Source organism: Salvia splendens, chromosome 15 (genome assembly GCF_004379255.2).
Source record: "Salvia splendens isolate huo1 chromosome 15, SspV2, whole genome shotgun sequence".
NCBI lineage: Eukaryota > Viridiplantae > Streptophyta > Magnoliopsida > Lamiales > Lamiaceae > Salvia > Salvia splendens.
The window spans coordinates 32,498,210-32,570,298 of NC_056046.1; the positions used below are offsets into that span (position 1 = coordinate 32,498,210).

General features: G+C 41.0%; 2 protein-coding genes across 2 annotated transcripts; both read left to right on the forward strand.

Moving 5' to 3' along the window:
• The first annotated feature begins 45,872 nt into the window (after nt 1–45,872).
• Nucleotides 45,873–50,422, forward strand: LOC121767049. Its single transcript, XM_042163253.1, has 4 exons — nt 45,873–45,935; nt 48,024–48,172; nt 48,930–49,143; nt 50,294–50,422. Exons 1-4 carry the CDS (start codon nt 45,873–45,875, stop codon nt 50,420–50,422), a joined length of 555 nt encoding a protein of 184 aa, XP_042019187.1.
• Nucleotides 50,423–50,821: 399 nt separating this feature from the next.
• LOC121767050 (muscle M-line assembly protein unc-89-like) lies at nt 50,822–52,102 on the forward strand. Its single transcript, XM_042163254.1, has one exon. The coding sequence runs from the start codon at nt 50,822–50,824 to the stop codon at nt 52,100–52,102; it is 1,281 nt and encodes a 426-aa protein (XP_042019188.1).
• Nucleotides 52,103–72,089: the final 19,987 nt, after the last annotated feature.

The window sequence follows — 72,089 nt, forward strand, 5'->3', positions numbered from 1 at the left end:
TAAGCTGCTGACAAATGGATTGACCTCGACCTCGAGTATGATTGTTGTAAGTTTATTCGGTCTAATGCATCTATGTAAATATGTGTTTTTAAGTCTTTCTTTTTTCCTTTCTTTTCCCTTTGTTTTTCTTTCTTGAGATGAGTAAACCGTGCCTGAAACTTGCCTTATCTTTTTCTTTTCTTGTCTTTTATACTTGAGGACAAGTATGTTTTAAGTGTGAGAAGTTTGATAAGGCTCATTTCATGCATCGGTTTAAAGGGTAAAAAGTACGCCACTTGATCTGTTTATTGCGCAAACCAAGTGTTAAAAGTGCAGGAATGCAGCTTGACCAAGGCATCGAGGCTAAACGGATCAAGTCGGCACAAAGGACGCAAAAGGCCAAGAAATCAGGGAGATTGATAAAGGGGAGTGATCAAGCTGTTAGGCGGGGACCATTGGCAAAGAGAAGAGGACACGTGCCGATACAAAGGACACCATCCTGCTATGAACGGACCATTGTCTTCTAGAAGGAGGAATACGTGTCCACCAAAGAGACTCGCGGTCCTGGCAGAAAGCGAATATTCACCGACAAGGTTGTTATCCCTGCTGGAGGATCGCTGCGGCGTGCCTATAAATAGAGGCTGCGACACCACAATAGAGAATCCTTTATCCGCTTTCTAGTTAGTTCTTAGTTAACTTTCGTTCCAGTTCTTAGCTAGCTTAGTTTAAAATTTCAGTTAGTGAAGCGTAAGTGATTCAGTGTGACAGAGGCTTCAGTTCTGTCCGGCGCTGTTTCCAGTTTCCGACCGAGAATTGCTCGGCCTTTACTCGCTTTATGTTCTTTTAATTTCGTAGCTAGTTTTCGCTTTGTATTTCGTTTTGGACGAGATCTATTCTGGAATCAAAGTTCTTTTGTTTTCGGATCTTCAAGTTCACTGTCGCAGTTTAATTTCTCGCTTTTAAATATTGTTCCAAGTGCCTAGTTATAATGAATGTTAAAATGATTTACTGTTCCGTGGTTTAATCAAGTAGTTAGTTTAAATTCTGCTTGGCATAAATCAAGTAGTTAAAACAAACTCCCAAGTTAAAGCTTGGCCGCAGCCAAACCCCATGTTCACTAAACACACACTCGCAGCACATTTTTCTCTGTGGGATCGACCCCGATTCTTGCTGCTTTACTGTTAAAGTAGTGCGAGTCTTTGGGAGTTATAAATATTTTCTTTGCGTGAGTCGGTTTGAGGATTGACTTGATCAAATGGCAACGACAATTTGCTAACTGATCCACCGGGTTCGGTTATCTTCCATATAACCTTGATTAATCCGATCCGTCATTCTGAGTCTCACCTAACTTCGAGTGTCGTCGTGTCTTCACACATGATTTCACTCTTCTCTTGGATGCTTCCGCTAAAACATGATTACTCTTATCGTTGGGTTGATTTTGAAACTATTGGATTCTTGTCTAGAATATTGAGACATATTACGTTTGGATTATATTAAGCCCTTGTCATTTTGAACATAAATTATGATAGTCATTCTCCATTTGATTTCATTGCTAAAGCGTTACTCTTCTCTTACTTAATTATTCATTAAATATGTTGGGCACACCCCTTAAATGAAACCCTAGCCTATTTTCTTCGTTGCATTTAAGTCCGTTTAAGTCACGATCGCCGCATTTATTATACCCTAGAAGTCGTGACAGTTTGGTATCAGAGCGAGGTTCTTTCCACTCTGGACCCAAGAGTCTTGTTCAGTCAAAGTCTATTCATGTGTAATTTGACTAATTGATAATCGTCGAAGGCTCAACACCACGACTCGTCTCCGCCCAACCACGAAGAATGAGGTAACAAGTATCTTGATGAATATTGATTTGAAGTGTGAAATGTTGGAAATTGCAATGGAATAGAAGTTAATGTGACGTTTTTGAAATTTTGCTTGGAGTATGAAATAATGAATATACATGGATATGAAATTGTTAAATGCGACTATGCCAAAAATGATGAATGTTGTTATGCAAGTGAACTTGTATTTTATTCGACAAGGAAAATCGACGAATATGTGATAGACCTCTATGAGTTGGATGAATGAAATTCTATATGATTGTGATTACTCGATTGCATTATGAGACAACATCTATGGGATTGAACTTGAGCATGCTGCTATACATAGTTGTAAATCGTGTTGTGAATGAAAATTTTGTAATGATATCGAACGTGGAGGCACGAAACGCCTAACACAAGACAAGCGGTTTATGGGAACATGTGTCGAATCAACGAAACACGAAAAACACATGAACCTTTTTCCTCGGAAATAGAATTCTGTTTATTCTCGATATGATACTACCTTCACACCTCCATCGATCGACATACATATATATATATATATCCATCATATTCTCAGCATCATTTGAAACCTCATACACTATTGATTCTTTCAACCCGTGTGTTGATGCTGAGATCTCTTTTTGTGTAGATGGTCCAACGGTATTATGCCCCGATGCGTAATCGTTACGCTAAGAACAAGGATTTTCCTGTCGAGAGCTACCGAGAATTTGAGTGGGATGGAAAGTCATTTCTCCTGACCTACGTCACCGACTTCTACGACCATTGGATGGATGCATACGCGTATGGAGGAGCTACCCATCATGCGGGAATCTCGAGACTTATCCACAACCTGCAGACCCCTTGGAGCGAGTGGGACCATTCAATGAAGGACGAGGCTTGGATATGGAAAGTGTCGAAGATTCCGAGGATCCGGAAGAAGATGAGAACGAAAATAACTAGGAATGATCGTCGTGGAATACATTGTTTTGCTTCCCCCATGTTTTGATTGTTTTGCTTGACTTTTTATCTCTCATATTTTGCCACTCTTTTACCTTATTGCGTTTTATACTAAGACCTCCTTGAGGCAACGTTTTGATTTGATATGCCATGGGAAATTTTTCATCTTTTTACCACATTATGGTGTAGTGATCTCTCATTTTGTTTTCCTTACCATCGTGCAAATTATATTTGGCTATCTTAATACACCATCATATTATGCCATCTTATGGTACCATTGTCTTTCGATACCTTATTGCACCTTATACTTCGCTACTTTGAGGTACAACTGTCTTGTGACATTAATGTACAATTGCCTTTTTGCTAATGAGCGATGGTCCTTTTGCTATCCTATGGCTCAACCGATTCTTGATATGATAATACTTCGACACTGCTCTCTTGCTATCCTTCTATGTGACGAACTTTTGATATCTTGTGTTGCGAGAGCATTCCACCATTGATTTCGATACGATTGTCCCATGAACCTTGTTTATCTACTATACCACATGACTATTGCTAGATTTTGAGAATAACCCGTGTGATAATAAATCAGAATGCCGCCAAGATGCAATAACCGAGAACCGACACCTCAGCCAACAAATGAAGAAAGTGTGACACAACCAATACTGCCGCTACCGCCTCCCCCACCCCCGGTTGATCGGAAAAATAGTAAAGCTTTTTCTAGAGCAGAAACCGCCCGTTTTCGATGGAATGGGAGAACCGGCCAAGGCCGAATCATGGATACGCACACTGGTGGGACACACCAGGATGAAGACAATGCCCCGAGATCAAGCAGAAGGAATGAATTGGGAAGGCTTCAAGGCGGAAATGTATAGCAAGTACGTGCCGAAGAGCTACCGGAAGGCGATGGCGTCTGAATTCTACAATCTGACCCAAGGACGTATGACCGTGACGGAGTATGACCATGCACTCAACAACATGACCCGGTACGCACCTGATCAAGTCGACACTGACGAGAAGCTGTCTAACAAGTTCTGTGAGGGACTAAGGCACGAGATAAGGATGTCATTGGCGAGCCGTGGGAGACTCCCCTACGCGGAAGCGCTAGCCTTAGCACTAGATATTGAGGCAGCAATGCCCAAGGAGAAGCAAGATTGAAGTGAAATTTGAATTTAATACATACATACATACACACGTCTTAATATTCTATCATAAATTTGAATTTAATCAAAACTTTAATAAATTACCAATCAACAATAAAACAACAATAAAAAAGCAATAACACAATTTATCAAAAATACAACCTTCAAACATACAAATGCACCATTCACAATTCATTCAATAATTATCTTAATTACATGAGTAAACTTAGAAAATCGAACAATTTAACTGAATATATAATAAATATTCAATACAAATATTGCTGATTACAATTTATTCTAAATTTAAGACGAAAAATATTGATTACAATTTAAACCTATAGATACAAACAATGTAAACCTATATTAAAAATCTAACTTTTAATTTATGTCAATCGGCAATAAATGCACAACAAATTACTGCAAATGATTTATGTTTTGTATAAATTGGAAATATCCAATTTCTGCAAAAAGAAAATTATTACAAAGTAAAATAATCATTATCAATTTTGCAATTTACACAAAAATAATACACCATTAGCAAGCAAAACACAAATTTAACCATTACATACATAAAAACATCTAAAAATTGTATTATAAATTCTAAATTAATCAAAATTTTTAAAATTGTGAATCATTTTCAGACAATAGTACGACATCAGCAACCAAAACACGAAATTAACCTATACATATAAATTAATACATACATACATACACACAACTCACCATTCTATCATAAATTTTAAATTAATCAAAACTTAAAAAAATTGTCAATCAACAATAAATGATACTATCTCAAAAACAGTGATTTAGATTTTCTATGCAACCTTCAATACATACAAATACGTATAACACATTCACAACCAAAACACAACATCCATAAGAAAATAATCAAATATCACATAAACTAATTTGAATTACTTGAAATTTTAATTTTGGAACATTACCATCTAACATCGCTGAAAATATCACATGTTCTTAACTCATCTATTTAATATATTAAATCTACATAGTTAATATTATATATTTTATACATAAAATTGAATAGCAAAAGGTACATTACACAATGTTGTTAATTTGTAAACTATGTTGCTAAGTCATACTACAACCTAACCCTATGGATTACTAAACCCTTTGGGGATGGATGTAACTTCGTTCAATTAGTGAACGGTATGCTACTGAGTCGATACTGCACCCTAGACTCGTGAACTACTAAACCTTTAGAGTTTTGTGCTAAAAGCACATTAAATTGTTAATCAAACCTTATTGATATTCTTTATAGTATCAAATAACTACGTAATTATATACTACATCCGTTCCACAAAAGATGTCACACTTGTGGGATGGCACGAGATTTTAGGAGGTTTTGTTTTGTGTGTTAAATGGAGAGAGAAAATATAATTTTTATATTAATGCGAGTGAGAACTTTTTCCAAAAATAGAAATGTGACATCTTTTGTGGGACAAAATAAAAAGGAAAGTGTGACATCTTTTGTGGGACGGAGGGAGTATTATTAATTCATGTGAACTTATAAGTAGTATCAAATAACTATAAGTATCGGATTGAACACAAATTTGTATACTATATGCTAAGTCAACACTACAACCTAACCCTATGGATTATTAAACCCTTTAGGGATGGATTTAACTTCGATCAGGTAGTGAACAATATGCTATTGAGACGCTACTACCCTAGCCCCGTAAACTACTAAACCCTTACAATTTTTTGCCCAAAGCACATTAAATTGTTAGTCGAACCTTATTGATATTATTTATAGTATCAAATAACTACGTAATCAAATATTATTAATTCATGTAAACTTATAAGTATCAAATAAGTATTAGTATCAAACGGAACACAAATTTAACATATTTATATAAATTAATACATACATACATACATACATACATCTCAATACTCTATCATAAATGATAAATTAATTGAAAATTTTAAAAATTGTCAATCAACAATAAATGATACAACCTCAAAACAGTGATTTGGACTTTCAATGCAACCTTCAATACATAAAAAAACGTATAACACATTCACATTCACATTCACATTATGAAAATATCAATACAGCAAAATAATACTAACTACCCTCAAAATAACATTTGACATTTTTACAATGTTTTATTAAAAGAAAACAACATTCCACAAAATATACAACTGTTAAGCACACATGAAGTATCTAGTGAGACAAGTTCATTAATTTTAAGACACTATATCTCTATATTTCATATGGTTGGATAAACGATGAACAAATTTACGAAAATAAAAACTTGTATACACTAAATCTCAATATTGTACTCTATCATTTTTTGAACTTTGACTCACCGCTCAACAGTCCACAAATTATACAATTGTTACACATAAATGAAAAATAAAATAAGAAAACTCGGTTGTAACATGTGTTTTCATTCATGATTGTAACAATTGTAACAATTGTATAAATTATACATTTATAAAAACTAAATATCTTTAATAAAAATCTAATAATGACCCATATATAAATGTTCCAGTGTATATTAATACGCAGATAATCCTTCATCATCACATTATGAAATACCGTTACAAAAAGGCCCATACTATATGTAAAAATAAAGCCCAAATATAAAATTAGGGTTTGTATCTTTTTGCCATATATATACAGGGTAATTGAAACTCCACTTTTCTGCACCCTCCCTTCTTTCCCTTTTGTTTTGGTGTCGTTGTCAACCTGCTCAAGTTGGGTCGCCGAGCTGATCAAGCCAGCCTGACTCCGAACCTGCGCTGAGAGGTTAGTCAAAAAGAGGGATACAGATAGAGCGTGGTTCAAAAACCTTAACCCACTAGTGCTATTAGATTACCATAGGGAAGTAAGGATCGATCCCACAGAGATGAGGCATTTTCGGTTTGCATGCTAGACAAGGCTTGGTTATGGCTGCTGCCACGCTTCTAGGGGTGGGTTAGGTTTTAACTATGATGCGGGAAACTAAACTACGAAACTGATCAAATCAAACATACTGAACTAAGCTACTTGATCAAGCTGAGTGGACTTTCCCGATATGGACAAACAGCATAAACGGGATTGTCAGTCCCCTGCAAAAGGTATGATAAAGCAAAATAACTTTAACAACTTCATCTTGTTCAGCAAGAAAGCATAGAAACAGGGTAAACAAACAAATCTGGGATGCACAAGAAGACTAAACTGAAACAAGCACACTAAATCCAAATTACTCCTACATCCTACACTACGTTAACATGGAAGGAAGATTTTTATCGGAGCATGCAAGAAAACATGTAGATCTAAGAAAACATTTTAAGCTCAAGCATGGAAACCAGATCTAAACCAAGACTCACATGAAACAAGAAATCGAATGTAGATGTGGACATTAAACACGAAGCAACGTAGGCAAGGAAAAACGGGAACGAAAACTAGATTAAACTAAAACAAAAGTAGGAAGCAGAGTCGATTACATGGAAACAGAACAGAACTAAGCAGTTAACAGAAATTGTTTCATCACCCCTTCTCGGAGTGGAATTACAGACGAAAATGTAAAGTGTGCGAGAACCAGCAAACAAAAGACTAAACTACCAGCTACTCCAGTGTGCCCAAGTGTGTGTAGAGGATTGTAAAGCTAGGGATTGAGAGGAACTTTTCTTTAGCTCCGGAGAAGAACTAGAAGACCACTCCTCTCGAGAGACCCCCCCTAAACTACTAAGGCCGATGATGAAAATGTGGGGGAACTCCCCTTCTTAGTGTGCAAGGTTCCTTTATATAGGGAGGCGTAGGGCTCTGATCCCTAGGGTACCGCCTCCCTGAAATATCGTTTCTGCCCTTCACACTTTGAGGGTGGAATTCACGCTCTCCTCTCCACTATGCAGTTGGCTGGCTCCGGTTGAAATATGACTTGATCAGTTCAAAACCGCCTCTTTCCTCTTCTTTTCCCAACTTTTGATTTCGCCTCCTGAGTTGATGTGATCTTCGGTATCCGGTGAATTTTACACACACCTGGCTCAAAAATGGTCGTTAGTCAGCTGAGTTAGCGCAGTTTTGCTATAAAATGCATGCATGAAACGGGCCTTATCAGTAATCCCTTTACTCAACAAACAAAGAACTGCCTTTCAATTCTCTCCACCATCTTCCAAATCAAATTATGGTATCGCCTGTTCAATTCTCTCCACCTTCCATCTTCAAATTGCGTTAGCTCATTCTCAGCTCTTCCTGCGAAAAACAAAATTATGTTACGTATTTTGTAATTCTATTCTACATTTTTTGTTTTCCTTTTAGATCCAGATCTATAAGTTAAAATCATTTACTATCGATGTATTTTGGCTAAAAAAGTAAAGTTCTAACTTCTGTTGGTTTTCCCTGTGCAGTATTTGCAGTGAACATTGGCGAACTTCTGCGTAGAAGATGAAGACGATTTCTGCAAAACGCTTGAAGATATTGTAAAAATAATGAATGAGTTTTTATTTTCTTATTGTTTTTACCTTGTATCTTTGTAATAGATAGGCTAATAAAATAAAAATGCAAAACAAAACGGAAAAGAAACAATACTAAAACCAACAAAATTAAAATACACAGATCTCACCTTTAATAATCCGCAAAATATAAAAAAGTTAGCTTTTAAATAAATAATGAATAAAAAACACTAAACATTAAATAAAACAATACGAAATCTATAAGAATTAAAATACAATATTTTACCTTTATTGTCTGCAAGATAAGAAATGGTTAGCATTTTAAAGCTAAAAGTAAAAGCTCAAAAAAAAGAATTAAATAAATTCCACCTTCAATACCTACAAAACAAAGAAGTAGTAAAAGAAAAATAAGAGAGACTAACAATTAAGAAAGAGAATAAGAAAAGAACCTGTAGTTAATTACAGAGAGAGAATGATTATCTTGTGTGTGATTGAAACTGTTATTTATAGACCAACTTTTTTTTAAAGGAGGGAAAAACTCTCCTTTTTGGAGGGAATAAAACCCACACTTTTTTGGGGGGAAAAACCATAACTTATTTTGGGAGGGGAAACTGACGATTGTTTTGGGGGGGAAAACATAATTTTTTTTTAGGAGGGAAAACCTCCTCTCTTTTTTTTGTGGAGTGGGGGGGAAGGGGGAAACCCAGCATAGACTAGTGTACACCATGTGGGGGCGTGTGCTATTTGTCATTCATTTGGCCGGTCCAGTGACCGTCGTGGAATGTGGCCACATTCCCGATTCACGAGGATAGTTTGGATAGTGTATGGACAATGGAAAAAGGTTGCGCAACCGACTTTTTATAGAAACGAAACACTTTTGTGTACTTGGGTTATTTTGAAAGCTAAAACCCAAGATCACTCGAGATTGGCTTGACAATTATTTTTATGTAAATATTTTCGGCAACTGTCCACTGAGTGCAGGTTGAGCTATGACGAGTCGTGCTGGGTGTTGAGTGGAGCCTCTGAAGTCTACTTGTTATCGTGTACCGAATGAGTCGTGTCTTCATGGCATCATTCTTTTACTCTTGATTGCTTCCGCTAACACAATTTACTATTTTGAATAATGCGCTGTGCGCCGAGATACTTTAAACTCGATCATTCAATTCCCCTTTCTTCCCCGCTTCTTATATCCCTCCCCAGTCGTGATAAACCGTTCTTTCTATCCTTAGAAAGGGCGGGCGTGACAGAGTGGTATCAGAGCTTACGTTCCTTCAAGCTCTCGACCCAAGAGTCTTTCTCAATCTTGGACTACTTTGTATCCGTAGACTAAACGAATTAATTTATCGATGGCTCAACACCCGACACGTCATGCTCAATCACGAAAAGAGGTACTATCGATTTTCAAATGAGGAAAATGAATTGTTTTGATGATGTTGAGAAAAGTGAGACTTTTGAACTTTTGTGAAAATGGGTGAAGTCCCAAATTTATATGATGATTGTGTGTCAAATTTTTTGAACATTTGGGAGGTACAAGGTGGGAAAATGTTCGTGGGAAGTGAAATTTTTGAAAAGTGCGAGTTTCAAGAACATGAGACTTTGTGATGTGTTCTTTTGAACTGCATTGCGATGTGATATGTGGATATGAAATGCGAGGATGATAATTTGTCAATGACTTGATGTGGAAGTGTGAAGTGGATTTTATGCATGTTCGATGTGATTTTGTTAAGTGTGGACTATGGACTTGAATATGTGCCTATGCATGCGAACATAGAAGGCTTGAGATATAGTCTAGTTTGAACACTTGAACTTTTGTTGTACGTTGACAATTTCTTAACCGCTTTCCCAAGCGATGATTCGAACATAGAAGGCATGCTTTTTGTCGTGTTGGCATCGTGCTCATCCTTATGGAATGGGAGGGTATGATGGTATTGTGAGATTAGTGGAGGCTCTGCCCGAGGCCTGGAATGAATGGGCTAAGGCTACGGCCAAGAGATTTTTCCGATGCAACCCACCTTCGGTCGCTGTGGATTGAGATATGAAGGGGATTGCAAATGCGATGTTTGATGTGTTAGTGGATCATACGGAGAGGCCGCCACCTGCTTCTACGGTGGAGCCACCCACCCAACAATTAGATCTACCCCTGTGAACTCTTCAGGCCGAGTCGTCCAATCCAGCGAAGGCCAAGAGGACCCGCATCGAGGAGGAGGAGTCCGATGAGGATGAGGAATGAGCTGAAGGACGCGGAGGAAAGGCGCTTGGCCGCTGAGCGTAAGCGTAAGGGTAAGCATGCTGCTACCATCCCATCTAAGAGGTCGAGGAAAACTCCCTCTGTCGAGCGAGTTGAGGAACCACTTCCCGCTGCCACTAAGGTCCCCTATGCTAAGGAGTTTGAAGGACTCAGCCCAGACAGTGAGCCAAAAGAGGAAGAAGAGGAGGAGCAAGAAGAGGAGCTCAACTACGAGAGGGCCGAGGTTTGGATAACCAAGAAGCTGCTAAAGGAGATGGGCGAGTTTGACGACCCACGGAGGGCACAAACGTATAAGGAACGAAGCGCCCCTGGGAAGCTAGCCAAGTCTGGGAAACAATATGACCCAGAGGCGCTGAGGGAGATTGAGTCGGACAAGGAATTCCTCAAGTACATCAGTGCTATAGGGTTCGAATGGCTAATGAACTATAGCACGGCTGAGGTGCCCACAACTTTAGCCCGGGAGTTCTTTTCCACTTTCCGACTCAAGTCCACAACTGACTTAGACGCCGACTTCATCATCTTCCGATTATTCAACGAGGAGTATGAGATGAGCATAAGGGAGTGGTCCCTGATGATGGGTTTGTTCACCCACGCGGAAGATGAGGAAGGTATCTGGAACGAGCGCATGGTCGGAGCCCCAAAGTACACCCCTGGTTTCAAGCCGCAGTCAGCCTGGGAATTTATTACCCATAAGAGGGTGGTGACCTTTAAGACCAGCCAATCAAAGGGCTTCCACATCTTCGACCACCTCCTCCGCTTCGCTCAAGTGTTTATCGAATATAATCTCATGGGAACAGCCAGCTCTGCCCTCACCACTGCGGACCTCTACTTCACCTGGTACATGGCAAAGGAGATTAAGGTTCACCTGGGCTATTGGCTAGCTCAAGCGTGTCATCAGATGACTGCCAACCCCTTCCGCCACATGTACACTTTCCATCTCCTCGGTGCTTACCTCCAGCGCAATATAATCATGAAGATAGCCAAATCTACACCCGAGGTGATCATGTGTGAGCCTCCAGAGTCATTCAGCGTGGAGTACTTTTTCAATAAGAGGCTCCTCTACATGGATGGCATGGATGTGTGCTTCTATGAAGTAGGGAAGGCAGAGCCTGTGGTGAAGCGAGAAGTGGATGGACTAGAGGCGGTGGCCAGTATGGACTATGAAGAGTTGAAGAAAGAGATGGGGGATATTCGGAAGGAACTCGGTGGAGTCCGAGATGAGATGCAAGCCCTCAAAAGGAGCATCACTGACCTGGTGGGGAAATCGTCCGCACAGAGTGATCGCATGGCGGACGCGGTAAAAATTATGATGAAAATGGCCGATTGGCTAGGCAAGAAATTTCCCCTGACCCAGCAAAGGCTGCCTCCTGGATCCAGCAGTGAGACCAGGCAGCCAGGTCAAGGAAGCTCATCTCTTCAGAGGCCCCTATTCGTGTCTAAGCTGTTGCAACCCCATCCGTGTCCAAGCCCATAGCGCCCCTGTCTGGAAGGAAACCCATGTCTAAGCAACCCGAGATCGAGGAAGAAGAGCCGGAGTCGCCGGCAAAGAAGAAGGTGAAAGTGAACCTCCCCAGGGTACCACCCAGGTCTGGCTCCCGCGAGGGCCAATGACCAAGTAAATTTACATTTCAGTAATTTTCCTGTTTTTATCTTTTTGTCTTTTGTTTATTCTCTGCATGTTTGTGTATGTGAATATGTGTTTTAGCATGTGTGTTATGTATATATGTGTTATCTCCCACTTAGCCCAATCTTTGGTCTAAGTGTGAGAAGTTTGTGTTTATAAGCGTGTTTTCTGTCTGTTTAGCAATAGTGTCTTCTCCCACTTAGCCCGGTGTCCGGTCTAAGTGTGAGAAGTCTGTTTTGTACATATACGTTTTGTGATGCTTTTTTTTTTGTGTGCGCACAAACTGCCCTGGTCCCCCCTTCACTAGGATTTCTTGGAGACAAGCTTGAGTGAAGTGGGATGATGTAGATCCATGTGATTTAAGATTCATCTCCCAAGGAATTACCCATTTGTGATACTTGATCTAGATATTTTTGTGAGATTGATTTTTAATTTGACAATAAACACCAAAGATAACAAAAGATCCAACCACAAAAATTGAATCAAACAAGAAAGGATGGTAGATTAGAGATGAAAAACGTGTGTATAATGATGAGATAAAAGAGCTACAACCATAGGACCTTAACCAAAGAAATGGAGATAACCCTAGGCAACTTTCATTAGCTCTATCACCCCTTGGCTCCACTACTCAATGGATAAACTCCATTGATGCATACCTCTACTTGAATCAATCTATGAAATTGAAACAAGCAACCTTCAATAAAGGAATTTGGATACAATCCTCAAAAAGGAAAAACTCACAAAGGAGATATCTTAATTCATCAATCAACTCTACGAAGAAAAGGAGATAAAGTCCTATTTATAGTTGAAGGCCAAATTCCAAGAAAAGGCCCATAAAATCTAAGTCTCGGATGATTCACCCGGTCGGGTGAATTGCAGGGTGCAAAACACCCGCCCGGGTGTTCTCTCTGGACCTCGAAATCATTTCACCCGGTCGGGTGAATTGCAGGGTGCAAAACACCCGCCCGGGTGTTCCTTTTGGAGCTTTGTGCAACTTCTGTAAAACGGCCATAACTCCCTCATCCGGACTCCAATTGGGATGTGCAAGATACCCACGCGAAGCTGATTTTAAGAAGAAGACAATGGTGGCAGTTTCATAGCTCTGTGCATTTTCCTATCATTTGGATAGGAAGATTGCCGGTGGAATCCAGCTGTAGGTGAAATCCTTGACACACGGCTTCCATGATCGTATCATCCTCCCCTTTTTGGAAAGGATTTGTCCTCAAATCTGAGCCTTCTCTATTCCTCGCACCCTCGGGAGGCCCTCTAGCTTTATTGAATCCTTGGCATGTCTTCACTCTCTTCCTTGGACCCCAATCAATCCATGGCTCACGTCGAGGTGAAGACTCTTGACGTCTAGCACCCGTGGTCATATCACCCTCCCCTCCTTGGGAAGGAATTGCCCTCAAATCCGGATTCCGTACACCTATAAAATAGAACGAGAGCAAATCAAATATCTATGTAGGATGATAAAGATTAAGACCACTATCGACCATAATAGAATTCATCACACCAAGATGGTGGACACGTCCTAACAAGCTCAAAATTAAGACATAAGGTATGTGAAAACAAAAATCTAGGCAATCTTTTAGATTGAAGTCCCAAACAAAACCATGGGATGCATAGATTTTGACAAAATGACAATAAAACATGCCAACTACATTGAACGGCTTAATTGTCATGCATGGAAAACAAGTATTACACCACATCACACAAGCATCACACCATTTGACTCTTTTTGTCTCAAGCATGCTCATACTACCTATTCCCATGTTCTTCAACATCTTCCCAAAAGATTTGGCATTCTTAACAAGACTATGCATACACAAGAAAGGGTCCTCATATGGTGCAAAAAGGAAAGTTATCAAGAGGTGCCTAAGCACAAAAATCTTATTCTCACGCTCTTGCAACAAACAATCATTTTCAATCATAAACACATCATTCTTGCTCAAATAAGAAATACCCTTCCACAAATTGACAAGCTCAAGTTCAACATATAGGGAAGGTTCATCATAATTCACATCAAGTTTGCAAGAAGGTGTCCCAGCCAACAAACCAAATCTATTACAAGGGGTCTCACTCAAATGTCTCAACAATTTCAAGAGATTATCAAAGATAAGGGAACAATGCATCCATATACCTTCATGCACAACATGTGGAATGAGAACAACATCACGTATAAGAAACTTGTGCAAAGCAACTAAAAGGATCATAAGATTCTCATCAAAATAGGCCTTACACAACTCCTCTAACAATTTAAAAACAAGATCACAAATAAGAGAACTATGCATTCTCATTCTATTAATCACAACACAACCTTTAAAGGACACGTGAGTAGGAAAATCCTTCACAAAACGCCCATAAAACATTCCAATCCCATTGAAGGGCCTAAAATCTTCAACAACGTCACACACATTGGCCCTACTATCCCCAACAACATGCTTAAGAAACTTGCAATCAACAGCAATTGAAAGCTTAGGAATCTTAGCATCCAAAAGAAACATTTCCATGTTTATGCAAGAGTCCACAAGTGAAATGTCATATCTACCATTGCTTGGATTTATCAAGAACGGGTCAACATATGATGCATTGATAGATTTATCCTTCAACAATTTAAGTTCTCGATGCCACAAATCACATAAGTCAACAATGGGAAATCTATTAAAATAAATGGGCTTTTCTAATACAATCATGTCTAAGGGAGCATCACAAGGAGACAAGGATAGTGCACTTGAACCTTGGGTAAGGAGTTCATCCACTTGTCATCGTCCCTCTTGATCCTTTTACGGGGGCATAGTTTCCAAGCCATTTGCAACTTGATGCTTCACTTCCATGTCTTCAACTTTACTCACTACAAAGTCATCAACACAAGAAGGCATACAAGTAGTGTTAGTGGGTAAACACTTATTTTCCTCACCAAGGGCAAGAGACAAAGGTTCATTTGTTGCCCACCCAAAGTTGGCCTTAGAATCTACCAAGCACCCTTGGTTCATTTGTGCTTGTGGTTTTTCACTCATATAGTATTTTTCTTTTCTCTCACCCCCACCACTCTCTCTTGACTTTTGCACCTCACACTCTTGTCTTTTATTACGCTCTCTTGGCTTTTTAGACTCACTTTCACTCTCAAGCCTTTTCTCTCTCTCTCGTTGTTTTTCTCTATCAATTTGGTTTAAGCTTATCAAAGAGGGGACATTCCCATACACAACAAGAGGCTCATGTGAGAAATGGAAAGAAGAGGATGTAGTCAAATGACTTGATGGGGTACCCATTTGGTTTGTGTCAACACCACCATGTCGATGGGTAGGCCTCAACCGAGCTCTATATGGGACTTCCTCCTCATAATGCCTATCCCTCCTAACCTATCCCCATAAGGCTCCACTTTCCTTCGTTCGTTGCCCATCCCAAATCTTTCATTCTCCCCATATCCTCCTCCAAAAGGCCCTCGACCAACATTCCCCATCCCGAATCTCCCATAGCCCCCATCTCCATCCATACTTCTCATATTCCCTCATTCAATCTCCCCTTGCCAATCTTGATACCCTCCTTCTTCAACACGCTCCTTATAGCCTCCGTTGCCCCTCGACACTACATGTTCGATGCCGAAGGCTTTGAGATGTAGATGGTCACTTTTAAAAGTGACAGATCATGATGCACGAACCTCCTTTAAGGCTCCAACCAATGTGTTTTTTATGGCTCTTATGCGACCATCGGAGCCTTTTACGTCTTCTTCTATATCTTGCTTGATTTCTTGTCGGAGATCACATGTGAGATCACGTGTGATATCACGCTTGAGATCCGCCATCATTTGAGCCATTAAGCTCACTAGGTCCCCTCCGGGTTGGGAGCTACTTGAGCTCGCGCCCTTCCCTACCTCCTCCTCATGGATGTCCCCCATCTTGTTGGATCGAGTGATGGGAGGCATCAAGTGTACCTACAAGAAATAATGAAAGCTAGGAACTAGTCCTAGAGGTTAGTAAAATAAGAAAGAGAGATTTAAGAAGCTAACTCACCCCAATGTGGTATCCCAACCCCCCCCCCAAGTCACTCACCAATGTCACTCGGTAGGTTTAGAATATAGTGGGGCTAGTATCACTCACTCTCGATCCAATTCCCACTTGTTTGCGCACGGACAACTCAATCAAGGTATACACCTCAAGAACATATAGACACAAGTAGTAAACACCAAGTAATAATGATTAAACATATGAAAGCAAGGAAACATAGGCCTAAGGTAAACACACACACCAAATAAAACATGACATGGGATGAAACTTTTGGCTGAAATTTGGCTGATCTTCAAGAATTTTTTTTGGTATTGATCCCGCGCCCAAATCGGATGGAATTTTGTGTATAAGCTTCACTTTTGAGTGTATTTCAAGGATCACATAGTCCCAACAAGTACGATTTTGATATGGGGTATGATATTTGGCTTTTTCCCCCAACTATGCAAAAACAGGGTAATGATGTAAATCCCCAATTATCTAGGCAAACGAAGGAATTGTTTGATGAAATTTTGCAGAATGCTAGGACATATAACATAGATCATACAAACCAAAAATCAGCTAATCCAAGAACATTTGATCGATCCGATCATCCCAACAAAAACAGAGCAAAAACAAGGGAAAGAAAGAAAACACAAAGAAGCAATAGATCAAAACACCTAGTGGGTACTAGGCTCTAGATACCAAATGATGTGGATCCATATGATTTAAGATCCATCTCCCCAAGGAATTACCCATTTGTGAAGCTTGATCTAATATTTTTGTGAGATTGGTTTTCAATTGACAATAAACACCAAAGATAACAAAAGATCTAACCACAAAAAATTGAATCAAACAAGAAAGGATGGTAGATTGGAGATGAAAAGCATGTGTATAAAGATGAGATAAAAGAGCTACAACCATATGGACCTTAACCAAAGAAGAAATGGAGACAACCCTAGGCCAACTTTCATTAGCTCTATCACCCCTTGGCTCCACTACTCAATGGATACACTCCATTGATGCATACCTCTACCTGAATCATCTATGAAATTGAAACCAGCCAACCTTCAATGAAGGAATTTGGATACAATCCTCAAAAAGGAAAAACTCACAAAGGAGATATCTTAATTCATCAATCAACTCTACGAAGAAAAGGATATAAAGTCCTATTTATAGTTGAAGGCCAAATTCCAAGAAAAGGCCCATAAAATCTAAGTCTCGGATGATTCACCCGGTCGGGTGAATTGCAGGGTGCAAAACACCCACCCGAGTGTTCTCTCTGGACCTCGAAATCATTTCACCCGGTCGGGTAAATTGCAGGGTGCAAAACACCCGCCCAGGGTGTTCTTTCTGGAGCTCTGCGCGACTTCTGTATAACGGCCATAACTTCCTCATCTGGACTCCGATTGGGATGTGCAAGATACTCACGCGAAGCTGATTTCAAGAAGAAGACAATGGTGGAAGTTTCAAAGCATTCGGGTATCATTTGGATAGGAATATTTCCGGTTGAATCCAGCTGTAGTTGAAATCCTTGACACACGGCTTCCATGATCGTATCATGGGAGGGGGAGGGGAGTTAGTGCAGTGTCCAGCACGTGTAGATTTAGATATGGTTTCTTTTAAGTTTAGGAGTCAGTTTTTTTTAGAATTATGTGTTTTCGCTTGAGCTTGTGAATATAATAAGGCAAGATTCCTTTAGTGAGAATAATTGAAGAGAGGATGCATGTCAACTTTGAGGCCTTTTCCTTTAATAAGCTGAAATCGGTTTGGATGAAGTAAGGACGATAGAGAATGCCTTAGCTGACCTAGTTGTGAAGCCCCACCATAAGAGTGAGTTATAAACCTAAACACTTTGAGCTAACATATAAAGAAGGGCTGCCATCTGATGCTTAGGGAGAGGATATAATAAGGAGAAAAAAATATTGGGCGAAAGGCATAACCTCACGGGCCTGGGAAATGGGTACTGGAGGTATAAGCTGGACGAAGTCCAGGGGAGGAATATAAATATATATATATATATATATATATATATATAATATATATATATATATATAAATTTGGAGGTATAAGCTGGACGAAGTCCAGGAAATTAAGGAGGTATAAGCTGGACGAAGTCCAGGAAGAATAAATAAATCAGGGCAGGGAGCAATAGTAACCTGACCCGGAAGTATGGGGAGTAGGGAGCTGTTAAAAGGAGAAATTCCCATAACCCGAGGCATCAGTGGTATGGCAAAAATTAAGAGTGATCGATCCTAACATCCCTGGTGAGGATGAGTGATCGAGCGAATCCAACAATTGGGAAGTTGTAGGCTATCTTGACGAACTGACAGACCGACTAGGTAGAAGAAGGGAAGGGGATGATTTGGAGACTATAGACAATCAGATTGACCTTAAGCTGTGGGGGACGACTGCTTAAAAGTTGAAGCTAGTTGATGCATATGTGTTTATTTTCTTAAGTGTTGTTTCTTTTGTCGTGTCAGTTTATGTGTCTAGGTCTAGGAGTCTGTGTTTCGTATGTGTCTTTAGGGTCGGTCATAAGATGTAACATCCCAAAAATTGGTGACTCTTTTTATATATTTATTGAAATTTCGATTATGAAACTTTTGTTTCTATGTGATTAAGTGAGTTGCGTGTGAAACTTGTGTGAGTGATGTGGAACGAATGCTGATGTTTTATATATTCCAATGTGGGGAAATATTAATGGGATCATCATGCATATTTTTTTGAGCCAATTTATTGGAATTTTCGGCCCTTTCTAATTATTGAAATAGATTTCATTACTTGGATTTAATTAATTGCTTTGGGGATATTTATCCACATTAATCCAAACCAAATAATCCCTAAATTGTACTACAATGAAATTCGAACTCTAGCCTATTATCCTTGGGAGTTTTGAAAATCCCCTATTTAAAATAGGAGGATGAATTATTTTCTTTGATTTAATTGGTGCCTTGTTGACTCCTTTCTTTTTTTTTTTGAATTAAATCCCATTAAATCATGTCGTATTTTATTTTCTTCACCCAATTTAATAAGGAATTGAAATATTTCCTTGCTGAGGATTGGAATATGAAGGACGGGAGGAAAGGCGCTTGGACGCTGAGCGTAAGAGTAGGGAAGCATTGCTGCTACCATCCAATCTAGAGGTCGAGGAAAAAACTCCCTCTGTCGAGCGATTGAGGAACCACTTCCCGCTGCCACTAAGTACCCTATTGCCTAAGGAGTTTGAAGGACTCAGCCCAGACAGTGAGCCAAAAGAGGAAGAAGAGGAGGAGCAAGAAGAGGAGCTCAACTACGAGAGGGCCGAGGTTTGGATAACCAAGAAGCTGCTAAAGGAGATGGGCGAGTTTGACGACCCACGGAGGGCACAAACGTATAAGGAACGAAGCGCCCCTGGGAAGCTAGCCAGTCTGGGAAACAATATGACCCAGAGGCGCTGAAGGGGAGATTGAGTCGGACAAGGAATTCCTCAAGTACATCAGTGCTATAGGGTTCGAATGGCTAATGAACTATAGCACGGCTGAGGTGCCCACAACTTTAGCCCGGAGTTCTTTCCACTTTCCGACTCAAGTCCACAACTGACTTAGACGCCGACTTCATCATCTTCCGATTATTCAACGAGGAGTATGAGATGAGCATAAGGGAGTGGTCCCTGATGATGGGTTTGTTCACCCACGCGGAAGATGAGGAAGGTATCTGGAACGAGCGCATGGTCGGAGCCCCAAAGTACACCCATGGTTTCAAGCCGCAGTCAGCCTGGGAATTATTACCCATAAGAGGGTGGGGACCTTTAAGACCAGCCAATCAAGGGCTTCCACATCTTCGACCCCCTCCTCCGCTTCGCTCAAGTGTTTATCGAATATAATCTGATGGGAACAGCCAGCTCTGCCCTCACCACTGCGGACCTCTACTTCACCTGGTACATGGCAAAGGAGATTAAGGTTCACCTGGGCTATTGGCTAGCTCAAGCGTGTCATCAGATGACTGCCAACCCCTTCCGCCACATGTACACTTTCCATCTCCTCGGTGCTTACCTCCAGCGCAATATAATCATGAAGATAGCCAAATCTACACCCGAGGTGATCATGTGTGAGCCTCCAGAGTCATTCAGCGTGGAGTACTTTTTCAATAAAAGGCTCCTCTACATGGATGGCATGGATGTGTGCTTCTATGAAGTAGGGAAGGCAGAGCCTGTGGTGAAGCGAGAAGTGGATGGACTAGAGGCGGTGGCCAGTATGGACTATGAAGAGTTGAAGAAAGAGATGGGGGATATTCGGAAGGAACTCGGTGGAGTCCGAGATGAGATGCAAGCCCTCAAAAGGAGCATCACTGACCTGGTGGGGAAATCGTCCGCACAGAGTGATCGCATGGCGGACGCGGGTAAAAATTATGATGAAAATGGCCGATTGGCTAGGCAAGAAATTTCCCCTGACCCAGCAAAGGCTGCCTCCTGGATCCAGCAGTGAGACAGGCAGCCAGGTCAAGGAAGCTCATCTCTTCAGAGGCCCATATCCGTGTCTAAGCTGTTGCAACCCCATCCGTGTCCAAGCCCATAGCGCCCCTGTGTGGAAGGAAACCCATGTCTAAGCAACCGAGATCGAGGAAGAAGAGCCGGAGTCGCCGGCAAAGAAGAAGGTGAAAGTGAACCTCCCCAGGGTACCACCCAGGTCTGGCTCCCGCGAGGGCCAATGACCAAGTAAATTTACATTTCAGTAATTTTCCTGTTTTTATCTTTTGTCTTTTGTTTATTCTCTGCATGTTTGTGTATGTGAATATGTGTTTTTTAGCATGTGTGTTATGTATATATGTGTTATCTCCCACTTTGCCCAATCTTTGGTCTAAGTGTGAGAAGTTTGTGTTTATAAGCGTGTTTTCTGTCTGTTTAGCAATAGTGTCTCTCCCCACTTAGCCCGGTGTCCGGTCTAAGTGTGAGAAGTCTGTTTTGTATATATACGTTTTGTAGATGCTTTTTTTTTTGTGTGCGCACAAACTGCCCTGGTCCCCCCTTCACTAGGATTTCTTGGAGACAAGCTTGAGTGAAGTGGGATGATGTAGATCCATGTGATTTAAGATTCATCTCCCAAGGAATTACCCATTTGTGATACTTGATCTAGATATTTTTGTGAGATTGATTTTTAAATTTGACAATAAACACCAAAGATAACAAAAGATCTAACCACAAAAATTGAATCAAACAAGAAAGGATGGTAGATTAGAGATGAAAAACGTGTGTATAATGATGAGATAAAAGAGCTACAACCATAGGACCTTAACCAAAGAAATGGAGATAACCCTAGGCAACTTCATTAGCTCTATCACCCCTTGGCTCCACTACTCAATGGATAAACTCCATTGATGCATACCTCTACTTGAATCAATCTATGAAATTGAAACAAGCAACCTTCAAGGAAGGAATTTGGATACAATCCTCAAAAAGGAAAATCTCACAAAGTAGATATCTTAATTCATCAATCAACTCTACGAAGAAAGGAGATAAAGTCCTATTTATAGTTGAAGGCCAAATTCCAAGAAAAGGCCCATAAAATCTAAGTCTCGGATGATTCACCCGGTCGGGTGAATTGCAGGGTGCAAAACACCCGCCCGGGTGTTCTCTCTGGACCTCGAAATCATTTCACCCGGTCGGGTGAATTGCAGGGTGCAAAACACCCGCCCGGGTGTTCCTTTTGGAGCTTTGTGCAACTTCTGTAAAACGGCCATAACTCCCTCATCCGGACTCCGATTGGGATGTGCAAGATACCCACGCGAAGCTGATTTAAGAAGAAGACAATGGTGGCAGTTTCATAGCTCTGTGCATTTTCCTATCATTTGGATAGGAAGATTTCCGGTGGAATCCAGCTGTAGGTGAAATCCTTGACACACGGCTTCCATGATCGTATCATCCTCCCCTTCTTGGAAAGGATTTGTCCTCAAATCTGAGCCTTCTCTATTCCTCGCACCCTCGGGAGGCCCTCTAGCTTTATTGAATCCTTGGCATGTCTTCACTCTCTTCCTTGGACCCCAATCAATCCATGGCTCACGTCGAGGTGAAGACTCTTGACGTCTAGCACCCGTGGTCATATCACCCTCCCCTCCTTGGGAAGGAATTGCCCTCAAATCCGGATTCCGTACACCTATAAAATAGAACGAGAGCAAATCAAATATCTATGTAGGATGATAAAGATTAAGACCACTATCGACCATAATAGAATTCATCACACCAAGATGGTGGACACGTCCTAACAAGCTCAAAATTAAGACATAAGGTATGTGAAAACAAAAATCTAGGCAATCTTTTAGATTGAAGTCCCAAACAAACCATGGGATGCATAGTTTTTGACAAAATGACAATAAAACATGCCAACTACATTGAACGGCTTAATTGTCATGCATGGAAAACAAGTATTACACCACATCACACAAGCATCACACCATTTGACTCTTTTGTCTCAAGCATGCTCATACTACCTATTCCCATGTTCTTCAACATCTTCCCAAAAGATTTGGCATTCTTAACAAGACTATGCATACACAAGAAAGGGTCCTCATATGGTGCAAAAAGGAAAGTTATCAAGAGGTGCCTAAGCACAAAAATCTTATTCTCACGCTCTTGCAACAAACAATCATTTTCAATCATAAACACATCATTCTTGCTCAAATAAGAAATACCCTTCCACAAATTGACAAGCTCAAGTTCAACATATAGGGAAGGTTCATCATAATTCACATCAAGTTTGCAAGAAGGTGTCCCAGCCAACAAACCAAATCTATTACAAGGGGTCTCACTCAAATGTCTCAACAATTTCAAGAGATTATCAAAGATAAGGGAACAATGCATCCATATACCTTCATGCACAACATGTGGAATGAGAACAACATCACGTATAAGAAACTTGTGCAAAGCAACTAAAAGGATCATAAGATTCTCATCAAAATAGGCCTTACACAACTCCTCTAACAATTTAAAAACAAGATCACAAATAAGAGAACTATGCATTCTCATTCTATTAATCACAACACAACCTTTAAAGGACACGTGAGTAGGAAAATCCTTCACAAAACGCCCATAAAACATTCCAATCCCATTGAAGGGCCTACTATCTTCAACAGAGCAAACACCAAGCTCTAAAATCTTCAACAACGTCACACACATTGGCCCTACTATCCCCAACAACATGTTTAAGAAACTTGCAATCAACAGCAATTGAAAGCTTAGGAATCTTAGCATCCAAAAGAAACATTTCCATGTTTATGCAAGAGTCCACAAGTGAAATGTCATATCTACCATTGCTTGGATTTATCAAGAACGGGTCAACATATGATGCATTGATAGATTTATCCTTCAACAATTTAAGTTCTCGATGCCACAAATCACATAAGTCAACAATGGGAAATCTATCAAAATAAATGGGCTTTTCTAATACAATCATGTCTAAGGGAGCATCACAAGGAGACAAGGATAGTGCACTTGAACCTTGGGTAAGGAGTTCATCCACTTGTCATCGTCCCTCTTGATCCTTTTACGGGGGCATAGTTTCCAAGCCATTTGCAACTTGATGCTTCACTTCCATGTCTTCAACTTTACTCACTACAAAGTCATCAACACAAGAAGGCATACAAGTAGTGTTAGTGGGTAAACACTTATTTTCCTCACCAAGGGCAAGAGACAAAGGTTCATTTGTTGCCCACCCAAAGTTGGCCTTAGAATCTACCAAGCACCCTTGGTTCATTTGTGCTTGTGGTTTTTCACTCATATAGTATTTTTCTTTTCTCTCACCCCCACCACTCTCTCTTGACTTTTGCACCTCACACTCTTGTCTTTTATCACGCTCTCTTGGCTTTTTAGACTCACTTTCACTCTCAAGCCTTTTCTCTCTCTCTCGTTGTTTTTCTCTATCAATTTGGTTTAAGCTTATCAAAGAGGGGACATTCCCATACACAACAAGAGGCTCATGTGAGAAATGGAAAGAAGAGGATGTAGTCAAATGACTTGATGGGGTACCCATTTGGTTTGTGTCAACACCACCATGTCGATGGGTAGGCCTCAACCGAGCTCTATATGGGACTTTCTCCTCATAATGCCTATCCCTCCTAACCTATCCCCATAAGGCTCCACTTTCCTTCGTTCGTTGCCCATCCCAAATCTTTCATTCTCCCCATAGCCTCCTCCAAAAGGCCCTCGACCAACATTCCCCATCCCGAATCTCCCATAGCCCCCATCTCCATCCATACTTCTCATATTCCCTCATTCAATCTCCCCTTGCCAATCTTGATACCCTCCTTCTTCAACACGCTCCTTATAGCCTCCGTTGCCCCTCGACACTACATGTTCGATGCCGAAGGCTTTGAGATGTAGATGGTCACTTTTAAAAGTGACGGATCATGATGCACGAACCTCCTTTAAGGCTCCAACCAATGTGTTTTTTATGGCTCTTATGCGACCTTCGGAGCCTTTTATGTCTTCTTCTATATCTTGCTTGATTTCTTGTCGGAGATCACATGTGAGATCACGTGTGATATCACGCTTGAGATCCGCCATCATTTGAGCCATTAAGCTCACTAGGTCCCCTCCGGGTTGGGAGCTACTTGAGCTCGCGCCCTTCCCTACCTCCTCCTCATGGATGTCCCCCATCTTGTTGGATCGAGTGATGGGAGGCATCAAGTGTACCTACAAGAAATAATGAAAGCTAGGAACTAGTCCTAGAGGTTAGTAAAATAAGAAAGAGAGATTTAAGAAGCTAACTCACCCCAATGTGGTATCCCAACCCCCCCCCCCCCAAGTCACTCACCAATGTCACTCGGTAGGTTTAGAATATAGTGGGGCTAGTATCACTCACTCTCGATCCAATTTCCCACTTGTTGGCGCACGGACAACTCAATCAAGGTATACACCTCAAGAACATATAGACACCAAGTAGTAAACACCAAAGTAATAATGATTAAACATATGAAAGCAAGGAAACTAGGCCTAAGGTAAACACACACACCAAATAAAACATGACATGGGATGAAACTTTTGGCTGAAATTTGGCTGATCTTCAAGAATTTTTTTGGTATTGATCCCGCGCCCAAATCGGATGGAATTTTGTGTATAGCTTCACTTTTGAGTGTATTTCAAGGATCACATAGTCCCAACAAGTCAGATTTTGATATGGGGTATGATATTTGGCTTTTTCCCCAACTATGCAAAAACAGGGTAATGATGTAAATCCCCAATTATCTAGGCAAACGAAGGAATTGTTTGATGAAATTTTGCAGAATGCTAGGACATATAACATAGATCATACAAACCAAAAATCAGCTTAATCCAAGAACATTTGATCGATTCGATCATCCCAACAAAAACAGAGCAAAACAAGGAAAGAAAGAAAACACAAAGAAGCAATAGATCAAACACCTAGTGGGTACTAGGCTCTAGATACCAAATGATGTGGATCCATATGATTTAAGATCCATCTCCCAAGGAATTACCCATTTGTGAAGCTTGATCTAAATATTTTTGTGAGATTGATTTTCAATTTGACAATAAACACCAAAGATAACAAAAGATCCAACCACAAAAATTGAATCAAACAAGAAAGGATGGTAGATTGGAGATGAAAAGCATGTGTATAAAGATGAGATAAAAGAGCTACAACCATAGGACCTTAACCAAAGAAATGGAGACAACCCTAGGCAACTTTCATTAGCTCTATCACCCCTTGGCTCCACTACTCAATGGATACACTCCATTGATGCATACCTCTACCTGAATCAATCTATGAAATTGAAACAAGCAACCTTCAATGAAGGAATTTGGATACAATCCTCAAAAAGGAAAAACTCACAAAGGAGATATCTTAATTCATCAATCAACTCTACGAAGAAAAGGATATAAAGTCCTATTTATAGTTGAAGGCCAAATTCCAAGAAAAGGCCCATAAAATCTAAGTCTCTGATGATTCACCCGGTCGGGTGAATTGCAGGGTGCAAAACACCCACCCGAGTGTTCTCTCTGGACCTCGAAATCATTTCACCCGGTCGGGTAAATTGCAGGGTGCAAAACACCCGCCCGGGTGTTCTTTCTGGAGCTCTGCGCGACTTCTGTATAACGGCCATAACTTCCTCATCTGGACTCCGATTGGGATGTGCAAGATACTCACGCGAAGCTGATTTCAAGAAGAAGACAATGGTGGAAGTTTCAAAGCATTCGGGTATCATTTGGATAGGAATATTTCCGGTTGAATCCAGCTGTAGTTGAAATCCTTGACACACGGCTTCCATGATCGTATCATGGGAGTGGGAGGGGAGTTAGTGCAGTGTCCAGCATGTGTAGATTTAGATATGGTTTCTTTTAAGTTTAGGAGTCAGTTTTTTTGAGAATTATGTGTTTTCGCATGAGCTTGTGAATATAATAAGGCAAGATTCCTTTAGTGAGAGTAATTGAAGAGAGGATGCATGTCAACTTTGAGGCCTTTTCCTTTAATAAGCTGAAATCGGTTTGGATGAAGTAAGGACGATAGAGAATGCCTTAGCTGACCTAGTTGTGAAGCCCCACCATAAGAGTGAGTTATAAACCTAAACACTTTGAGCTAACATATAAAGAAGGGCTGCCATCTGATGCTTAGGGAGAGGATATAATAAGGAGAAAAAAATATTGGGCGAAAGGCATAACCTCACGGGCCTGGGAAATGGGTACTGGAGGTATAAGCTGGACGAAGTCCAGGGGAGGAATATAAAAATATATATATATATATAAATTTTGGAGGTATAAGCTGGACGAAGTCCAGGAAATTAAGGAGGTATAAGCTGGACGAAGTCCAGGAAGAATAAATCCAAGGGCAGGGAGCAATAGTAACCTGACCCGGGAAGTATGGGGAGTAGGGAGCTGTTAAAAGGAGAAATTCCCATAACCCGAGGCATTAGTGGTATGGCAAAAATTTAAGAGTGATCGATCCTAACATCCCTGGTGAGGAATGAGTGATCGAGCGAATCCAACAATTGGGAAGTTGTAGGCTATCTTGACGAACTGACAGACCGACTAGGTAGAAGAAGGGAAGGGGATGATTTGGAGACTATAGACAATCAGATTGACCTTAAGCTTGTGGGGAGGACTGCTTAAAAGTTGAAGCTAGTTGATGCATATGTGTTTATTTTCTTCAAGTGTTGTTTCTTTTGTCGTGTCAGTTTATGTGTCTAGGTCTAGGAGTCTGTGTTTCGTATGTGTCTTTAGGGTCGGTCATAAGATGTAACATCCCAAAAATTGGTGACTCTTTTTATATATTTATTTGAAATTTCGATTATGAAACTTTTGTTTCTATGTGATTAAGTGAGTTGCGTGAAATATTTGTCGTGAGTGATGTGGAACGAATGCTTGATGTTTTATATATTCCAATGTGGGGAAATAATTAATGGGATCATGCATGCATATTTTTTCGAGCCAATTTATTGGAATTTTCGGCCCTTTCTAATTATTGAAATAGAATTTCATTACTTGGATTTAATTAATTGCTTTGGGGATATTTATCCACATTAAATCCAAACCAAATAATCCCTAAATTGTACTACATGAAATTCGAACTCTAGCCTATTATCCTTGGGAGTTTTGAAAATCCCCTATTTAAAATAGGAGGATGAATTATTTTCTTTGATTTAATTGGTGCCTTGTTGACTCCTTTCTTTTGAATTAAATCCAATTAAATCATGTCGTATTTTATTTCTTCACCCAATTTAAATAAGGAATTGAAATATTTCCTTGGCTATTTAAGCCTACTAATTTTCGGCCCCTTCACTAATTTTTGGAGGATAATTTATTTGTTTCCTATTTTGTGGAATCCCTTTTTATTCAATTAAATACCATACTAATACCTATGCCAAATTAATTGGGGATGTGAACATTTCCTTATGTTGTATCCTTCATGTCACACGCCCTACACTAGTATTTTTCCTTGTGGGAATTTAATTATTTGCTACCTATTTTAGGGGAGCCTTTTTCCCATAAAGAAATTTCCAAATTTAAATCCTAATCTATTTAATTGAGGATTTAAATAATATAATTGTGGAATTTTTATTCATTAGCCTATATTCTAATTCTCCACAATTTATTTATTTAATTTACTCATGGACTTAAACCTAGAATATAAATACCACTTAAACAAACCCTAGCCCCCACTCTCCCTCACCAAAATCGTCCACCCCTCTCCCTCTCTTTCCCTCACACGTTTTTCCCTCCTCTCCCACTCTTTCTTTCCAAAAATCCTCCATTCAAGCCTTGTTCTTGCAACCATTGAAGTTTATTTTCAAGAGTCTCCGACGAATCGCATCGTTCTTCGTTTCTACCGATTCATTTTTGTCAAAGAAGGTATATTTGCTCACTTTTCCTCATTCCTTTTGTTTGAACCATGTTCTTGAATCCTACATGCATGTAGTGGGTGTAGGAATCATAGATCGCAAAGTTAATCGGTGGGAAAGTGAGATTGCTTGAGAACTTTGATAGTTATGCGATTTTTTATTGAATTGTGTGAAATTGTTTTGAATCCTTGGTGAATGATGTAAGTTTATGTGCAAACATGTTTATGAGAGTCTTATAAGAATGAGAATTTGGTATTTTGATGATTGAGGAAGAAACCCTAATTTCGAATTTGTGAGTCTGAAATCTGTGACGTTCAAACAGAAGTTTCTGATGTGTAATTGACCTATCAAACGATCGAATTTTGGTATGAAACTTTTACTGAGTGAATTTCGAGGTGTTCTCTGTGTCTCGTATAAATTTCAGCCCTTTTCGTCGAAAAATGACCTCCGTGTGTTCTCGACCAGAAAGTTTCGAAATCTGTTTGACCGACTAAATGACCTCCGTTTGATGTTATTCTTGAACTATATGAAAATGTGAAGTGTATTCTGAGTCGTGTAAAAGTTTCAGCCTTATTGGGCATTAGATGAATATATGGTGAATTTTTCAAATGAACTGCGCACTGCCAGAAATTTTATGTTCCAACCAGAGAGTTTAATTATTGATTTGACTGACTAAACAACGTGATTTCAGTGTGAAAATTTGTCTGGATGAACTTGAATGTGTGTTCTGGGTTGTAACCAAAATTTAACTTAATAAGAGGTCGGGTGAATTTTTAGTAATTTTTACAACACTGTCGCGCAGTTTTCTGCCAGTTTTCTGCCTTGATAAAATGACACTTATTTCCAAGTTTAAAAGTATTATATGATGCATGTATGTCCAAAGAACGTGTTTAACAATGTGATCACGTGTGGTACGTTGAATTATGTCATGGTGTATTTTTCCGCCTTTGTGACGAACGTTGGGTTGGGTAAATTGAGAATAACGATGAGAGAGTAACGATAGGACATGCATAGTAATATGATTTTGTGGAAGGCTAACTTGTGTTGTCGTTGACAAGGGTGTTTGTGTATTCGTGAACTCGAGGAACGAGAGTTGCCATAAGTTGGATTGTGATTTGTTAAGCGAACGAGGTGGGCTTTCTTTTTCAAACCTCTTTATTTTCCAAAAATACCATGTGGTGTTATAAGGGTGGTTTAACTGTTATGTCATACCAAAATGTTTTTGCTTATGAGATTGTTGCCTGATGCCTTGTTCGTCTGAGCTTGCTCCGTTAGGCTATATGGTTGTGATGTGAAACGAATTCGGGTCTGAGTAGGGCCGCAAACCCTATCATGCTGTGTACACTGGTGGGATCGTGAGCCGTCCTTACTAGTCGGCCGGTCTCGTGTGCGAATAGTGTCGCCACACTTTCGTCGCACTGTGGATTGATGTTGTGATTGATGGATTGTTGAAAATGGGGAGATTATTTGATTGGCCAGTCTACGAAATGTTTTTGTGTTCTCGATGGTAATTTCTTAATTTCATATAAGACTCTAGACCACTGGTATGGATGACATAAGGATATAAAATGTTTTCGGCATGAGCCCATTGAGTACAACAAGTACTCAGCCCTGCAATTTCTTTTAAAATTTTGCAGGTTGAGCGGGATGTTGCGGAGGATGTTGAGTCGGTCTCAGAACTTAGGATGCGATGTGTCTCCATACATAGGCGTTATCCTTGACTCTCTCTTTGAACCTTATTTCCGCTGTTATATCTTGAACTATGTTCCAATACTTTAATCTTTTCCGTATTGTGTTTGATTATGTTTGGTCGTGTTAGATTTTAAACGAGTATTTACAATGTTACTTGAAAATGATGTTTCCGCGAAGTAAACTAAATGTTCTTTTTTTTTCTTAGAAGTTGATTGGGTTTTTAATAATTTTTTTTCCGCTGCTTTCTTTTAAAGGTATTTATTATGAGTCGTTTTCATTTAATAGTTATTTTTGTTAATTAAGTTTTAAATAAAACGCTATCCATGCATGTTGGTCACGATCGACGCGTTTGTAGTATCCCTTATATGGGCGGTCTTGACATAAGATAACCTTGCATTGAAATTCGCCGTATTTCTTTTTCTTGTCTTTATACTTGAGGGCAAGTATGATTTAAGTGTGAGCAGTTTGATAAGGCTAATTTCGTGCATCGGTTATGGGGTTAAATTCTATGATTTTCGGGGTCTAACACATTTTTTAAGCCAGGTGTGTGAAGGAAATCGCCAAGCCCAGGAAGTGGACGAGATAATTGCCTGGCGAGGGAATTTAGCAGAAAGTGAGCATGAAAGGAACAAACTGCCAGACGGAGGAGATCAATAGAAGAAGGGCAAAGTGGAGAATTTAGAGAGAGATTCTAGAAGATCGACTCCGCATCTATAAATAGAGAGCACGCGAAGCACATGAGCATCATCACACATCATTCGCTCTTAGCTCACTTTCACACAATCCACACACACTTGGGGGGGATTAGGCGATTCATGGGTGTTCACCGGGGTTCTTAGTCGTTCGTTGCTGTGTACCACCGTCCTCACGTAGGGCAAAGAATCAATTTACTGCTTTCATTAATTTCTGTTGGGATTTCGTCCGAGACTTCACTGTTCGAAGCTCGGCTTTGTTTTGCTTTTGTGAAGTTGAATCTCGTAGTTATGAAAGTTTTCGTTTCTGTTATTACTGTGTTTGATTATGAGTTTTGATGTCTGATTCTGAGTTTGAAGTTGATTTACTTGCTATGGATGCTTTTCGCACTTGATCCATTGGTATGGAGTTGAATCAGAGTTGATGGGGTTGTTTGATCGTTGTTGGGTTCGGATCGCTTGGATCTAGAGTGGATTAAGCGTTCAATGTATGGATCTGGAGCAGAGTTGTTGAATTCTGCATGGGTTTTGATGTTTGGTTTCTGTTTATCTGTTGCTCAGTCTAGTAGATGTAGATCTGTTCATTTTTTGGTTAATCGCAACTTCTGACGTTCAAATCATCATGCTCTGTTTTGATCCGGGTTTGTGCTCTATTTTCTACATGTTTATGTTTGGAATGGTGGAAGATATGAAAATCATTGTTAGTGAGAGTCAGGAATTCGTTGTTGCAGCTTTTCATTCGTACCTTTCTATTTTGGGATATGGTGCCCACTGCAAGTTTGAGTAATCTGTGTGCTATGTCGTGGAAGTTTCGTTGCAGTTTTCATGAGTTGTTTGAGAAGCTATGTTCCTGATGCATGCTTGCATGATGTTTTCCGTTTCTTAGGTCTAGCTGTTAGGTAAATTTCATTTTCCAGTCTAGTTATAATTTTCTCAACCCAAAGTTGCGTGGCAGTAGCCAAAACCTTTTCCAAAACTCTCTAAATGTCTTCAAGCGCATCTGTCTTCGTGGGATCGATCCCTACATCCCTGTACTAGCCAATAGTATAGCGGGTTGAAGGTTTTGAAACGGGGAATTGTGTGTCCGACGACCTAGACTTGAAGGTTCTTTGAGTTCCTAGACCCAGTGATATAGTGAATCCTCTGGACCCGATAAGCTTGATATAACACACTCAGTACACACTTAAAACCTGTCATTCACGAGCTCTCGAGTTTGATTGACTGATTTCTCGAGCGATTGTAACAAGCGATTTCAATTACGATTGTAACAAGCGATTCTCGAGCGATTGTACAAGCGATTTCAATTACGATTTCAATAGCTTCTCCACGGATGTAGTCTTATGACCGAACCACGTAACTGTGTGTTCTTCATTTTGTTTCTCTGATTTTAGTTCTTATTTTTCGTCAGAGTCTGCGGTCAATTACTAACAAATTGGCGCTCGGCGCGATGACTTCGGAAAAATTTGAGATGGAAAAATACACGAGAAAAAATGATTTTGGCATGTTGAGGCTCAAGATAAAGGCAATTATGATGCAATAGGGCTTAGGGGAGATCTTGAAGGAACGGAATGACCAACCAATTGCGGTTGCAGGTGCAGATGAAAAGGTTGATCTCCAGATGCAAGAACTCCAGTATATGGCGTATAACACGTTTATTCTCAGCCTCAATGAGGATATCGAAGGAGGAGACTGCAGTTGCAGTTTGGTCGAAACTTGACTCATGATAAGGCTTATTTCATGCATAGGTTATGGGGTTAAATTCAGCAAAATCTGTGATCTAACGAGTCTTTGTAAGTTCAGGTGTGTGAAAAATCTGCCCAGTCTAGGGGAACGCGTAATTTACCAGGGGCAGAGAAAATGGATGAAAAGGAGTGGAAATCGCTTGTAAATCACAAGACCGAGGAAGATGACAAAAACAGTTGCTGGCGAGTAAAAAATGAAGTGGAGTAAGAAGCAATTTCAGAAACATTGAAGGGAGGAAAAAGAAATTATGCCTAGGGATCCGTGCCTATATAAAGGGACACTCTCCTTTGAAGAAGATATCTCGCTCACACTTTCACTTAGTCTTCTTAGCTTCACCTTCAAGCATATTCACTCCACATACATTTGGCACAATCATGGGTAATTCTGGGTGTTTTGGTTAGCTAGGTGGTTTGTGTAACACCGTCTCTACGTGAGGCGAAGATACATTCTACATTTCGCTTGTTATTTTGTCTCGCCGCGAGTTCCTTGCGCGGTGATTTACCGTTGTTTTGAACATCAGTTTACATAGCTATGCAAAATGTTTCTTTCTGTTTTTATCTTGGTTTCTGTTGTTGGTTGTTGATTTATTGTTGGATGCTTTTCGCAATTGATGTTGGATTTGAGTTGGTTGTTGAATTTTGAGTTTGGATGTTGAGATCGGAGTTGGTTGAAACAGATTTATGTGAATCGGGATGAATGGAGTTGGATTTGTTTTCTGTGACTGTTGATTGACTGAATCCGGAGTGAATTGTAGATCGGAGTTTGAATCTGAAACAGGGGTGATGCATTTTTGCATGATTATGGATGAGTTCTTTTGCTGTTTTCAGTTTACTAGACCTAGTAGTTGTAGATTTGTTTAATTTCCATTAAATCATCATGTTCGAAGTCCGATTTGGTAAGCTCTGTTCCGATCTAGTTATTTGCTCTGTTTTGTTCATGTCTGTGGTTTTCGTGATGAAGGAGGTATCAATCGCTGGTCGTTAGAATCTGATCTGGGTTAACAACCATTTTGCAGCTTTTTCTGTGGTACATATCTGTTTTGGGAAATTGGTCCCCACTGCATGTCTCAATTCAGTTTAGCTGTTTTAGGTAAATCTGTTGCTTGGTCAAGGAAGTTTCATGGTTGATGAATTTTAGTGGGTAACGTAAGTTTTGTCAAGATGCATGTTCTCGTATTTTCTGTTTCCTAGGTCTAGCTGTTAGGTAAATTTCATTTTCGGTTTCTCGGTCTAGTAGTTAAATTCTCAACCCCAAGTTGCGTGGCAGCAACTAAACATTCCCAGTCCTCTGAATTCTTATTTTCGTCACATGCCTCCCTGTGGGATCAACCCTTACTTCTCTATACTAATTCATAGTGTAGTGGGTTGAGGTTTAATTGAAGCTTGACGAGAGTCGGTCCAACGACCAAGCATTCCGGTTATTGAATCTCTAGACCCTGTAATCTAGTGGAATCTCTTGACCTGGAATCTGTGAACACCAAAATGTACTGTGCTCTCATCCTGACCATCAAATGCCGCCACTTTCGGGGAGGAATGGCGTATCTTTCATTTGCGTTTAGAGTGATTTGGCGTACATAACTTTGATTTGTTGTTTTTCCTTTTTCTTTTCAGTTTATGAGCAGGGGCTCACGTTCCGGACACTGGAATTATACACCTGGTTGGAGAAGCGCCCAGTCTAGTTGGCAGGTCAAGGAAACAACATTCCCAGTTACCACCAGGTCGGGGCTAACAACAGGAGATCCAGTTCTGTTGAGTTCAGACAGTGACGAGGATCATAATTCATCAGTCAAGGAGGAACTCGAGACACCATTAGGTACAGAGGAAGAGAGAATAGGTGACATGGCACACGTAGTCTATCCTGATCCAGAGATGGGGTCACTTACTTCACATTTAGATGGTGAGCCAGCCCAGGCTATTGTCACTACTCAGCGCCAGAAAGCGATCGACATAAAAATGAACGTACTCAGCGTTCTACCAACTTTCTCTGGGCGGAGGAACGAGTGCCCATATAAGTTCCTAAACGAGTTTAGCAAGCTGTGTAGTATCCAGAAGAGGCCCAACGAAGCGACAAAGGAGGATTATCGCCTGCGCGCGATTCCATTTGCATTGAAAGGGGAGGCTAACACATGGTTATTACGTTTACCTCAGGACTCCATCCGTATCTGGGGAGATTTCAAATTGGTCTTCTTAGACTACTTTTTCCCCTCGAACAAAACCAATGCCCTCAAGAAGGAGATTCTGGAGTGTAAGCAGGACTATGATGAGTCCCTAAGTCACTATTGGTCATGTTTCAAAGGGTTGCTCGATGCTTGCCCTAATCACAGGATGATAGAGGCCGAAACCTTTTATCTATTCTACGAGGGAGCAAACCTTGAGTCTAAGGATCTGATGAATTCCTCGAGTGGGGGAAATTTTACCAAGAGGAAGGTAAGTGAAGCCAAGGAAAGTTTGGGAAGGCTGATCGATGCGAAGAAGGCATACGATAACCCGCGTAGCATTATTAGGAGAGGCTCAACCAATGCGGTGATGGAGCAGGGCGACGAGAGAGTGGAGGCTAGGATAGACAGGTTGGAAAAGGCACTTCTGTATGCGATCGAGAAAAGCAACCGCCCTGCCTCACAAGGAAAGGAGAAAAATCCGGGCCCAGAAGAAACTCCACCCAACAGTACTATGGCCCTCAAGATGGAGAATACCAAGCCCAGGTGAATTCGATGGGGAGCTGGAATCTTGATGGAAGTTGGGACCAAGGAAAACAAAAGGAGGCACATGGAGAACCCACCCGAACTTTAGATGGTCACACAATGATCCCAACCAGCCGCCTCCGCAGCAGAATACCAACTATTCACACCACCAGAGAGGCAGTCTAACTTGACAGGGAGAAATCAGGAGGGGAAGAACAACTGGGGCAACCGGAATCAAGAAGACCAATGTAAATGGGGAACATGAACCAGAACAACCAAGGGAACTCTTACGTACCACCACAACAGAGGAATGCCCAGGCCCAGCAAGTGAACCCCCTAGACCGAGTGGACAGACCAGTTTGCCGGCCCCAGGAAAATCAGTTAGTCAGCAGACCCCCGTGAATCCAGCCACTACTACGTCCAAGAAGAGGAAGAAATATACCACCACCCAGTCAACAAGTGTACTAGCCCAGAGGACCGTGTCCAGACCGGTCGTGAAGAATATGGAAGAGGAACCAGAGTCATCGGTTCTGAAGAAGGTGAAAGTTAACTGCCCCAGAGTGCCCCAGAAACCTGGCTCCCATGGGAGCCAGCAGCAGAATTGATACCCCCCGTGACCAAGTAAATTTATATTTCCATATTTCTATTTTTATTTTTCTTTTGTCTGTTGTGCATGTTTGTGTTGTCTGAAGCATGTATTTTGAGTCTGTTAATATGTGTATATGTGTTTCGCATGCCTAGTTATGTATATATGTTCAAGTGTTTTCTCGCACTTAGCCTAATGCTTGGTCTAAGTGTGAGAAGTTTGTGTTTATACATCATGTTTGGGTTTCTGTTAAGGTGTTATATCTTCTCCCACTTAGCCCAGTGTCCGGTCTAAGAATGAGAAGTCTGTTTTGTACATGTATGTTTCGTGAAGTATGATGTTTTCTTTAGTTTGGTTTATGTGAGCACCAACTGCCATGTTTCCCCCCTTCACTGGGATTGCTTGGGGACAAGGTTGAGTGAAGTGGGAGGGGGGAGGAAGTTAGTGCAGTCTGTGTCTAACATGTGTAGATGTTGCTAGGTCTAGGAGTCAGTCATTTTTTTTAGGATCTATGTGTTTAGCATGAACTGGTGAAATAATAAAGCAAGATTCCCTTATTGAGAGTAATTGAAGATAAGATACACGTCACCTTTGAGGCCTCTTTCCTTAATAAATTGAAATCGGTTTGAATGAAGTAAGGACGATAGAGAATGCCTTTTAGTTGTGAAGCCTCCCATAAAAGTGAGTTACAAGCCTAAACACTTTATTCTAACATAAAAAAGAGGGGCTGCCACTTGATGCTTAGGGAGAGAATATAGAAAAGAGGAAGAATTTTTGGTAATAAGCATAATCTCATGGGCCTATGAAAACGGTACTGGAGGTATAAACTGGACAAAGTCCCAGGAAAAGAAGGTATAAGCTGGACGAAGTCCAGGGAATAGGAGGTATAAGCTGGACGAAGTCCAGAAGGAATGGGAAAAGTAAAAGTGAAAGGGCAGGGAGCAATAGTAACCTGACCCAGAAAATAGTGGGAGTAGAAAACAAGTCCAAAAAGGGAAATTCTCCTAACCCGAGGCATCAGTGGTGTGGCAAAATAAAGAGCGAACGATCCTAACATCCCTGGTGAGGAATGGGTGATTGAGTGAATCCAACAATTGGAGAAGTTATAGGCTATCTTGACGAACTGACAAGCTGACTAGATAGAAGAGGGGAAGGGGAGGTTTCGAAGACTGTAGACGATTGGATTGACCTTAAGCTTGTGGGGACGACTGCTTAAAAATTGAAACCAGTTTATGCATATGTTTTTTTTTCTATATGTGTTTGTTTTTCCTTGTCATGTTAGTTTTATGTGTCTAGGTTTAGGATTCTGTTCCTTTATTTCCTTAGGGTCGGTCGTATGATAACCATGCATTGAAATTCGCCTTATTTCTTTTTCTTGTCGTTATACTTGAGGACTAGTATAGTTTAAGTGTGAGCAGTTTGATAAGGCTAATTCATGCATAGGTTATGGGGTTAAATTCTACAAATTCTGTGATCTAATGAGTCTTTGTAAGTTCAGGTATGTGAAAAATCTTCCAAGTCTAGGAGAATGCGTAATTTACCATGGGCAGAGAAAATGGAGGAAGAGGAGTGGAAATCGCCAGTAAATTACCAGACCGAGGAATATGACAAAAACAGTTGCTGGCGAGGAAAAAATGAAGTGGAGTAAGAAGCAATTTCAGAAACATTGAAGGGCAGAAAAAGAAATTATGCCTAGGGATCCGCGCCTATATAAAGGGACACTCTCCTTTGAAGAAGATATCTCCCTCGCACTTTCACTTAGTCTTCTTAGCTTCACCTTCAAGCATATTCACTCCACACACACTTGGCACAATAATGGGTAATTCTGGGTGTTTTGGTTAGCTAGTTGGTTTGTGTAACACTGTCTCTACGTGAGGCGAAGATACAATCTACATTTCGCTTGTTATTTTGTCTCGCCGCGAGTTCCTTGCCGGAAGCGCGGCGATTTACCGTTGTTTTGAAAATCAGTTTACGTAGCTATGCAAAATGTTTCTTCTTGTTTTTATCTTGGTTTCTGATTTTTGTTGTTGATTTATTGTTGGATGCTTTTCGCAATTGATGTTGGATTCGAGTTGGTTTTTGAATTTTGAGTTTGGATGTTGAGATCGGAGTTGTGGTGAAGTGAAGAACACGCCCAGCGACCGTTGGGGTGTATACAACGACCGCTAGGATGAGCCCTCAAAGCTACTGGAGTCGGTGCAGCGACCGCTGCGACCCAGTGCAGCGACCGCTACCTAAGGGTCAGAGGCTACGGACCATTATGCAGCGGCCCGCTGTCCGAGGTGCAGCGGTCCGCTGCGAAAGAGCGGCCACGATTTGACCTACTTTCTCCCCAAGATTTACCAAACTTAGCCAGAATTTACCTTATTTCCTGCTGCTCGAAAATCCCACTATAAATACCCCCTCAAATCTCTTCATTATCATCAACCTTTTTGCCTTCAAAGTCTAGAGCATAAAAGTGAGAGAGTTCTTCATTGTGCAAGAGTGTGAAGAAGGATTCAAGAGAAGATCATCAAGGCTACAAGGATTCAACCTTTGGGTTTTATTGCTTTAGTTCTTATGCTTTCTTTATTTTCCCTTCATTCTATGTATTTGGTTTATACAAGCATGTGTAACTAAACTCATAGGATTATAGGGATGTATTAGTAACGACTTTGGTTATACAATTCTTTTTCTATTAATATCCGTTTTGTTTATACTTTGTTTCTTCCATAAGTTGTTCCATAATACTACATGTTTGAGTGACACATTCGATGTTGATTTGATATAACTTGCTACAAAATCGTGAGAGGAGGTTGGCGAGTTAGATCTACTTAATAGACACTACAATTAGCTTCCGTTAAATCAGCACTGTTAATTGAGAGTGAGGACTTTTCAAGGGTCTTAGGAGCATTTGGGAGTTGCATATCTAGGATTGACAACCCTAGTGTTAGCAATCTACGCTTGTACCGCATGGGCATAATTGGAGTGACTCGTTCTATCAAAGTATAAATTGTGCTAGGGTATTGTAGTTGAAATTTTTATAACCATAAATGTGAACGCACATCCCTGGAATTCTCTTATCTATTATATTTTACCTCTTTGTTTTATCGCAATTAGTTGTTTTCCTGATTTTCAATTGTTCTTGTTTTCAAAATCTTTCAAATCTTTTGGTATTCCAAATAGTGAACAAAGCTTAGTAGAAGGCAACCAATTTGTGATTCTATTCCCCGTGTTCGATATCCCGGTACTGACCTTTAACTATGCTATTTCTACTCTGTATACTTGCATATACTTATAGTGCTATAAAAAGGGCATCAAGTTTTTGGCGCCGTTGCAGGGGAATATTATCACTTTGTGATTGATATCTTCAAAAGGACGAATTTGCTAATTTGGAATTTAATTGCTTTCATTTTTATTTTTATTTTTGTTTTTATTTTTATATTTTTACTTTATTTTCTTTAGTAGTTTTGCTGGTTGTGAATACTTGCACCTTTTGTGGTGAAAACAGGATGGGGGAGCCTACCAACCATGATCTTATCGTCGCTCTCAGAAAGGAGGTGGAAGAGATGCGAGCTGAGAGAGCTCGAGTAAAGGCTGAAAAAGAAAAACGTGCAAGGGATGTAGTTCCAGTTATGAATATGTTTAGTCATGGTAACATGGTGGACACTCCTGTAGGTCTGCAGATAGAGGCTAATAACTACAAGTTGGGGATACCCTTGATCAATAGGGTTGAACAAAATGCTTTCGCAGGAAGAGACACTGAGGATGCAAATCGACATCTCACCAAATTCGTGGAAATAGCTAATACAATCAAGATCAATGGTGTTGATGATGATATTGTGAGGGTAAGACTTTATCCCTTTTCCTTAACTGATGCTACTAAAGAATGGTATGATTGTCTGCATGCAGAGAAAACCACAAATTGGAAGGATTTAGTGGTACTCTTTCTCGACAAGTACTACCCGCCTGGCACCATCCTTAAGCTTAAGTGTGAGATCTTTCAAATCATGCAAGGATCCGATGAGCCCCTATATGAAGCTCTCGTACGTTTCAAAGCTCTGCTCCGCAAATGCCCAAACCATGGTTTTGGAATAGACCATCAGGTAGGAATCCTTTATAATGGATTTAATGAAAAAATTTCTAGTTTGTTAGATTCAGGGGTGAATGGGGGATTCTTAAGGAAAGGAGGAGCTGCCGCTATGGAGGTGATAGAGGAATTAGCCACCAACAGTCGGGGCTGGTCCAAGGAAAAACACAAAGCTGAAGGGCTAGATGCAGTGAAAAGACCATGTGAGAGTGAGACATCTCGAGAATCGGCATTCATCAAAGCTAGACTTGAAAAGTTAGAAGCTCCAAGCAAGGGGAATGGCATCAAGGATGTCAAATATGTCCAAAATGGGGGTGACCCCAACTAGCTTTACAATAATAGTCATTCTAATCAGGGGAGTGGTAGTTTTAATAAATGTAATGGAAATCACCCGCACCCAAATGTATCTCATGCTAATAATCACAATTTTGTCCAATCTCATGCAGGATTCGATCTAAGCAAAGGGAAAGGAGTCGAGCCTCTTATTAAGGAAGACAAATATGAGGCTGGCATCCAAAAGATCTTGGAGATAATGCTTGAAGATAGGAAGAACAATGAGGGAAAGATTGGAGTTGTAGAAGAAAGAATGAACAAGCTCGAAATTGGGTTAAACACGGTAGTTTCCACTTTGTCCTTCATTAAGCTACAAATGGATCAAGTCCAAGAGAAGGTAGAGGAAGATAAAGCTAAAGCTGCTGCCAGAGTTGTCGACGTCAACAAGGATCGGGATGCAAAGTAGTCACTGACCAAAGCTAGTACTTCAGGCACAAAACCCGAGGAGTATGGGCAACGCAGCGGACCACTGGATCAAACTCAGCGGTCCGCTGCGATTGAGCCAGCGTCTGATCAGCTTGTGCGACAAAATGGAATCATCCTGCCCTTCCAACCCAAAAAGAAACTCAAGCTTGAAGATCAATTTCGACAGTTTTTTAATATGTTCTGTAAATGTCATATTAACCTCCCTCTCGCTAAAGCATTGCAGGAAATACCTAGGTACGCCAAGCTCCTGAGAGAGGCGGTTATGAAGAAGCAAAGGCCCCAGAAATCTGATCTAAAGCTTCCTCTTCACTGTAGTGAGATCATCCAAAAGCAAAGGTCTGTCAAGCAGAGAGATCCAGACCAATTCATCATTCGATGTTCCATTGGGAATGGTAAAGTAGACAAGGTTCTTTGTGATCTTGGAGCTAGCATCAACATAATGCCATTGGAATACTACGAGAAGCTCAACATTGGGCCACTCAAATCCACATATGTTTGCTTAAGAAATGGCTAATAATACAACAACAAAGGCGGTGGGGGTAATTGAGGATGTATTGGTAAAGGTTGATGATTTTATATTCCCTGCCGATTTCTTTGTTTTGGATATGAAAGTTGATAAACAAGTTCCTCTAATCTTGGGCAGAAATTTTCTAGCCACATGCAAAGCTCTTATTGATGTAGGTAGAGGAGAAATCACAATAAGTGACTATGGAGGAAAGTCTACTTACTACATCGACAGTGCAATGCTAAAGGATGAAGAGGCGAGGAGAGCAAAGAAGGAAGAGGGCTATAGGATGGTTATGATGTGTGATGCATCTGAACCATTCGACCCCAATGAAAGGGGAAGATCCTTCTAACCCTTCTATTTTCAAAGTTTATCCCACTCCTAACTTTCAAGAAACTAAAAAGGAAAAGCCCAAATCTTTGCATACTCCCTTGCATAAACAGACCTCGAAGAAAAAGAAGCCTGTATATCCCATAGACTCTGAGGTCTACGTCATCAAGACTGAAATGGAAAATTTAAATGGTGGAAGAAAGTTCTCACCAAGCTGGTCTCATTTGCGGTGGCAGAGACTAAGAGTGTTGGTATAAAGGCATCCTAAAGGAATCCTCACGATGGGGGATAACTTATGAACTTCAAAGAACGCCAAGCTAAAGACGGAAAACAAGCGCTTGTTGGGAGGCAACCCAGCCATTTTGCATCATATTTTTTGCTTTAATTTTAAGTAATTTTGGTTTAGTTTGTTTTTCTTGTTATTGAAAAATTTTCCCAGGTTCTGGACAACTCCCAGCGACCGCTGGCGCTTCCGCAGCGGCCCGCTGGGAAGTCATTCCGAGTCTCTGGACTCGCCCAGCGACCGCTGGCGATATCGCAGCGGTCCGCTGGCAATTCACTGGAACGGTTCTGACCCCTGCCCAACGACCGCTGTGTGTATGCAGCGGCCGCTGACCTTTCACCGCTCTCTAGCCGCGATTTTTCAAAATTTTCAAAATTTCACCCGTCAGACCTCTACGTGAAAATTTTCAAGGTATCTTTACTGCTTTCATAGTTTACTCACGTCCCTACCGACTCTACAAACTTATTTTACACTTTGTTGTAAATATGTTTGGGGGGATGAAGTGGTGGACCATGAGTTTAGGTTTTTGTTTTAAGTTTTTGTTTTGAAAAAAAAAACCCGAAGGTGAATTTTCTTGAAAACTGATAAGTCGTATTCTAGGCCTTGGTTACTGGTCAGTATAACGTGCATAATTGGATTATATCTACAAAACAGTGCTAAAGTGTGCAGGAAAAGCGTTCCAGTCAGTAGGAAAAAGTTCAGATAACTCAGATGAAAAGAGCGCCAGAAGGGTGCAATACTGACCAAGATGCATGCCAAAAAGGCTCGAGATGGAGAAGAAGGATGACTGGGAAGGATCCACCACAAACAAGGGCAAATGAGTCATTTCGCGAAGAGAGTCTGACCTAAAAATCAAGGGCAGGCCTCCCTATAAAAGGAAGCCACTTGGAGAGAAGAATGGAGGATCACCTTACATACTTAGTTAGAGTTCTCTCGGGAGTTACCGTTCCTTCAGCATCGTACAAGTATTCTCATTCCTCGCCAAAGCTATGGTCACCTGAGTTCCTAAAGTCCGCCGGTTAATCAGTCTCCGTCATTCCAGCTAGTGTTTTCGTAGTCAGAACAGTTTATCGCCCGGAGTGGCAAAAACAATCTTATTTGCTTTCGTAGTTAATCGTTTCTCGTTTGTTTCCGTTGGATCTGTGGAATATTCGGTACTTGTTTCATTTTGGATGTATTTTGTTGGAGATCCAAACGTTCTATGATATGAAGTTGTTTTATTTTATGCATCTGCTCGGTTAATTTTGTTCATTCTGCCTAGGTTGCGTAGATCTAGTCTTTGCAGTAATTTCTAAGTGTTTGGATCATGATTTCACCTAGAGTTTCTAGATCTAAATTCGTTGGTTTCATTGTTGGTTGGATTTAGTTTTCTGAAGTGTTTGAGTACAAAATCCGAGTTTACGTGATTTCTTTCACCTTGCATGTCGTCCAGTATGCATATCTCTTGATTTCATGCGTTAATCTTCGTGTTTAAGCATTTTAATCGGTGGATCTAATTTGTGAGTTCGTGAATCTGAAGCTGTGATCATGGAGTCTGGTTCTATTTGATTGTTGTGCATATTAGTTGAAGAAGATAACGTCCACTTCCAAGTTTTTGGGACCACTTAGCTTTTAGGTTAGTTTTTGCTTTGTCCTTTACTTTTTTCTGTGGTACCCTCCATATCTGACAGTGCAACAACCTAACTGCTAAATATTCCCTAATTTTTTGTTTAGCTTTTTATAGTAACCATTCTACTTTCCACATGTCTCAGAAACATCTTGTTCCCCACATTCACGTACACAGCTACATGCCGATCCCGTTCACGCCACTAGTCAGTAGAGTACCCCCTTTAATTCTTGTCTAGGTAGATACTCAGCCCACGCGTGGTAGCAAACCAAACCCTTCCAGAATATCACCACAATTACTCAAATGCATCATCTCTGTGGGATTCGACCCTTACCTCCACTATACTAGCCAGTTGAAGTGGGTTGAGGAAATTATTGATACTAGGTTCAGGCTTAGCAGGGGTTTTATCCTGATCAGTAGGATACATCCTTGCTTATCGCGACACCTGCACAAACCTGCTCTTTCAAATGGCGCCGTTGTCGGGGATGAATGGCGTTATTAGCTGTTATTGTGTGTGATACTTTGGCGTATATAGTGTGCATAATTTTTTCTCTTTCTTTTTATTCCAGTTTATGAGAAGCAGTTCGGCTCCTGACCATTAGAGACCGAAGATACTCCAACGCGGGACTATACTCGTAAACACTCATTCTGACCTGTCGACAACCCAGTCTGATCTAGGCACGAGTAGTGACGAAGAGCGAGACACAATAGAAGGAGAAATACCAGAAGAGGTGCTACAGTTGGAAGGAAACCCAAGGAGGATGCTGCCCAAATAGACGATGATCCAGATATCGGAATGCTGAACGCGCATATCGAAGGAGAACCGCCGCAAGCTATAGTTGTCACCCCAGGACAGACGGCCTGTGATGTGAAGGCCCATGTTAAGAGTTGGGCTGACTTCAAGTCAGCCTTCTTAGGCGAATTCTTCCCTTCATCGAAGACGAGTGCGCTGAAGAGAGAGATAACTAGTGTGAAGCAGGGGTACGATGAACCCTTGAGTGATTATTGGGTGAAGTATATGAGCCTCTTGGATGCGTGTCCAAACCATCGCATGGCAGATATAGAGACACATCACGTATTCTATGAAGGAATGAACAAGGCAACAAAGGATCTGGCAAACTCATCGCCAGGAGGAAGCTTCACATAACTACGGGTCGGTGAAGCGAAAAAGGTCCTAGGGAAGCTTCTGAGCGCGAAGAAGGAGTACGACAATTCAAGGGATGGTTACAGCAGAGAAAGGATTGCTAGTGCTTCGTCTACTGACCAGGAGCAGAAGATAGAGCAGAAGATGGACTTGAAGATGGAAGAGCTGAAAAAGAGGTTCCTGAGCGTGATCGAGAAGAACACACCGCCACCTTCCCCAACTAGAAGCTACAAGGGTGCAGAGCAGGGAAATCAAGGACCACACTATGATCAGCCTAATGACTTCGTCAATGTGGAGCAAGTCAATGCTGCGGGGTACTATAATTCTAATGGGAATTGGATCCCAGGGAGACAGCGAGACGCACCATGGAGGGACCATCCGAATTTTCGATGGGGGAATGGAAACCAAAATCAAAATCAAGGTCAAGGTCAGAACCAATACAACCCTCACCCGAATCAAAATCCCAGCCGTGGTCCAGAAAATTCTGACCACCAATTCAACTGGTCAGGAAGAAACCCACAACCCCACAACCAAAACCCACAGAACCAGAACCCACCAAACCAAAACTCGAACCCTGTTTATGTACCTCCCCACCAGAGAAACTTCCAAAATTACCAGAATCAGCCTAATCAAGGTCCCCAACACCAGCAGAACCAGAACCAGTTCCCGAGCCAAAACCAGAATCAATATCACCAAGACAAGTACAACTCTCTTGCCCAGTATAACCAATACCCACCTAACTAGAACCAGCAAAACATCCAGAATTACCAGCATAACCAAAACACCCAGTGTATCCAGCACCAATGACCGAATCAGTTCCAGTATCCCAACAGGTTAAGGAGATCTATGGAGGACATGATGGGAGAAATGCTCGCTTCGCAGCAAACTATCAAAGGTGAATTGCAATCCCGTAATGAAGTCGTGCAGGGGATGCAAAATTCCCAGAAGGAGCATAAGGCGAACATGGATACGATGAATAGACAAGTAGCCCAACTGGCGAGTTCGATGGGTGAATTGAAAGCAAACTCGGGAAAACTCCCGTCTACTGTCCATGTACCCGAAAAGGTAAATGTGAGTAAGGTCACATTGCGGTCCGGTACTGCCTATGAGGGACCCCAACTGAGGAAGCCCAGTGGAGAGCCTAGTGGGACGGAGATACTGAGAGACGTCGTCTCGGAAGGAGAGCTCAACATACCTATGCCTCAAATGCAGGATCTGTTTTTCTTGAGTGAGGAACCATAGGGAAAAGGTGAAACCAAGGGCGTACAACCCAGGGAAGACCGGCCTAAGGAAGCAAAACCCATGAAGGAGACTCCAACCCAGGACGTGCCCAAGAAAGACTCCGAAGATGCTGTTGAAGGGCAGGTGGACGAAGAGAAAGGAAAGAAACCATTCCCTTACCGTTTCGTGACCAAGAGGAAGAAGGAGAACCCTGTGGATTACATGTCGATTTTTGGGAAGCTGGATGTCACCATACCATTCCTCCAAGCCGTGAAGCTACCCCCGCTCGGAAAATTTATCAAAGAATTCATAGCCAGGAAAGCCCAGGAGGATGGAAAGATCATGGTGGAAGGGATAGCGTCAGCAATCGTGCAAGAAAAGCTACCACCCAAGAGAGCCGACCCAGGTATGTTCACTCTACCTATAACTATAGGAGATGTGAAAGTCGAGCATGCAATGTGTGACCTGGGAGCATCTATAAATGTTATGCCATTGTCAATCTATAACCGGTTGAAGGGAGTAAAGTTGTCGAACACTAGGGTGTTAATCCAACTGGCTGTTAGATCATGCATCAATCCTGAGGGTGTGTTAGAAAATGTGTTGGTGAGAGTACATGATTTTACTTATCCTGCTGACTTCTATGTGATCAAAATGAGTGAGTCTGAGGCTAGGGAGTCTAGCGGTATATTGTTAGGGAGACCATTTTTAAGAACAGCTAAGACAATCGTGGACATGGCTGAGGGGACAATTTAAATTGATTTTAATGGAGAGAAATTTACTTTTGATATCAATGAGGCCATGAAGAAACCTATCGATTCTGAAAATTTGTGCTATGTTGATGAAATTAACCCCCTACTCCAAGATTTTCTTGAGACCGAATTATTGCAGGAAAAACTCCAAGCGTTAGATGTTTATGGACAAGCTGATGTAGAAGCGGCTGCTTGGTGCGATCTGATCAGTGGCCAAGGGTTGACTGATGAAGAGATAGAAGGAGCAATTAAGAAGTTTTGTCAGAAATCAGAGTTTATTGGAGCCGCATGGGCTCAACTACCAACCAGTACAAGGGAATTCTCGGATGGTGAAGTAGAGAAAGAGGGAGATACAGAAAAAAACCCTCTACCTGAAAACTCACTTTCCCCACAAGTCGAGCTGAAGAAACTGCCAGCAAATCTGAAGTATGCCTTTCTGGGAGAGGAGAACTCCTACCCGGTGATCATCAGCAGCAGTCTTACGAAGGAGCAAGAGACGAGGCTACTGAATGTGCTGGACAAGAACAAAAGAGCAATTGGATGGAGCCTTACAGATTTGGTGGGAATAAGCCCTGATGTCTGCATGCACCACATTAGGCTAGAAGAAGGAGCAAAAGCACATCGAGACTCGCAGAGGAAGGTGAACCCTAACATGCGGGAGGAGATATTGAAGGAAATCTTGAAGTTGCTGTCGTTAGGAATTATTTATTCGGTGCCCGATAGCGAGTGGGTCAGCCCCATTCACATGGTCCCTAAGAAGTCCGGGATTCAAGTGGTTCAAAACGAAAGGAATGAACTGATACCAACAAGGTTAGTCACTGGTTGGCGTATGTGCATAGATTACCACAAACTGAACGCCGCAACCAGGAAGGACCACTTCCCCCTACCGTTCATCGATCAGATGTTGGAGCGACTAGCTAGGAAGAAGTACTTTTGTTTTTTAGATGGGTACAACGAGTATTTTCAAATCTAAGTGGACCCTGAGGACCAGGATAAAACCACCTTCACCTGCCCATTTGGAACCTACGCGTACAGACGCATGCTATTCGGTCTGTACAATGCTCCGGGTACATTTCAACGATGCATGACGAGCATATTTTCTGATCTGATCAAGGAGTGCATAGAAATATTCATGGATGACTTTACAGTCTACGGAGACTCTTTCGACTCAAGCCTTCATCACTTGGTCGTAGTTCTGGAGAGGTGTCAAGCAAAAAGTCTGGTCTTAAATTTCGAAAAGTGCCATTTCATTGTCACAGAGGGGATCGTCATAGGACACGTGGTGTCGGAGAGAGGTATCCAGGTAGATAAAGCCAAAGTGGACGTCATATCCAAGTTGCCATTCCCTACTGACCAGAAGGAAATAAGTTGTTTTCTAGGGCATGCAGGATTTTATCGACGATTTATTAAGGACTTCGCCAAGATCGCCCAACCCCTTACCAGACTTCTTCAAAATGAGGTGGAGTTCAATTTTGATGAACAGTGCAAGACTGCTTTAAACCTTCTCAAAGAAAAGCTGATATCTGCACCAATTATCCGGGCTCCTGACTGGGATTACCCTTTCGAAGTGATGTGTGACGCCAGTGATTACGCGGTGGGAGTTGTTCTGGGTAAGAAAATCGAAGGGAAAAGGTATGTGATTTTCTATACATCTAAAACATTGAATCAGGCCCAAAGGAATTATGACACCACTGAAAGGAGATGTTGGCCGTGGTGTATTCATTCGAGAAGTTTCGGCAGTACTTGTTGGGATCCAAGGTCATCGTCTATACTGACCATGCGGCCATTAAGTACCTGATTGCCAAGAAAGAATCGAAACCCCATTTGATTCGATGGGTATTCCTGTTACAAGAATTTGATTGGGAGGTGGAAGATAAGAAAGGGGTCGAGAACAAAGTAGTGGACCATTTGAGCAGAATAGTGCAAGATGGGAGCAGCGAAGAGGTACACGACCGGTTTCCAGAGGAGCACTTGTGCAAAGTGATTTTTGCCGTTAGGAAAATTAATTGGGAAGAAGTAATGAAGCTTACTGGCCAGGATGTCACACTAAAGGGAAAGAAAAGGTTGGGCAAGAGCCATGGTTTGCGGACCTAGCCAATTACCTAGTTTCAGGGGAGCTTCTAGAAATACCAACCATCACCAAAGCTCAAAGAATGAAGATCAAGAGTGAAGCAAAATACTACTTTTGGGATGACCCATGCCTTTGGAAGGTAGGAGCAGATCAAGTGATAAGAAGATGCATTTCTGACTGGGAGCAGAGGGACGTATTGACACATTGCCACTCCTTGGCATGTGGAGGGCATTTCGGTCCCAAGAAAACGACAAGAAAGATTCTGAACAGCGGATTTTATTGGCCAACCCTCAACAAAGATGCCTATGAATTCTGTAGAAGTTGCGAGCGTTGTCAACTAACCGGTGGGATATCTGCACGAGATGAAATACCACAAGTACCGGTTATTGTCTACGAGCTGTTTGACATATGGGGGATGGATTTCATGGGGCCTTTTCCCTCATCATATGGAAACTTGTATATTTTAGTTGCAGTTAACTACGTCTCTAAATGGGTAGAAGCCAAGGCCACGAGCACGTGCGAAGCGAAAAAGGTAGCCAAATTCCTCAAGAGTAATATTTTCAGTCAGTTTGGAGTACCAAGGACCATCATATCCGATCAGGGAACCCATTTCTGTAACCGCACTATCAAAGCCTTGATGAAGAAGTACGGTGTGCACCACAGATTATCTAGCCCCTACCACCCACAAGCGAACGGTCAAGCGGAAATCTCTAATCGAAAAATAAATAACATACTAGAAAAAACCGTCAACCCTTCTAGGAAGGATTGGATTGTAAGGTTAGATGATGCTCTGTGGGCGTATCAGACAGCCTACAAAACCACCATAGGGATGTCCCCATACAGAATCGTTTTTGGGAAGATGTGCTACTTAGTAGTAGGGATCGAACATCGAGCATACTAGGCAGTACAACAAGTTAATATGGATGCTAAAGCCTGTGAGGAGGAAAGGAAGCTGCAACTACAGGAGTTAGAGGAACTTAGATTGGAGTCATTTGATTTCGCCATGTGGTATAAAGAGAGAACTAAATTGTGGCACGACAGAAATCTAAGGACCAAAGACCTTCATGTTGGCCAGAAAGTACTACTCTTCCAGTCAAGATTGAAGCTAATGCCTGGTTAGCTCAAATCAGTGGACAGGACCCTATGTCATAACCGCACTTCGTTCCAATGGAGCAGTGGAGATTTCAGGGAGTATTCCTAACTCTGAACCTTTTATCGTAAATGGACATAGGCTGAAGGTATTTAGGGATAACAGTGATGTGGGTGTAGTGGATGAGATTTCACTACAACCACATACTAAGATTGCATACTGACTGGTAGGATAGGAATTTGGAGTTCCACTGAGCCAGTTTTCTTTTAGCAAAGCTTGCATATGCTGGCCAAGTAGAATTCCAAATTACCTAAAGAAATTGTAAATATTGTAAATATGTGGTAGTTAATTAATTAATTAATTTTTCTTCCGCATGCTTTAAAAAAATTAAAATCCAAAAAAAATATTTTCGGACCTTAAATATTAATTGGAGTACGTACTAATCACAAAAACACCAAGTTGGTGAAATTCTCAATTGTATTTAAGTGTCCTCTTTACTTTGTTACCATTCTAGGAAAATATGGGGGAAAAATGTTAAAAAGGAAGATTTGAAAGGGATGGAGTGTAATTTGAATTTGGGTGTTTGTTCCAGCTTTGCAGGGAGGACAGCGACTGGGAGAACGCGTGTGCAGAGAAAGGACAGGCGATGTCCAATCAAGAGGCAGAGCTCTCAACCGTCTCTCACGTGAAGCAGCGTGACCTGGAAACCGTCTGTAGCTGATTACAAACCCTCAACCTCTCTATTACACTAATAACCCAACCGTCCATTTCCCTTTCATTTCGCAAACCCTTACCTCCCTCCTCTCTTCCAAAATTACCATCGTTCTCCACCAGAAATCGACACCAACATTACCACCAAAAATCACTGATTCAAGCCATGGGGAAGAAAAAAATGGCAAGAAAACAGACCGCGGAGAAACCCCTATCAACCCGACGGGATGAAACCTTAGAATTGCAACCGCCGACGGAAGAGCGGCCGCCAAACCCACAACCACAAGAACCGGTTCCTCAGACTCCGGCTATGGTTTTTTTTGGACGTCATGACAGAGTTCCTCAGACAGCAGGACCCGACTAGAGATTGGGCGGCTGAGTTGGCAGGTTTTAGCCGAATCGAAGGCAAATGGGGCATGACCGGAACAACCTCGGTAGTACCTACATCAGAAATGAGTGTGCAACCCACGGTACAACCACCATCATCTATTCCGACTTCCTCAACAACCTCCGCAGAAAGGGAGTCTTTCGCGACAGTCGCACCATCAGAACCCTCGAAACCCTCCCCGACTCACCAACAAAGCGACCCGAAGGGAGCAAGGAGCAGCTGAGTCGGGAGGGAGGAGATGAACCAGAGAGGACGCCGGTAGCGGAGCCCATTCCCCAAGAAATGGCAAGAGAAGAAATAGATCTGAATGAAACAGCCAAGAAACAAGGCATCATGACTGATGATGAATTTCAGATGATTTTAGATGAGGTGAATAGGAAGGAAGATGACACTTTCATGTTGGTTGAGGATTTAGGCCTTGCATCGAGGACAGTCGGAGAAGGTGAAGTATCCGGTACAGGAAACGAACCAGAAGGCCAAGCCCACCAGCCAGTAGACGAAGTGGAAGAGAGGCAAACCAGAGAAGAAGAGACAATGTCAGTAACACCCCAGCCAGATGCAGGGGAGAGTGAAGCACGCATTGAGAATGAGGAGACAGTAACAAGAACAGAGGTACCAGCACCAGTGGCACCTCCAGTGTCGAAACTGGAAGCAGTAAAAAGGAAGTTAGTGTTGAAGAGCGATCCAAAGGCAGAACGGCCGAAGCCTACGAGAGTGTCGCAAAGATGCCTAAGGAAGTGGACATCCAGCAAGGTGAAGGCAAACACAACAGCAGATCCAGTGGAGGTTTTAAGTGAAGAGGAGAGGACCACTCCTACAAAACCTGGGGAGGAATCCTTATCAGCTACTGACTTGGAGGATGCCTCGACGGCCGCCGAAGTGGTCTCACCAACGCCGAGTGACCAGAGAGAGGGGACTGATAAGATGGCTGAAGGTCTGGACCTCGCATCTGAGTCAGTAGGTCACAAAGAGCCAAGAGATGACAATATCCATACCCGCGTGGAGACACACCCTACTGCCCAGGACAAGCCTTCAACCCAAGCAGAGAAGAAACCGGAAGAAGATGAAGAAAGAGATGAGGACAAGTACCGAGAGGAGAGGAAAAGAAAGGGGAAAGCCCCTGTTAAGAAGAAGCCAGGCAGCAAAAAACAACGCACAGTCAACATCGACGTCGTCATCAAGGAACCAGATCAGAGAGCCTCACCGCACCGAAGGGAGTCGAGCGACAACGAATATACTGCCAGTGAAGAGTCAGGGTCCGAAAGCGACATCTCCCTGGAGGAAGAAGAACACAGCACCTAGCAGCTTCCCGACTACCACCGCGAATTGACACATCCTCCGGTGGAATGGCTACGATACAGGAGATGGGAAGTGGAGCTCACAGATGATTTGATGAACGAGATGAAGCTGTACAACACCCAGAAGCTCCAAGATACGTTCGACGATAAGGATGAGGGCAGCAAACAAATTAAAAGCGGGAAGGTACTCCATTTTCCTTCCCTTGATGAGCTAAGTGTCCGTGAACCTTTTCTATCATATATGCGTGCTCTGGGATTCGATTGGTTGCTGGAGAATAGGGACCCCAATATACTTGTTAGGCTAGCGAAGGAATTTTTCACCACATTTCGTTTCAAGGTTACTACAGATTTGGACGAGGAGTCGATAAGCTTTAGGTTGTTTGGGAGAGAGGTGCGCATGAGTTTGATAGAGTGGACAGTGAGGCTAGGCATGTGTAGTCTGGAGGAAGCCATAGGGTCAGAGTGGAGGAGTCGGGAGAGGGGAATCCCCCGAAGACACATTGAATTTGAACCCCGGGAGGCTTGGGAGGAGTTGACTCACCCGGCGGTTGGGCAATTTACATCTACATTATCCTGCTCCACACATTTCAACAATCCTATTCTGCGCCTTGTCCAACTCTATTTGGATTTCAACCTGCTAGGGCAGTCGAATTCAGCCGTCTGGACGTCAATGATAGAACTCTACCTCCTTTGGTGCGCTAAGCGCGGAAAAAGATTACATCTGGGGTTCTGGACCGCGTACCAATGCAACCTCGTTGCCACCCATCCTGCGAGAAATATTTCTCTCTGCCATTTACTGGGAACTTTTGTGAGAAATAACATCGACTGAGTGGAGGGTGAAGACTTGTCGCCCATGTATATGGTGGATCCCCCTGGCCTTTTTGATACGCCGTTTTTGGTACGCACCAACACTGTTTACCTCAGGGAAGGAGTCCCGCGTTTCTATGGCATGGAAGAAGAGGCTGTTCCCGCTGGACGAGTTCCAGCAGGTCGAGGCGCACAAGTACAAGCTCAACGGCAGGCAACTCTGGAGAAAGCAGTGGCAGAGATGGCAGAGGAGAATAGGCAGGTACGAACAGAGTTGACCCGATTGGCGTATGTGATGGAGAGTATCTTGAGGGAGTTAGCGAAGGGAAAACTAGAGAATGTAGCCGGAGCAAGTGGCCATGGAGGCCGAACTGATGAACCATCGGTGACGGAGGAAGAAGAAGATGATCTGGAAGAGTCCGAGGAAGACGAACCTGAGGAACCACCTGCACCCAGCCCTGCCCCCCGAAGGAGCAGGAGAAATATGTGACCACCCCCCCACTGACCAGTTAGTTTTCTTTTTCTTTTCAGTTTGATTAATTTTTTTCTTATTCGCATTTTTTTAGGTAGTATAATTTTTTGTAGTATATGTGTTCAAACCCCATTCATAACACTTAGACTATGCAATAGTCTAAGTGTGAGAAGTAAAGGGTTTGCTACTTTGGCGCATGTGTTTATGTTGTTTTTCTTTTCAAGTGCATGGTAACTCACACTTAGCCTATTGCATAGTCTAAGTGTGATGAGTTTGTGTATATATGTGTTTGTGTTTGTGAGCTCTGTTACGTTTTACACTCTCCCACTTAGCCTATTGCATAGTCTAAGTGTGAGAAGTTTTTAGTTTAAGTATGTGTTGTTCTTGTTTCGTTAATATGTTTGTGAGTCAGCCATACCAGCCATTTCCTTTTTTCCACTTCACAGCCTTTTTGAGGGCAGATACTTGTGAAGTGGGAGGGGGGAAGCAATGGCCGGTATGACATGTATATATGTGTGGTTTGTGTTAGTGTTTGTCTAAGTCTAGTTTTTTTTAAGATATATGTGTGTTGATTGGGCTTAAAACTCAACTGCCTCGAACTGACGGTGAAGGGAATTGAGGGAGATAAGACATGCTGGAAAATGGAAACCACCCCCCTTAGTATTTCCTAGTCAGAATAGATGATGCAAGTATAAGAGAAAAACCCATCCTTAGAGCCAGATATAAAAGCCCTCTTAAATGGTGAGTTATAAGACAAAGTGGAACCACTTTCCACCAATTTAGAAAAGAAAAGAGTGGCTGCCACATGATGCCTAAGGTAAGGTGACCGCGTGTAGCACGTCCTGAAGGCAGTAGGAAACCCCCATCCGAAAAAAAAAAAAAAAAAAAAAACCAACCCTTAGAACCCCTTTTCTAGCCAAATTCTATGCCCAGAAATAATCCACTAACCACTTAGACTGTGTGTGTGCGAGGCGTAAGGCAAGAAGGCAATTTGACCACAAAAAGAAAGAAGAAGGAATAAGGGTGGCAAAGCCACAAGTAAGCTACTGACCAGTTGGAGACCAATATCAGAAAACGTCCAGCCAAAGAAGAGCAACAGCCAAAAACCCGAATACACACAGTTCCCCCACATCAGAATAAAGTAGTAGTTTTTGAACCTTAGAGCCTTAGGAACATCCACCCCAAACACTACAAACCAATAGCCCCGTTGCAAGCCTTAAAGCCCTTCAGGAGCCGCACGTGAGATCTGAGTCCAAAGCATCCTGGTTCAGCATTATGAGAGAAAACAGTCCTAACATCCCTGGTGAGGAATGAGTGACTGAGCGAATCAGGTGTCTGGCCAAGAGTTTGGGTGATCTTGACGAGCGGATATACTGATTGGGAAGGAAAGGGGGGGCGGCAGAAGTTCAAGGCTGTCTAAGGCCGGATTGCACCTGATCCCAAGGGGAGGGATGGTTGAAAATATAGCCAATTCATTTTGTTTAAGTGTTTGTGTGTTTGTTTATGTGTGTTTTGTCTGTCGTTATGTGTTTTTCTTTGCGTCATGTTTAGAGTCTAGTTTAGGATAAGGTCGGTCAGGGGTGTAACCAGGCTAGAATTCGACTTATTTCTTTTTGTCTGTCCTTCACGCTTGAGGAAAAGCATGTGATAAGTGTGAGCAGTTTGATAAGTCATATTCTAGGCCTTGGTTACTGGTTAGTATAATGTGCATAATTGGATTATATCTGCAAAACAGTGCTAAAGTGTGCAGGAAAAGCGTTCCAGTCAGTAGGAAAAAGTTCAGATAACTCAGGTGAAAAGAGCGCCAGAAGGGTGCAATACTGACCAGGATGCATGCCAAAAAGGCTCCAGATGGAGAAGAAGGATGGCTGGGAAGGATTAACCACAAACAAGGGCAAATGAGTCATTTCGCGAAGAGAGTCTGACCTAAAAATCAAGGGCAGGCCTCCCTATAAAAGGAAGCCACTTGGAGAGAAGAATGGAGGATCACCTTACATACTTAGTTAGAGTTCTCTCGGGAGTTACCGTTCCTTCAGCATCGTACAAGTATTCTCGTTCCTCACCACAGCTATGGTCACCTGAGTTCCAGAAGTCCGCCGGTTCATCAGTCTCCGTCATTCCAGCCAGTGTTTTCGTAGTCAGAACTGTTTATTGCCCGGAGTGGCAAAAACAATCTTATTTGCTTTCGTGGTTAATCGTTTCTCGTTTGTTTCCATTGGATATGTGGAATATTCAGTACGTGTTTCGTTTTGGAAGTATTTTACTGGAGATCCAAACGTTCTATGATATGAAGTTGTTTTATTTTATGCATCTGCTCGGTTAATTTTGTTCATTCTGCCTAGGTAGCGTAGATCTAGTCTTTGCAGTAATTTTCTAAGTGTTTGAATCATGATTTCACCTAGAGTTTCTAGATCTAAATTTGTTGGTTTCATTGTTGGTTGGATTTAGTTTTCTGAAGTGTTTGAGTACAAAATCTGAGTTTACGTGATTTCTGTCACCTTGCATGTTGTCTAGCATGCATGTCTCTTGATTTCCTGCGTTAATCTTCGTGTTTAAGCATTTTAATCGGTCGATCTAATTTGTGAGTTCGTGAATCTGAAGCTGTGATCATGGAGTCTGGTTCTATTTGATTGTTGTGCATATTAGTTGAAGAAGATAACGTCCACATCCTAGTTTTTGGGACCACTTAGCTTTTAGGTTACTTTTTGCCCTGTCCTTTACTATTTTCTGTGGTACCCTCCAGATCTGACAGTGCAACAACCTAACTGCCAAATATTCCCTGATTTTCTGTTTAGCTTTTTATAGTAACCATTCTACTTTCCACATGTCTCAGAAACATCTTGTTCCCCACATTCACGTACACAGCTACATGCCGATCCCGTTCACGCCACTAGTCAGTAGAGTACCCCCTTTAATTCTTGTCTAGGTAGATACTCAGCCCACGCGTGGTAGCAAACCAAACCCTTCCAGAATATCACCACAATTACTGAAACGCATCATCTCTGTGGGATTCGACCCTTACCTCCACTATACTAGCCAGTAGAAGTGGGTTGAGGAAATTATTGATACCAGGTTCAGGCTTAGCTCGGGTATTTTCCTGATCAGTAGGATACATCCTTACTTATCGCGACACCTGCACAAACCTGCTCTTTCAAAAACATGTCATGAACTTAGCATGAAGAACTTAGAAACACGCATGCTACACATTAGACCGAGTTGCCAATGATATTAAGTTCTTTCATCTTTAATTAAGTATGACTTGATGTTTTGATATGGTGGTTTGGTAAAAAGGTGCATAATTAATGAATTGCTTGTTCACCTTGAATCATGCTTATACCTTGTGAGATTTGAGCCTTAATTTCTTTCATGTGTGATTTATCTGCATTCATGTACATGTTTCTAGAACATGCTCCTAGTCTGCCTAAGTTTACATAGTGTTTAAGTTGATTAAGTAGGATGTCAGGCCATCTTTTCATAGCTACGTTTATATCCAAAATTTTGACCCGTTTCGAAAATTATTCTTTATCCCTTAGGAGCCAATTTTGAGCCTTTAAGCCTATTCTTTAGAAGCCAAATTAATGGGGACAATTCCTTGGGTTAGTATAGTTTTTACTTTATCTTTGTAAAGGAATTGGAGAGATAAGGGGAAATTGTGAAAAATGAAAAGTAGTGTGCTTAATGTTAAAAAAGTGCAAGTGAGAAATAGAAAAATTCACATTGTGCTTGATCTTGAAAGGATGTTTATAAAAAAAAAAGAAAGAAAAGTTGTGGAAGGATGTGAAAAAGAAAAATATCAAAAGTTTGGAGATGTGAGTTGAAGGAGAATAAGTTATCAAAAGTGTCTTGGGTTTATAAGAAAAGTGGAGTTTATTTTACTCTACTTGAGATTTTTATTTTTAGTCACTTTTTAGCCAAATGTTTCTCACGTACCAAAGAGCCTACATTACAACCAAAAATAAAGACATTTCGGACTTTTGATGCTTAATCACATCTAATAGAGGAGGGATTAGACTTTGAGCAAGTCTATGGTAAACTTTGCATGATGCATGATTTGAGTGCTTATACACATTGCCTTATACACTTTTGTGGTGAAGTGAAGAACACACCCAGCGACCGCTAGGGTGTATACATCGACCGCTAGGAAGAGCCCTCAAAGCTACTGGAGTCGGTGCAGCGACCGCTGCGACCCAGTGCAGCGGCCGCTACGATCCAGGGCAGCGACCGCTACCCAAGGGTCAGAGGCTACGGACCATTGTGCAGCGGCCCGCTAGCCGAGGTGCAGTGGTCCGCGGTGAAAGAGCGGCGCACGATTTGACCTACTTTCTCCCCAAGATTTACCTAACTTAGCCAGAATTTACCTTATTTCCTGCTGCTCGAAAATCCCACAATAAATACCCCCTCAAACCTCTTCATTATCATCAACCTTTTTGCCTTCAAAGCCTAGAGCATAAAAGTGAGAGAGTTCTTCATTGTGTAAGAGTGTGAAGAAGGATTCAAGAGAAGATCATCAAGGCTACAAGGATTCAACCTTTGGGTTTTATTGCTTTAGTTCTTATGCTTTCTTTGTTTTTCCTTCATTCTATGTTTTTGGTTTATACAAGCATGTGTAACTAAACTCATAGGATTCTAGGGATGTGTTAGTAACCACTTTGGTAATACAATTCCTTTTCTATTAATATCCGTTTTGTTTATACTTTGTTTCTTCCTTAAGTTGTTCCATAATACTACATGTTTGAGTGACACATTTGATGTTGATTTGATATAACTTGCTACATAATCGTGAGAGGAGGTTGGCGAGTTAGATCCAGTTAATAGACACTACAATTAGCTTCCCTTAAAACGACACTGTTAATTGAGAGTGAGGACTTTTCAAGGGTCTTAGGAGCTTTTGGGAGTTGCATATCTAGGATTGACAACCCTAGTGTTAGCAATCTACGCTTGTACCGCATGGGCATAATTTGGGTGACTCGTTCTACCAAAGTATAAACTGTGCTAGGGTATTGTAGTTGGAATTTGTATAACCATAACTGTGAACGCACATCATTGGAATTCTCTTATCTCTTATATTTTACCTCTTTGTTTTATCGCAATTATTTGTTTTACTGCTTTTCAATTGTTCTTGTTTTCAAAATCTTTCAAATCTTTTGGTTTTCCAAATAGTGAACAAAGCTTAGTAGAAGGTAGCCAATTTGTGAGTCTATTCCCCGTATTCGATATCCCGGTACTGACTTTTAGCTATATTATTTCTACTCTGTATAATTGCAGGTATTTATAGTGCTAATAAAATGTGCATCACTCGGTCTAGTAGTTAAAATCTCAACCCCAAGTTGCGTGGCAGCAGCCAAACATTCCCAAGTCCTCTGAATTCTTATTTTCGCCACATTCCTCCCTGTGGGATCGACCCTCTACTTCTCTATACAAATTCATAGTGTAGTGGGTTGAGGTTTAATTGAGGGTTGATGAAAGTCGGTCCAACGACCAAGCATTCTAGTTATTGAACTCTAGACCATGTGATCTAGTGGAATCTCTTGACCTGGAATCTGTGAACACCAAAATGTACTGTGCTCTCATCCTGACCATCAACTGACTTTACATAACTAAGTCTGTTGCTAACTGGCTTCATCTCAAGTAGAAATTGTTCACTTTCCAGATTTCAGAAGCAAAGAGTATATTGGAGCAGCTTGAGGATTTAGAGAAATGTATTGATGATCTTGAAAATAAATATGAGCAGATCAAAGATGAAGGCAAAGCACTCATGCTTCTAAATTCTTTGCCAAAATTCTATGAGGAGTTCCAGAATGCCATTCTTCTTGGGAGAGACTCCAAGATCACCTATGAGAAAGTAGACTATGCATTGAAGCTTAAAGAATTCCAAAAATCAGCTGGGAAATCTCAAGATCTAGCAGCAGAGAGCTTATATGTCAAGGCTGGAGGAAAGAAACATCAAAAGAACAAGAAAGCTAGGTATTAAAAAGGGAAGTCACAGCTACCTAATTTGCAAGAAGTTTGGGCACTTCAAGAAAAATTGTTATGCTTAGAAAATGAAGCAGGCAGAAGGTGAGAAATATATAGATACAGGTGACATCACCGAAGGTGTTGAAGTAGGGCAGATTCAGAATGTTGCAGATGATCAAATGTTGGGATCTTGGGTGATGGACTCTTGTTGCAGTTTTCACAAGACATCCAATAGGGCATGGTTTTTTTACTTGGAGGAATCAGATGGATCAGTGTTGTTGGGAAATAATCACACTTGTGATGTCAAGGAATTGGCAGCATAAGGTTGACGATCAATAATGGATCAATTAAGATTCTTTCTGATGTAAGAAATATACCAGCCATCAAGAGGAATTTAATATCTCTAGGCACTCTTGAGAAGAAGGGACTGACATTCAACTCAGCTGGTGGAATCATGCAGGTTTTTAAGCTGGCTATGTAGTGAAAGAGGACATCGGATCAAATAACATGTATTATTTGAAAGCTAAAGTGATATGTGCTGAAGCAAATGTGGAACAAAAGATAGACTTATCTACCTGGCATATGAGACTGGGGCATGTAGGAGAAACTGGTTTGAACGATATGATGAAGAAAGGGCTCATTGAGTGTAATGAATCAAGTTTTGAAAAGGACTTGAGCAACTGTGTGCAGTTATCAGCGGCGGAACTAGAAAATTGAGTAAGCCGGGGCTAATTTTTTTTTTTGTTAAAAATCTCCATATTAAAATATTTAATTTTACATGTAATGTCTGTTCAACTTTTACAACACACTAGATGATAACTGTTTTCGACGAGTCGCCATGTTTTGTAATGTCTGTTTCCGTCTTGCCGGGTCACTATTTATATTTTCCGCAATAGATTCGACACTTACAACATTAATTCTTTCTTGATTTATAATCGGATCCGGATTTCAAATACTACTATCATCTGGAGCACTTGTAGTTGAATCGTTCCTTTGTATTTTGGAAAGATTCTGATTCATAACTATAATTCATAACAACAAGATTAATTAGTTTTAGATAGGGAGTTGTATATATTAATTCAGATGCTAATAAATTCACTAACTACAACAAGATTAATTAGTTTTAAATAGTAGTAGTAGTATATATTAATTAAGATGCTAATAAATTCAATAACTACTGCAGTATTACTTGCACAATACATCAGTTTTAATATAATTAAAAAACTATCAAGTTGTTCAAATCTAAAGACCAATTAAATTAATAAGCATTGAGGCAAACAAAGTATATCAAAAATCACGTATGCACTACACTATTGCTGCAAAAAAGATAGAAAATTATTTTTACAATTCTTTCAAATAGTGAATTACTGGACTTAGGCAACATTAATTTATTAAAGCCCAAAAGGCAAAAGGCAAAAGGGAAAAAATAAAAATAGCCCAAAAATAAATTATTTGGCCCAAAACTAATAAGCCTAAAGTTGTCTTCTCCTTCCCTAATCCTAATTCAATTTTCAATCCAAAAGAACGGCGCAGCGGCTGGAGTGCAGGGCTGCTCTGGGGCGGAGGGCGGCTGTACAGGCGGGGGTCGGGGTCTGGTGCCGGCTAAGAGGGCAAATAGGACAGTTTTGAAGAGTGTGAGGTGTATGCTTTTCACCTCTGGAATCCCTAAAATTTCTGGGCAGAAGCAACATCAGCAACTGCTATATTGATCAACAAGTGTCCATCTTTAGCATAGGATTTGAACAATCCAGACCTGAATTGGTATGGCTCAACTGAAGACTGTTCAAAGTTAAGAATTTTTTGTTGCGGGGCATATGCACACATAAACGAAGGGAAGCTTGAGTCGAGGGCATTGAAATGTGTGATGTTGGATATCAGAAGGGATTTAAGGGCTATAGATTGTGTTGTACAGATGCAAGAAATGGAAAGGTGATTATTAGCAGAGACGTAATATTCCATGAGGATGAGATGCCTTATCTAACCAAGAAGCAGACCAACACTCAAGTTGAGGAGGGAGCTCACTGGAGATGAGATTGAAGAGCACTCACGGGAAGAAACATCTAAGACCACTGCTCTTGAGCCAGAACCTTGAACTCGGAAGCCAACAGAGCACAACATTGCCACAAACCAAACCAGAAGAGGTGGAGCTTCCGTCAAAGTTAAATGATTATAATATGCTTACTGTTGGGGATTCTGGTTTTACAAGAGATAAACAATACCGGGCGTAATACAACCCAAAAGAAGGAAGAACTAAAAACTGAAATTACAATGAAATCGAAACTACAAAACTGGAAATAAAACTTAGCCGAGTCGAGGAAAGCCCTCTTTCTGCAAGACAAGATACGCCCCGGTAGTGCTCTCGGTTTGGCGTGTCGTCCCCAAAGATAAAATGGCTTGCGTCTCTGATGAAGCAGCACCGCAATCAACAGAGCTTCGGCGAACTGGATAGAGGCGAGGGCAGAGCTTCGAAAAGAAGACTATGCAGAGAGAATATGATGCTTGTGTGTATGCTAATGATCGATCTCTTCAGTATGTTATGCGAAGAATGACTAGCCTATTTATAGGCCTAGTCCCAATGCGGGGGTCAACACAGTCTTGATGACTGTCATCATGGCTCATCATGGCGGGGCTGTAACCGCTGGCCGTTACTTATTTGAAAACTGGAGGTCGACGTTGAATCTAGACGTTGTACACGCCCTTATTCAACCGTCACAAGTGGACTGACTTGAAGCGAGTTGATCAAGTCACTGATCAAGACATCGCTCAAGGCACAGCAGGCCAAGTTGATCATGCTGCTGCTCATGGCGCAGTCAAGCTGTTGATCAAGCTGCTGCTCAAAACTGAATTGGTCCAAAACATTAAGTCTGGATCCAGCGACCAGCCCCTGGACCAAGCCAAAGACCAATTTCCAAGATCCAAGTCCAAGACCAAGACCATGGGCATGGGCGTGGGCGCGGGCCCGGGCTCGGGCACAGGACCGGCTTGGCTCGGCGCGCGTGTGCGTGCGTGTGGGCTCTTTCACCCATCTTAGTCCACAATAATTTATAAGTGTAGTAAAGACACTTCATAAATACACACTTAAAGAAGTGTCTCATCTCCAATGTAGGATAATTACCTTAGTCAATTACTCCCTACACTTTCAACACATAGCTTTATCAAAAGCTACAATGTGACCAACTTTAATCAACTATTTCTCACTCACCGGGAATCGGATTTGAGAAAGTGAATATACTACGGTCATCTACGCGGAACGTAGATCGTGTTGGGGTTTGGAGCCCCTTTCACAGCGGAAGACTTGTACAAACAAATAAATCAGACATAGGATCTATTTGACCGATTATGGGATTAATCAATTCACATGTTAACATAAAATTGCATGTTAGAACGCAAATAATTCATGCTCATAAAATATAAATCCTAAACATGAATTCTACGGTTTAGAGTTACCGATTTGATTCTCCAAAGAATCGTCGATTGCTCGCGCCTTCTCCACGATGATCTTCAATAATAAACCACAGATCTTCTGACTGGTGTCCCGAACTGTATTCCAACATCAGGGTGGGCTGATTATCACGACCGCCCATACTAGGGCTACCACAAACGCGGCGATCGTGACCGGCATGCATGGATAACATTTTAAATGAAAACTTAATTAACTAAAAAAACAATTTTGTTTAAAGAAGTTTAAGATTATAATTTAACTATTGATTAGAAATGACTTATGAAAACTATTTTTAAAAGAAACAGCGGAGAAAATAAACTTAAAGAAAACCAATTAACTTCTAAAGTAAAACATTTAATTTAATTCACGGAAAACATCATTTTCAAAAGACAACGTAGTTACTTGGTTAAAACCTAACACAACCATACATGTTCAAACACGATTCGAAAAAGATTATAGTCTTGAGACATAGTTCAAAATATAGCAGCAGAAAATAAGGTTTAAAAAGAGAGTCAAGGATAACGCCTATGTATGAAGACACAACGTATCCTAGTTCTTAGGCCAGCTCAACATACACCGCAACATCCCGCTCAACCTGCACATAAAAAAATAATATGCAGGGCTGAGTACTTGTTGTACTCAATGGGCTCATGCCGAAAACATTTTATAATAGTTATGTCATCCATACCAGTGATCTCGAGTTTTAAGTAGTAAGAAAATAACCCAAGAACACAAAAATAATTCAAGTATGGCCAGACAATTTATCTCCCCACTTTCACATCAATCCATCAATCACAATTATCAATCACAGTGCGACGAAAGTGTGGCCACACTATTTGCCCACGAGACCGGCCGACTAGCAAGGACGGCTCACGATCCCAGCAGTGTACACAACCTGATAGGGTTTGCGGCCCTACTCAGAACCGAATTCGTTTCACATCACAACCATATAGCCTAACAAAGAAAGCTCAGACGAACTAGGCATCAGACAACCATCTCATAAACTAAAACATTTTGGCATGACATAACAGTTAAACCACCCTTATAGCACCACATAGTATTTTCGGAAAATAAAGAGGTTTGAAAAGAAAGCCCACCTCGTTCGCTTAACAATTCACAACCCAACTTATGGCAACTCTCGTTCCCCGAGTTCACGAATACACAATCACCCTTGTAAATGACAATACAAGTCAGCCTTCCACCAAAAACACATTACTATGCATGTGCTATCGTTTCTTTCTCATCGTTTTTCTCAGTTACCCAACCCCAACATACGTCACAAAGATGGAAAGACACACAGTAATATATTTCAACTTATCACACGTGATCACATCATTAAACACGTTCCTTGGACATACATGCATCATATAATACTTTTAAACTTGAAAATAAGAGTCATTTTAACAAGGCAGAAAACTGGCAGAACTGTGCGACCGTTTTGTAAAAATCACTATAAATTCACCCGACCTCATATGAAGCTAAATTTTGGTCACAACACAGAAGACACATTCAAGTTAATCCATACAAATTTTCACACTGAAATCACGTCATTTAATCAGCCATATCAAATACAAAACTCTCTGGTCGGAAAATAAAATTTCTGACAGCACTGCGCAGTTCATTTGAAAATTTCACCATAAATTTATCCAATGCCCAAAAAGGCTGAAAATTTTACACGACTCAGAAGACACTTAAAATTTTCATATAGTTTAAGAATCACATCAATCAGAGGTCATTTGTTTGGTGATACAGAAAACGAAACATTCTTGGCGAGAACACAAGTTTCTGGCAGATTTGCGCAGTCCACTTCAAATATTTATTAAAAATTCTTTTTTTGACAAAAAGGGCTGAAATTCACATGAAACACAGAAAAGACCTTGAAGTTTATTCAGTAAAACTTTCATATCAAAATTCGATCGTTTGATGGGTCAATTACAGATCAGAAACTACTGGTCGTACGCCTCAGATTTCAGGTTCATAGTTTCGAAAATAGGGTTTTCTTCTTCCATCAAACAAACACAAATTTTTCTTGCTTGAAACACACAAAGTCAGGCTTAAAAGTTTCTCATAAACATGTTTGCACATAGACTCACATCATTCACCAAATATTCCAATCCAACTTCACATGAATTCAATCAAAAACACATAACCATCAAAGTTTTTATGCTATCACACTTTCCCACCGATAAATTTTGCGATCTATCAATCCTACACCCTCTATATGCATGTAGGATTCAAGAATAAAGTTTCAATGAAAGAGATGAGGAGAAAACTTAATTATACCTTCTCGAATCACGAAAACAAACAGTAGAAACAAGAATGGAGGCGATTCGTCGGAGACTCTTGAAAATAAACTTCAATGGATGCAAGAACAAGGATGAATAGAGGATTTTTGGAGAGAATATGGAGAGGGAGAGGAGAGGCACGAAATGTATGAGGGAGATGGGGGCTAGGGTTTAGTTTAGGTGATTATATAGTCCTAGGTATAATCCCATAAATTAATTAATTAATTAATTGTGGAGGAATAAAATAGAGGCCAATAAATAAAATCCCACAATTAAAAGGAAGGCAAGTATTTCGAAAATTATGGCTAGAAATTTAATAAGGAATTTATTTGGTATTTACTTGGAGAGAAATAGATTCACAATTTAGGAAATAAAACAATGAATATTCCATAAACAAGGGAACAAAATAAATTAAATCTCCAAGTAGGAAATAATGAGGGAGGGGCGAAAATGTTGATGGTGTGCACAAGGAAATTATTTAAATCCTCAATTAAATAGAATATGATATAAATTTGGTAATTTCTTTATAGGAAAAGACTCTCATAAAATAGGCAACAATTAAATAAGTTTTCCACAAGGAAATTAAGCCAAAACGTGTGGGATGGAGACACAATAGAAGAAAAATATTCACATCCCCAATTAATTTGGCTTAGGTACTAATTTGATATAGAATAAAAGGAATTTCACAAAATAGGAAGCAAATATATTCTCCTCTACAAATAGGGGGCCGAAAATTAGCTTAATTAGCCATAAGGAAATAATTCAACTCTTAATTCAATTGGGGTGAGGGAATAAAATGTGGCAAGATTTAATTGGATTTAATTTGGATGAATATCCCAAAACAAGTAATTAAATCCAAGAAAGAATAAAATTCCCAATAATTGGAGGGGCCGACAATTGCCACTTTTTTTTTGGCTAGAACAAGATGCCTGGTTTTATTTAAATTGATTCCCCACATTAAAATATAACTAGCACTTCATTTCAATTTCCCCATGATGATTTATTCCACATACTCAAACTCAATCACGTAGCAACAAATTATATTTCATAAATGAAATTTCCAAACGACGAATATTAAATAAAGGTCACAAAAATTTGGGATGTTACATCCTTCCCCTCTTAACAGAAATTTCGCCCCGAAATTTTGACCGTCTCACATAAACAACTCGGGGTATTTTTCTTTCATTCTATCTTCTAACTCCCACGTGGCTTCCTCGGGACCATGGTGTTTCGCAACTCTTGCACCTTCCGATCTAGGATTGCCTCGGGCCTTTCCTCGTAGTTCATGTCGGGGGTTAGGATCACTTCCTCTTGATGAATTACATGCTTAGGGTCGAACACGTACTTGCGCAACAGCGACACATGGAACACGTTGTGCACATTCCCAAAACTGGGAGGTAACGCCAAACGGTACGCTACAAGACCTACTTCATCGACAATCTCGTACGGCCCTACAAAACGCGGTTTCAACTTTCCCTTCACTCCAAATCTCACAACTCCTTTCGTCGGGGATTCTTTCAAGAACTCTTTGTCACCAACGTCGAATTTGATTTCCGTTCGACGCAGTCAGCATACGACTTCTGTCTATCTCGAGCTTCCTTGATCCTTGAGCGGATTTGGTGCACAATTTCGGTCATTTCCCTTATAGCGTCGAGTCCTAACATCTTTCTCTTGCCAACTTCATCCCAAAAGAGTGGGGATTGACACTTCCTGCCATACAAGGCTTCATACGGAGCCATATCGATCGTCGCTTGGTAGCTATTGTTGTAGGCGAATTCAACCAACGGTAGAATGGTTTCCCAACTTTCCCTTCGATCTAAGACAACGGTAGCATATCCTCAAGCGTTTGAATCATCCTCTCTGACTGCCCGTCCGATTGCGGGTGATAAGCAGTGCTGAAGTTCAGTTGTGTGCCCAATTCTCATTGCAAACTCATCCAAAACTTTGATGTGAACTTCGTATTGCGGTCGGACTCAATGGTCTTTGGCACTCCATGCAATCGCTCAATCTCATTCCCGTAGAGCTTAGCTAACTTGTCCGCGCCATAAGTAACCTTAATCGGTAAAAAGTGTGCGCTTTTAGTAAGTTGATCGATGATCACCCAAATCACGGTGTTGCCCTTCTGTGACTTTGGCAAACCCGTCACGAAATCCATAGCTATATACTCCCACTTCCATTCGGGAATTTCAAGCGGTTGTAACTTTCCATATGGCCGTTGGTGTAAGGACTTCACTTGTTGGCATGCTAGACATCGTTCCACATACGACGCTACGTCCCCTTTCATTCCATTCCACCAAAATCGTTGCTTCAAGTCTCGATACATCTTTGTGCTTCCGGGGTGAGCACTGTAAGGCGTGTCGTGCGCTTCACTCAAAATCTCATCTTTTAGCGCCTCATCGCTCGGCACACACAATCGTCCATCGTACGTCGAAGCATTATTCGCCTCCTCACGGTAATGATCAAGCTTCTCGGCTCTCACCTTCACACGTAATTCTTCCAACTTTTCATCATGTCGTTGGGCTTCTATGAGCTTGGTTCTCAAATTTGGATCAATCACTAGCGTCGCTATTCTTCCTCCTACTGTCTCGGGCGCTTTCACTATCTCCAAACTCATTCTGTCAAATTCGCGAACCAACGCTTCCTCTTGCGTTAGGAAATAAGCCAATTGTGGTTGGTTCTTCCTACTCAAAGCATCGGCTACTACGTTAGCCTTGCCCGGATGATAGTGAATACCACAGTCATAATCTTTCACGATCTCTAACCAATGTCACTGTCGCATGTTTGGCTCCTTTTGTTCGAAGAAATACTTGAGTCTCTTGTGATCCGTATATCTTTCGCATCTCACTCCATAGAGATGATGTCTCCAAATTTTCAGTGCATGCACCATTGCTGCTCACTCCAAATCATGAATCGGAAAATTCAATTCATTCGGTCTTAACTGTCGGGAAGCATATGCTATTACTTTCCCATCTTGCATTAACACGCATCCTAGCCCCACCATCGACGCATCCGTATAGACGGCGAAGTCCTTGTCGGGTTCTGGTACCGCTAGGACTGGTGTTGTAGTCAATTTCTCTTTCAGCAGTTGGAAACTCGCCTCGCATTCTGGCGTCCAAACAACTTTGATTCCTTTCTTTAACAGTTCCGTCATCGGTCTCGCAATCTTAGAGAATTCCTCGATGAAGCGTCGATAATATCCCGCAATCCCAAGAAACTGCGGATTTCACTCAGTGTTTTCAGTGATTTCCAATTCTGCACGGCCTCGACCTTTGCTGGGTCTACTTGAATCCCATTTGCCGTCACAATATGACCAAGAAAGTTCACTCGAGTCAACCAAAACTCACACTTACTAAACTTGGCATAAAGTTTCTCCTTTTGTAACGTTTCCAACACAGTTTGCAGATGTCGTCTATGTTCCTCCTCGTTCTTCGAGTATACTAAAACATCGTCGATGAAAACTAACACAAACTTGTCGAGATACTCGTAGAAAACTCGGTTCACCAAGTCCATGAAGACGGCTGGGGCGTTGGTCAGCCCAAATGGCATTCCGACGAATTCATAATTGCCATAACGAGTGCGAAAAGCAGTCTTAGGCACATCCTCTCATCGGACCTTTAGTTGATGATATCCCGACCTCAAGTCCATTTTCGAAAAATACGCTCGCTCCTCGAAGTTGGTCAAACAAATCATCAATCCTCGATAGTGGGTACTTATTCTTCAAGGTCATCTTGTTGAGCTCACGATAGTCGATGCACATCCTCATCGTTCCATCCTTTTTCTTAACGAACAACACTGACGCTCCCCACAGTGTCACACTAGGTCGAATGAAACCCAAGTCTAACAGTTCATGCAGCTGAATCTTAAATTCTGCCAACTCTTTAGGGGCCATTCGGTATGGCGCCTTCGATACTGGCGCAGACCCTAGTTTCAAAACAATGGTGAACTCTAATTGTCTGTCGGGTGGCGGTCCAATCAAAGCTTCGGGAAACACATCGGGAAAATCTCGTACGATGCCACGTCTTCCACTCTCAAATCCTCCTTTTCCTCTCCGTTCAGGTACACAAGATACACCGGACGCCCTTTTCTTATCATCGTGGTTGCTTGCAATGCGGAGATTATGTAGGTTCGTCGGTTCAAAGAAATCTCCTACAAGATAGTCGGCTCGTCGCCAGGGCTCAAAAAGAAATTTTCCTCTCCTTGCATTGTTGCATCAGGAACTCAGAATATGTATCAAGAACGCAAACTTTAATCAAACAATCTTAACTTCTTAACTTGTATATGAACCGATTTCGAATTGTAACAATTGGTTATGATCATCCCCACGGAGCATGAAAGAACATAAGATAGGTCATGAATATGGGATGAAATCAAATAAATGTCAATTCTCATAGTTGGCTACCAAAAAGATAATTCAGTTGTCTGACCAAATTTGAAAAGTCGACACATCAATAGATAATGACTTAAAGGGTTGAGGGAAAAGAAATGATCAGTTGCATGAGGATTGAGAAATGTAGGCATTTGTCACAAGGCGGTACTGATCATGGTTCAACGAAAATCATAATATGGATTGATAGAATAACATCAATGGGTTCATAAGTTTGTGAAGGCAACCAAAGTCAAAGGGGCTTTTTGAAAAAAAATCAAGGGAATTAAGTTTGTTAAGGCAAGGTATAAAATGAAGGCCTTAACTTCGTTTTGTAGAAAGGAAGGTTCTATTATGAAAATGATACATATAGTGGAACTGAACCAAAAAGAATTTCACTCTGTAAGAAAGAACTTGACACAGACATGGTTACAAAATGAAAAGCTGAACAAAAGTCCAAGGAAGAATATCCCATAGGAAAAAAAATATCTGCGAAACGTGATTATATTGAAGGACATAACTGCAAGCAGCTTTAGGAATGAAGTTCAATAGCAAAGGCTCACAAAGTCAAAATATTGTGCGTATAAATAATAAGTCATAGAAGACTACAATCAATCCAAGTGTCCAAAGTTATGAAGGCAACACCACTTTCCAAGAACTGAAAGTGAGTTAAGACTCAATGGAGGAAAAGAAATAATATGCATCATTTGCAAGGGGTGAACGAAACAAGCTGTCAAGTAGACAAGGGTCCACGGTTATTTGAAAGGTCCTGAAAAATAACTTCTTAGAATCCAAGTAAGAGCTGCTGATTAAAATAGTTTGTTCTAGCTATTAAAGTCGCACTCCCTTGTTCATCTTTCGCAAGCCAAGACTGGTAACATCGCTCTAAGAACCGTGGATTCCACGCTGGGATTCTTCGTGTCATCGCCACTAATAATGATAGTCGGAAACCACATCTTCATAAAATTCTTTGCATGTCATAATGCCTATCCTCGTAGGACATTGTTATCATCCTCGTGCTCCTTAGCAGGGTATGAAGATCATCTCCATCGTGTTGTCACTTACGCAAGATTACACTATACTAATTTAAATCACGAGTATGACCGCTCGTCGTTGCATGGAAATATCACTTAGCTTCAGCTCTTCTTGTCTCGCACCTTGACTTAAGGGTTTGCCTTAACTTTCATATTCTCGTACGTTTCATTGCTCAGAGAAGCAATAGTTAAGTTTTCAAGTTAGAACTACGATTCACACGGTCAACTAGGCTTATATTCTAGGTACTCTAAGTTCACAACACAATTCATCATCTCATAGATCATCATCTACCACAATTTACATCATTCATACCCCAAGATAAACACATAACATTTTCACATCCCATAGCAAAACACTTTCGAACTTCACAATTCTATTCAAAACTTTTGAAACAATATTTCTTAACACTTTCAAACATTCCAAATTTTTTTTCCACATCTCAATTTTAAGGTAAAAGTTTTGACTCAGACTAAAACGTACTTTCGCATCAACTTTCATCACTCGCATAAAACACTCCATAGAATAACGCATCATACTTCACACCTCATAACATATATAACATCACACTTCCATGGCTAAATTTTCCAATCGAAAAGGTAATTTTTTTTTTTGAACAATACATAAACACAACATTTTCCATTGATCAATTAATTTTCCCAAAAGAAAGAACTAACATGTTTTCATTAAATGTTCAAAGATATATTTTCTTCTTTCACAAAAATTTCCAACAACTTTCCACAACATAAACATTTTTCCTCAATCAAACTCCACTAGAACAACTACTCATTAATATTGCAAAACATCAACCACAAAATCCTTTTTCCTTTTTTTTTCTACATATCAAACCATGCAAATTTTTCAAAACTCATAACACATTTTTATTCCGAACAAAACACTCATGCACTTCACATATGTGTTTGAAACAAACATTTTTAAATGACTCGTTTTTTTTTTAAAAAAAAATTACAACATTCACAAAACAACTCATCAATCTTCATCTTTCGTGTAAAACACTCCATCATCCTATGCTCACATGCTTTCGTCATATCACTTACACACACATAACATATACTTAGGTCATCATGCCAATCTTGCTCATGTCTCACATACTCATACCATACCAATACCATGTTCGTACATACAACACGTGCTTAAATCTTATTGTCAATTCATGCTCATATTCCACATATTCATACTATCACGATATTGTTTTCACATAATACACGTGTTTAGATCATCATGCCAATCATGCTCACGTTCAACTTCTTTATGTCATCACATCATTTATTCACGAATTTCAATCATGAAAATCACATCATCACGTAATTACTTGCTCATGCATTCTTTTGCCCCAACTATCCATATCATATCATCAATCTTATACATCGTTCTCATATTTCATCAACAACTTAAAACATACCTCACTTTCCTTGGTTGAGCGTGATGCGTGGATGTTGAGCCTTCGTGACACTTCTAGTCAATAAGGGTTCACTAATGTAGACTTAAGATGAAAGAAGACTCTCGGACCAGAGCGAAAGAACAAAGCTCTGATACCACTCTGTCACGACCGCCCATACTAGGGGTACCACAAACGCGACGATCGTGACCGGCATGCATGGATAACATTTTAAA

Bases quoted from the DNA above. Each gene is read 5' to 3' on its own strand.
- LOC121767049 (XM_042163253.1), top strand. From the start codon at position 45,873: ATGAAGGAGACTCCAACCCAGGACGTGCCCAAGAAAGACTCCGAAGAT. The intron at 45,936-48,023 runs GTGGACGAAGAG...TTTGATGAACAG, and splicing joins AAGATGCTGTTGAAGGGCAG to TGCAAGACTGCTTTAAACCT. The intron at 49,144-50,293 runs GTAGCCAAATTC...TGTTTGTTCCAG, and splicing joins GCACGTGCGAAGCGAAAAAG to CTTTGCAGGGAGGACAGCGA.
- LOC121767050 (XM_042163254.1), top strand. From the start codon at position 50,822: ATGGGGCATGACCGGAACAACCTCGGTAGTACCTACATCAGAAATGAG.